The sequence below is a fragment of the Papaver somniferum genome, chromosome 7 (genome assembly GCF_003573695.1).
Source record: "Papaver somniferum cultivar HN1 chromosome 7, ASM357369v1, whole genome shotgun sequence".
NCBI classification, from domain to species: Eukaryota; Viridiplantae; Streptophyta; class Magnoliopsida; order Ranunculales; family Papaveraceae; genus Papaver; species Papaver somniferum.
In genome coordinates, this window is record NC_039364.1 from 190,704,465 (window position 1) to 190,776,553 (window position 72,089).

General features: G+C 38.1%; 1 protein-coding gene and 1 long non-coding RNA gene across 4 annotated transcripts; one reads left to right on the plus strand and one right to left on the minus strand.

Moving 5' to 3' along the window:
* Positions 1-35,751: 35,751 nt before the first annotated feature.
* LOC113299248 lies at positions 35,752-39,899 on the minus strand. Of its 3 annotated transcripts, none has more exons than XR_003334751.1 (4): positions 38,961-39,899; positions 38,338-38,448; positions 38,065-38,106; positions 35,752-36,824 (listed from the first exon to the last, which is right to left on the minus strand). It is a non-coding gene; the product is annotated as an uncharacterized LOC113299248 (long non-coding RNA). The 3 variants fall into 3 exon arrangements; XR_003334750.1 differs by having other exon boundaries at positions 38,338-38,453; XR_003334752.1 differs by lacking the exon at positions 35,752-36,824 and having other exon boundaries at positions 37,751-38,448; positions 38,961-39,270; positions 39,796-39,899.
* Positions 39,900-40,079: 180 nt separating this feature from the next.
* On the plus strand, positions 40,080-40,863 carry LOC113299249 (60S ribosomal protein L12-3-like). Its single transcript, XM_026548238.1, has one exon. It carries the CDS (start codon positions 40,160-40,162, stop codon positions 40,658-40,660), a length of 501 nt encoding a protein of 166 aa, XP_026404023.1. The 5' UTR covers positions 40,080-40,159; the 3' UTR covers positions 40,661-40,863.
* The last annotated feature ends 31,226 nt before the right edge of the window (positions 40,864-72,089 follow it).

A 72,089-nucleotide genomic window follows, 5' to 3' on the forward strand; every position in this document is an offset into this window, starting at 1 on the left:
CCCGAAGAACAACCTAGATTAATCAATCACCTCTCTACAGTCCTTCCTGACTACACAGGTGGTTTGTCGAGGAATCACAAACAGTGAGACGAAGATATTTGTGACTTCTTTTTCTTGCCTATCGGAGAACTCTCACGATCTCAAGCCAATCAACCAATTGTACTCGTACGATACAAGATGCAAGATCAGATCACACAACTACGATATAAGTAGTATCGGTCTGGCTTCACAATCCAAATGAAGTCTTTAAGTCGTTAACCTGGTTTTAGAGAAGAAAACCAAACGTTAAAGGAGAATCGACTCTAGCGAGCGCACTAGTATCACACAGACGTGTGGGAATTAGTTTTGCACAATGCTAGATGTCTCCTTTATATAGCCTTCAAATCAGGGTTTTGCTTTAGGTACAAAGCAATCCTTATTCACCATTAGATGAAAACCTGATTTAGATTCAAGCTAATATTTCTCAACCGTTAGATCAAAAACTTAGCTTATAGCAATCTGACTCTATGGACAAATGTGCTATCTCAAACAACGCATCACCAGTCCAGAAACATTCAGATAGGATCCAAAGCTTGGATTCACTTGAGAAAACTCTCACATCTTTATCATTACCTGACACTGTGTATAACTGGGAAACACGTCAGAAGGAACAATTGGATGAACTTTCAGATGAAAGTGATTCAGATGTTGAAAAAGATGTTGATGAGGAAGTCTCACAATATATCAAGTTGCTTGATAATATCATAAAGAAAAAGAAGTCAACGTCATGTATGATTGAGTTTCTGACTCCTCTCTGTCAAGAAAACAAGAAAATGAGAAAACTCTTTAAGGGTTATGATTGTGGATATAATCTGTTACAATACCTTTTTAAAGATCGTGAAGAAGATGTACGTTCAAAAAATTTTGAATGTGAAAATCTTCGTAGAAATCTCTTTGTGTTGAAAGAAAAACTTACAGAATCTGAAGCAAGGTGTGACTCTCAACAAAGTTGTTTCAGTGACAGAGAAAACACTTTTCTCTCTCGATAAAAAAAATTAGAGGCTGACCTAATTGCTTCTCACGATAAGGTCAAATTGTTGGAAGAAGACTTGAAAAAGTTTAGCTATAGCTGAACCAAATTACCCACTATGTCGGGAGCATGTAAAAAACGTCGTGATACACGAGGTATGGGCTATAAATGGATAGACGCTCCAAGTATTAGTAAAATTAGTTTTGTTCATTCTAGTAGCAATTTCCAACAAAATAATATCACTGATGATCCACCTCCAGCAGCTGAAGTACCAAAGAAGAAGGTTCGTCAACCTCCAAAAATAACTCACATGAGATCGGGTAATAGCATTCCATTCAATTTCCATTACTGCGGAAACAAAGGTCACCTTGAAAGGAGATGTCGTTTTCATCTACGGAATGAGAAACTTCATAACATTCCTGTTTGGATGTCTAAAGAAATGATCAAACATGTATCTCATATTACTGGTTTTAATTGTTCAACCTTTAGACAAAGAAAGTACTGTGATGAGCCAACCTTTGTTTTTAAGGTTAGTACAAAACCTTTTCACAATTGTAACAATTGTCAAAGGGATAATGTTATAAGGACAGATGACTGTCTTCGTGTTCCAATAAGAAGAAATATGGTTCTGCGGAAGGAAAATCTTTCAAACTCTTCATCTATAGTTGAAGAAAGCATTGGATCGAAAGGCTCAACCGTTCTTGAATACATTCACATCAATAATCGTGCTTCGAAACTCAAGACCAGTATTAATAGACTCAAGCACAACATTAGGAAGGCAGCAGCATCATGTATTTCTTGTCCTCCTCCTGTTGATTCTCTTGAGACTAACTTTATTTCTTTTTATGATGTTTCTCGAGAAAAAAAAGGGAGAGAAAGTCAACACCTTTGATGAGAAAAATGCTCTTCATGTTACAACTTGACTACTTTTGTTTGTGCCTCCTCCATTGAGACCATGTGAGGATGCACAAGATTTTCGAGAAGACATCTTCTTCTTGACAAAGTGGTCTTTGTTGTACTTGGGTTATTATAAAAGGAAAATGATCATCTTACTGTCGAGTTTTTCTCTAGTTAATATTTGCACTTGTTAATATGAATGATCATTAACTTTTTGTTAAAATAATTCTCTTTGTTGCAAGCAGTGAGAAGCTTCAATAAGTCTTTCCTTCAACCATGTAGTTGATTTGTTGTTTATCAATAAATCTCTTGTGCTCCAAATTTATTTATTGAGCTAAGATGTTCTGTCTAAAGTTATAAACTTGCTTTTGATGGTCAGTTCAAAACTTGTTTCTGGTATATGCTTCATTAGTTCATTGGTACTGAATATTTTTATTCATGACCACATACGACCCGTGAACTAGGTCCATGATCGGACATTTGGTTCAAACACCAACGTGTTTTGAAAGAGCTATATGTGACCCTAGGGTTTTTATTCCTAGGAAATACATATATATATATATATATATATATATATATATATATATATATATATATATATCTAAGACTGATTTCCTGATTTCTTAGATATATGTACGTTTCGTAACCTTAAGAAACCTTCTTGGGATATCATGAACTTCACGATGAATGAAATCAAAAAGGAAGACAAAATTGAAGATGGCAAGGTTATTAAGTTTCATGAGAATCCTATCACCATAACCTGTTACTTTGCATGTGATCATGAAGAAAATAGACATGTTCAGATGTCATCTGATCTGGTTGGAAATCTTCTCCGAGATTTTGGGGTTGTACGTGAACAACTTGCAATTGCAACAAAGAATGTTGATTTTTTGAAGATTGAACTGAAGAAAGCAACTGATGATCTTGCTATTGTTCGATCTCTAATTGCTGGCTATGTCTAAGTTTTTTAGTATGGTTTTAGGTTTAATCAATATCTAGGAAACTTCTTATGAGAATTTATTCTTTTGTTTAAGAAGGAGAACTAGGGTTTGGAATAGCAATTATTGTGATTATACATAGCTATTTCAATGATTTTCATCTTGCAATGTTTTTAGATTTATTTATTTAAATTCTAAAGTTATTTGGAAGATGATTTTTGCAGTATCTAATCTTTTGGTTTTATATATTGCAAATGTTTTTTGAGATATATATGTGTTTACGTTCATGAACTGTGCTTATCTCATATATGCTCAAAACTTAATTCTATTATGTCTTTATGCAAATATTGATAAAATATAGAATGAACTTTTGAAAAATTCCGCAGTATTGATCTTTCCCTGATCCACTTTTATGTGAAAGTACTGTATGGCTCCATCAGTTATCTTATATTGAGTTATCTGAGTAAATTAATCAATAAGGTCTCCTTGTGGTTAATTTATTCGAGTTTTCTGGATACAAATCCATGTGATTTGTTAATCTCCAAAGAAATCCTTCTTTTCTCATAAAAGTAATTAAGGTCGCTCATGTTGTTCTCTTGGGAATGACATCAAATAGGGGAGAGTTCTTAATTGAACTTGTTTTTAACTGACATATCTTTGTAGGGAGTGCGCCTGTGGAATTTTGTAGGAGTTATCTTGTATCTTTATAAACTCCTTGATGAATACACTAGGTTTCGACTATGTGAAATCATCGAAACAAAGTTGATATGTTCTATTTTAATCATGAATTATATTTTTGAAAATTTCATTATGATCCTTAGTTTTCGTACCTTTGCCAATTTATATTGACAAAAACGGGGAGAATTATTTGATAGTTTACACTACATACATATGGTTTACGGATCATTATGTAAGGAGGAGTGGTTTTCATTGTAAGATGGATAGTATTGACTAAGGGAGAGTGATACATATTATCATAGTATTAATTCAAAGTTGTGATACAATTGGACTTTGATTATCTATAATAATACTACGATATTGTATAAAAATGATTGAGAACATTTGTTTTCTTATTTTTATGGCTATGGATCTTGAACAAAAATGATGCTGAGTTGAACACGTTTAGAATCGCTGGAGTACTTAGAGTAACGAAGAATTCAAGGAAAGTTGAAGAACCAAGGAAATCAAGAATGATGGATGAGAAGCTACAAAGTTTGTTTATTTGTAATAAATAAAGTTTATTTGTCAGGTTTAGTTGATCAAAACTATATACTTGATTTCTAGTCTACTTATAGCTATGTCTCGGATTAGGATAAAATATGTAGTTGAGCTTTAAACTTCACGGCGTTCACCAATTGAAGAAGAACATCTACAGAGGAGCTTGGAGGAACCTCATCAACAAAAGGTATGAGGAGACTAAAACTTATCTATCACTCAGAAGTCTATTCTATTTTATCTTCTAATGATACTAAGTCGTATAACTATATAGACTGTTACATTATACACATTTGATATTTCGAGCCGAGTTTATCTCGGTTATCTATTTATCGAAATACATGTTATAACCTTTTTTCTTTAGTTATGTTCATCGTATTCTTGACAAGTTTAGTTGGAAACAATTTATTTGTTGGAAACTAAATATTAAGTCAAAAGATGATCATGTGAAATTATCTTGAACATCTTATATGATTTGTGTGAGACAGTCATGTGATGTTAGCTTGGGAAGTTTCATATTGATCATTCGATCCCTTGAAAATTACTTGAAGCTAATGGTGTGTGTGTGATTACCATTGTCGTCTTCTAAGGAAGTTTCAATGATTGAAATAAGAGTTTAGAACGATTACCCATGCCTGGATACAACACGGTATGCATACCCAGTATGCGAATTGTATTGTGATGATTCAGGTCCGGAACTCTTGTTTGCATACTGATAGGTGTCCAAAACACCTTCATTTATTATCTATTGTTTATGCTTTCTTTGCTACTTTTCGTGTGAATTATGTATCTTATTTTTACTTTTGAGTGTTTAGGTACTTTGGAGTCATTATGAGCAAAAGAAGGAAAAATCATTCAATTGGATCTAAAAGGAGCAAGGTCGTCACTTCGCAAGCGACTGATATTTGGAGCCTGCTAAAGTTGCAAGGAGGAAGCGAAGAATGAACTGTCAGTTCCCCGCAACTGACAGTGGAGCAAGAAAGCTAATGGAGTGTCAGTTATCTGGAACAGACATGCCAAGTTATTTGAGTTGGCCCTTATCCAGTAGAGCAGGGTGGCAATAGAAATTTCAATCATTACAACCCTACAATCGGGAATAGTCTTCTTCATTACACCTTAAATAGAGAAAGAAACTAAGAACGCATGGCGGCAAGGGAAACTCAGAGGGGGGAGAGAGATTTTGAGATCAGAGAAAAGAATATTGAGAAGATGATGTTGTTATGGATCGATGTAGATGGGTCTGTGGTGTTTGATGGATAGACGATTCAGATGAGAGAGATCGAGATGTTGTTTTGCTGTTGATTCAAGGAATTTTGAGAAGATGATGGAGATGAAGGTACAGGTTCAGTTATGGGACTGAAATGAGAAGAACCCAGAGAAGGGATTATTGATGTTCTTACTTAATGAAGGGTACAGGTTGATAGAGTCTGGTGGTTATATTCTTAGCTGTCTGAGATCCATTTGAGCAGATGGGTTTGTCGGAAATTAGAAGATGGGTTTTGCAGTATGAGCTCGAATTTGCAGGGAGGAAGATGGATGTAGTTACGGGTTGTAATGATGTGGAGTTTTGGGTTCAGTTTGCAGTGAAGACAGGAATTGGAGATGGTTGCTTATGCTCAAGTCGAAATTGCTGTTGTCCATTGATTGAGAAAACAAGACAAGAAAATGGGTTTATGACGATTGCAGGTGGCACCTGGAGTTGGAATTATGAAGCAATAATGCTGGGGTTGTTAGAGAGTCTTCATGAGACAAGGCTTGTGATTCAGGGTCGTTGGCTGAGTTGCATTTGGTGCTTGTGGAATGATGGTGCCGATGCTGCAATTGGAGTAATGAAAGTATGGAGAATATGTTGATGCAGGTTCAGTTCTGTTGTGAAGCAAAGAATGTGAGCTGAAAAGGATGATGATGCTGTTTCTACTGCAAAGAAGCTGGATTTGAGGTTATGAGATTAATCTTGGATATGCAATGGACTAAGACAGAAGTTGAAGGTGTGAATTGCAATGGTGGCTTTGATGGTGCTGGTATTGAACTGCATATGGAACACGGGTTTTGACTGAAGTGATGGCTGGAAGAATGTTGCAGGGATTATGAATGGTTGTGTAGAGCTGAAGGTTATTGCAGTTGCAAGGCAGAAGTTGAGATGATGTTGGTTCAGGTAGTGTTGGTTTGGGTCTGTAATGCACAATGGTTTTGCTGGTGACGGAAGGCACTGGTGGGATCAAAAGGTTGCAGTTACATCGGTTGAAGTGATGTTGATGTGTAAATGGCTTGAGTCTGAGATGCAATTGCCAGGCAGTGGTTATGTTACAAGAACTGGTAATGGTTTGTTGGTGAATGTTAGGAATAGGTACAAGCTGAGGCGGATGGACATTGCAGGGAAGCTATAATAGTAAAATTGAGTTGGTTATTGAGGTGTTTCTGTGACAATACATGAGCTCATGGCAAAGAATTAGACCCAAGTTAAAGAAACGGGAACTGCAGGTGATGTTGCAATGAGGCTGTTGCAGGTGATTGTGGAGTTCCCGGTAATGTTCTGGTGCTGTTGCTACAGGTGCTGCAAGAAAGTCATGGAGAGAATTGAATGGGATGGAGTTGCTTGTCAGTTCTACAAGATTGACAAGCTTAACAATTGAATGGGCTTATGGGCTTTGTAAGGCCTGAGTAGTAGTTGTGCGTATGGGGATGTGATATGGGCCATATGGTCGGATTCTGAAAACTTAGTCTGGGGGTATAAAAGAAAACCCTTCTCTACACAAGAGGGTATATCTTTGATCTTTACTTTTACTTTTGTTCTAGGGTTTGGAAACATGAGTTTTCTCTTTATTTTTGTTATGAACTCCATTAACATGAGTAGTTAATCTTATTATTGGTTATGGAATAATTGAATTTCACACAACATGCTTTATGATATGATAAATTAGTTTTGTCTCCATATTATCGATTATGATTCACTATTTATATTGTTACATGATTTGAATGCTTGTTTGATCGAGTCGCGAATCGGTTGAGTTTGTGTTCATCTTTATTGCTAGATTAGGATTTATTATACGCAAAAGTGATAAATTACTGATTACAAGTATCATAATTGTGAATATTGCTTGTAGTGATACATCCTAGTAGTCGCAAGTGGATCATAACCTTTGTTAAATCGGATTAGTGCTTTTACACGTTCGATTGCTTTGATTGGCCTGATTTCATAGAACTTAATGCATCTAGGGAATTAAACTTGATTAGTGCTTTTACACGTTAGGTTGTTCTCTAAGATAGAATTCATATTCGCATCTTTTAATGTGTTTGTTGATGACAAGAGGAGATTTGCGGGATATACTTGAGATCAAGGTATCCTATGGTCTTTGATAAAAGAGAGATTAAATATCAATTCTAATTATTGTTAAAAAGCATGCTTGTGAATGAAGATGAATCCTTAACCAATATATGTTCTATTTGATTTGCTTGTTTATTTCTTTATTTGCTTTTATTTTATTTTAATTTATAAAAATCAGAAAACTCCCCACTTTGTTTATATATAAGAAACCGAAACATATTGACAACCTAGTCCTCTCTGTGGGAACGATCCTTTCTTACCCTGCTATATTATATATTTTGAGTAGTGAGAAAGTGTAATTTATTTTTGACGCCTACGACAGCGATCAAATTTTGGCACCGTTGCCGGGGAGGCAGCGGTTGTCACTTGTTTTTGGTTTCTTATTTTTAGTTTTGTTTTTACTTTTTATTATTTTCTGGTTTTGACGTAGTTTTGAGAACTCTTGTTTCAGGTACTTATTGTTACATGGAAGGAGCATACTGGAGCAATGGATACAGTTTTCAACCTCCTCAACACTATAACGATTGCCCATCATCTATGGAATACGATCGGAACCAATTTATTGGCTATGATCAATATTCAAGAGCTTATGGTGATTTTCATACATACCAACAACAACCTTGTAGTGGGTATGTAAGTCAAGTACCTAGGTGGGACAATTCTACTTCCAATTTGCTTTATCCGAGATGTATGAATGCTATAAATGGACTGAACATCGCACAAAACAATTTCTGCAACACTTTTTCTTACCCGACTCTGGATCGTAGTTATGATCATTCACCCATTCAAAGGGAAGAGTCATGGGAAAGAGAACCTATTGTAGCCAATGGTGGTAAGCGTGTGAACGTTAGAAAACTTGCACAAAAATTATACAAGTTGGAAGATGATGGAGCCTCGGAAGAGCTTGTTGATGAAATTAGTAGGACCATTCATATGGAACTTAAACAACGTCGTGATAAAGGATGGGAAACCGATGAAGATTCTTACTATGGAGAGTCTGAAAATGAAGATGATTGTGTTGAAAAGGACCAACCTTTGGATATATTTGATGACATTAGTATAGTTGACTCAACTCTTGATCTTTATAATGATCAAGCACCTATTCAAAAGGTACACGAGTATGATGAAACTAGTGTTTTACAGAATTTCCTTGCAACAAGATTTGAGTCCAATGAAGAGGAATGTGTTGAGAATGTGACCGAATTAAGTAATATTGTGGAAGACCCAATTGAGCTTGCACATGATTGTAATGATGATGTTTATGTCGAGACTTTGGATGAAGCAGAAAAAAATCAAGAATGCTTGCAAGTTTTGATAGAGGACCACGATGTGCAAGAGGTAAGTAATCACGTGAATTCTTTAAGGATGAAGAGGATAGCATAACACAAGAGTTGCAAGGTTTGTATAACCCTTTGCCTATTAATCCTTCTCCTTTACCTCTTATTGGCTTGAATATATGTGCTTCGAGAATATTGTTAAATGACTTTGTTTCTCGATATCCACCATTAGAAACATTTGATTCTCATATTATGAATGTTTGCATAGAAGAAACCATAGAAGTTCCTGATTTCTATGTTATTTTTACACTTAAAAGTGTAGAAAAGAATAAGTGTAGGGGAAACTTCTATTGGGCTATAACTTCACTTTTGATTTATTGTACTAATGTTTGTGTGAAGTTACTATTTTCAAAACAGGTTCCATGGGTGGATCCCCGACTTTTCAGATTATTGGTGTATGGGGAATTCGTCTTGCAAGTCGGGCTGACAACTTTAAACCAAGCGTTGCATGGGAGGCAACCCATACGATGAGTATTTCTTGTCTTTTCTTATCTTTATTTTTGGTTCTTGTCTTGTATTTACTTTTTCTTGTCGCATATCATTATAAGATTTCCCACCTTGACTTTCTTTGGAGGATTCAATTTACATTGAGGACAATGTAAAGTTTAAGTGTGGGGGAGCGGTTAAGTATTTGCATTGTAAATTTTTCATGAAATTTTCAATTTTTTTTGTAAATTAGTGAATAAAAAACTCCAACTTGTAGTTAGTTTAGAGTCACATAGTATACATGTCGCTAAGGTTACATCGAGATTCTCATAAGAGTGACTGAACTTAGAGATGACAGAGAACGTGATCGGTTTTCTTACTTGTATGAGAGTTAAAGTTGGATTTAACCATGCCAGTGGAAAATAAGGTGCAGACTGAATTTGGTATTAGAGTTGTGGTCCCCTATAGTGGAGACTACCCATGTTACATTATGAGAGGCACCGACCTTCACTTCTTTGTACCTGTCTAAATTTGTGCTTTTAGAGTGTGTGTCACCGTACGTAAAATCCGGGTAGAATGGTGAGCTACCCAACCTCCCACCAATAGAAGCACTATTTTGATCTCTTGAGTGTTATTTTAATCATGATGGTGACATTTAATTGCTAACTTACATACCACTTGTAATCTTGTTCACATTTAGCACCATCCACTTTATGTCTCTCTACACCAACAGGTCCATAGAAACACCATCATCATCAATAAGAGGAGAATCACAAATTCGAAGGAAAGTTGAAGACGTTCAAGGTTTACAAGCAACGGTACATAAATGAGCAGGTTTCAGATTCAAGTAAAGCAACAAGCCAATGAGCAGAATTTTTACAAGTTGAAGACTTATGTATGAGAGTGAAGATTATCAAGATGAGATTTCAAGAAGTTTATAATATCGAGACATACAAGTTGTGAAGAATCAAGCGGTAAAGTACTTACACCATGGCCTTTGTACTTGCAGTTATGTTTTATCTTTATTTGTATTTCATTTTCTCTTGTCTAGAAAAAAAAAAGACAAGAGAAAAGTTCATTAGGTTCATCATTAGTTTTAATATTTTGTTTGTTTTCATTTTGTATTTACTTTATTTATCTTGCATATTAAAAAAAAAGAGCAAAAAGAAAAAAGAAAGGAAAAAAAGAGGGGAAAAATAAAAGAGAGAGAAAAAAAGACAAGAAAAATGTGTTGTATCATATTTTGGTTTGTTTTGAGTTTTGTTCTTTTAATAAAGCCAATGGAAAAAAGGAATATCCGTAATGAAGTTTCAAGCAACAAGGAATTAGAGAAAAGTGTTACATTGTCAAGATTCTACGAAGTTCAAGAGTTGAAGACCGATGACGAAAGACCGAAGACGTTTCTATGGATGTTGTGAGAGTGGTGCTAACTGCACGTCGAACGGATAAAGAGGTGAGTAAGCATATTCCCACCTTCGTTAAGTGGTTGATTTCCTTTCTTAGAGATCGTCAGAAAAAAGGGTTTTCAAAATGAATAAAAGATGTGGGTTTTCATACCAATTCGGAGGGGTTTTGCCTTCCTACCATTCAAGGTGTCGCAGGATTCTCTTTTCATTCCTACCTGGACACATGTGTGACCCATAAAAAGCTATTAATTATTGAGAGCAACTTCATAAAACCCTTTCTTGTGAGGCATAGTCGAGACTTTCGATCACTTCGAACCCGAATTTCTTTCGATAAGGGATGGTTATTTCTCTCTCAACTTTTAAGGATGAGATTGTGTTCATATATGTGTCTAACTTCTTATGACTAGTGTGCAGAATATCAATGTCCTCTTAGCGCGTTGGATGCTATCATTACGGAGGACTAGTAAGTTGGAAAAGTAGGTTTTGTGGGTATATCTCTAGTAAACCCTCACGAGACTAGAACTCGTCCACTAGGGACACCTAGGGGTTTAAAGGCTTGTTATACATGCTAAGTGTGACCGTATCCTAGACGACACGGAGTTGTATGTATGTTTTAAAATTTTTGTTTGATTTGCTCGAGGACTAGCAAAGTCTAAGTGTGCGGGAATTTGATAGGTGTCTAAAACACCTTCATTTATTATCTATTGTTTATGCTTTCTTTGCTACTTTTCGTGTGAATTATGTATCTTATGTTTCCTTTTGAGTGTTTAGGTACTTTGGAGTCATTATGAGCAAAAGAAGGAAAAATCATTCAATTGGAGCTAAAAGGAGCAAAGTCTTCACTTCGCAAGCGACTGATATTTGGAGCCTGCTAAAGTTGCAAGGAGGAAGCGAAGAATGAACTGTTAGTTCCCCGCAACTGACGGTGGAGCAAGAAAGCGAATGGAGTGTCAGTTATCTGGAACAGACAGGCCAAGTTATTTGAGGTATCCCTTATACACTAGAGCAGGGTGGCAATATAAATTTCAATCATTACATCCCTACAATCGGGAATAGTCTTCTTCATTACACCTGAAATAGAGAAATAAACTAAGAAGGCATGGCGGCAAGGGAAATTCAGAGGGGGAAGAGATATTTTGAGATCAGAGAAAAGAAGATTGAGAAGATGATGCTGTTATGGATCGATGTAGATGGGTCTGTGGTGTTTGATGGCTAGACGATTCAGATGAGAGAGATCGAGATGTTGTTTTGCTGTTGATTCAAGGAATTTTGAGAAGATGATGGAGATGAAGGTACAGATTCAGTTATGGAACTGAAATGAGAAGAACCCAGAGAAGGGATTATTGATGTTCTCAGTTAATGAAGGGTACAGGTTGATAGAGTCTGGTGGTGATATTCTTAGCTGTCTGAGATCCTTTTGAGCAGATGGGTCTTTCGGAAATTAGAAGATGGGTTTTGCAGTATGAGCTCGAATTTGCAGAGAGGAAGATAGATGCAGTTACGGGTTGTAATGATCTGGATTTTTGGGTTCAGTTTGCAGTGAAGACATGAATTGGAGATGGTTGCTTATGCTCAAGTCAAAATTGATGTTGTCCATTGATTGAGAAAACAAGACAAGAAAATGGGTTTATGACGATTGCAGGTGGCACCTGGAGTTGGAATTCTGAATCAATGATGTTGGGGTTGTTAGAGAGTCTTCATGAGACAAGGCTTGTGATTCAGGGTCGTTGGATGAGTTGCAGTTGGTGCTTGTGGAATGATGGTGCCGATGCTGCAATTGGAGTAATGAAAGTATGGAGAATATGTTGATGCAGGTGCAGTTCTGTTGTGAAGCAAAGAATGTGAGCTGAAAAGGATGATGATGTTGTTGCTACTGCAAAGAAGCTGGATTTGAGGTTATGAGCTTAGTGTTGGATCTGCAATGGACTAAGACAGAAGTTGAAGGTGTGAATTAGAATGGTGGCTTTGATGGTGCTGGTATTGAACTGCATATAGAACACGGGTTTTGACTGAAGTGATGGATGGAAGAATGTTGCAGGGATTATGAATGGATGTGTAGAGCTGGAGGTTATTGCAGTTGCAAGGCAGAAGTTGAGATGATGTTGGTTCAGGTGGTGTTGGTTTGGGTCTGTAATGCACAATGGTTGTGCTGGTGACAGAAGGCACTGGTGGGATCAAAAGGTTGCAGTTACACAAGTTGAAGTGATGTTGCTGTGCAAATGGCTTGAGTCTGGGATGCAATTACCATGCAGTGGTTATGTTACAAGAACTGGTAATGGTTTGTTGGTGAATGTTAGGAATGGGTACAAGCTGAAGTGGATGAACATTGCAGGGAAGCTACAAGAGTAAAATTGAGTTGGTTATGGAGGTGTTTTTGTGACAATACATAAGCTCAGGCAAAGAATTAGACCCAAGTTAAAGAAACTGGAACTGCAGGTGATGCTGCAATGAGGCTGTTGCAGGTGATTGTGGAGTTCCCGGTAATGTTCTGGTGTTGTTGCTACAGTGCTGCAAGAAAGTCATGGAGAGAATTGAATGGGCTGGAGTTGCTTGTCAGTTCTACAAGACTGACAAGCTTAACAATTGAATGGGCTTATGGGCTTTGTAAGGCCTGAGTAGTAGTTGTGCGTATGGGGATGTGATATGGGCCATATGATCGGTATTCTGAAAACTTAGTCTGGGGGTATAAAAGAAAACCCTTCTCTACACAAGAGGGGATATCTTTGATCTTTACTTCTACTTTTGTTCTAGGGTTTAGAAACATGAGTTTTCTCTTTATTTTTGTTATGAACTCCATTAACATGAGTAGTTAATCTTATTATTGGTTATGGAATAATTGAATTTCACACAACATGCTTTATGATATGAAACGGTTGGGTACGGAACGGTTGTTTCCAAACCAGGTTTCCGAACGGCTTGACTAGGCCAAGGTCCGGAGCTGCTATTCGCGTACCCAGTTTGCGAACACAATGGTTAAGTTTTAAAATCGGTAATGTATGATTCTCATACTCATGAACTAAAACATTTATGATTTAAGGAATGCAAATTAACTTTGCAAACCGTGGCTTAATGTTCATAATTGATTCTTGTATAAGTACTTGGTACAATCACGAATCGAACCGATTTTGTTTCAATTTGTTCATGAATAATTTTATTCGATAGTGACAAATTGAACAACTCTATTGAAGTACAATTAGATTCATTTGATTATCTATCATGATTGATTGATCACCATATTTAATCTGGAAGTGTTAGATGAAAATGGCTAAGTCAAAGTGTTCATATGGCTAACTTCGGTTAACTGTTATTCAGCCAACCCAATATACACGTTTAAAATTAAATACGGTTTCCCATATCTAAATATAAGTATATTTAATTTGTGTGTAATAAGTTAAGACCATCTAACGATAGAGATTAATTGCTTAATTTCTAAGAAGATTTAGCTTGAATCTTAAATCAGGAGTTCATCTAACAATGAATATTGAATGCTTTGTTACTAAGCTATCTTAGCTTTGATTGTAAGCAACCCTAATTTGAAAGGCTATATAAGGGAGAACTCTAGAAATTGGAAAACCTAATCTCGACACTTTTGTATGTTCTAGTTGCAAACTAGATTCAATCCTCCATTAACCCAGGTTTTCCAAAACCATTATTAGGTTAACGACTTGAAGATTCCATTTGGGATTCGTGAAGCCAGATCCAACTATTTTCTCTGTAGTTGCGTATTCTGATCTTACTTGTTTTATCGTATTGAGTTTTATCCTCTCTAAGATTTACTCGAGATTTATCTTCGATAGGTAATATATAAAAAGTAATCACAACAGTTTTTCATCTCAGACTCTTGTGATTCCAAAATAACTTCTTTTGTTAATCAGTTAGGTTATTATGAGGTGACTAATATTTCTAGGCTGCTCTTTGGGAGTATAGGACCGGATTATTAGTTGGTTCCTTTTCACCTTGATCTTTATATAAAAACACGGAACAAAAAAAATTAAGGATAGACATATCTGTGGGAGACAGATTTGTTTATAAGTCTTCGACTTTGGGTCGTAGCAACTCTTAGTTGTGGGTGAGATCAGCTAAGGGAATCAAGTGCGCAGAATCCGGCGTGGTTCTATAGGCGTAAGGAACGCGACTGTACTGTGAGACTTGGTTAGGGATCAACTACATTCCAGTCTGAAGTTAACATGTAGTAGGCTAGAGTCTGTAGCGGCTTAATACAATGTGGTGTTCAAATCTGGACTAGGTCCCGGGGTTTTTGTCCATTTGCGGTTTCCTTGTTAACAAAGTTTCCAGTGTCTGTATTTTTTCTTTTCCGCATTTATTTGTTTATATAATTAAAATATCACAGGTTGTGTGTAGTTCAATCAGTTGATAAATCCGACCTTGATTGTTGGATAGAACTTGATTGACACTTGGGCATTGGTCTTTGGTACTGGCCAAGTTATTCTCATATCAATGAGTCTCACGGATTTCTATCTAGTTGATATACTGATTGTATTGAGAAAGAGATAAAGCTCTTTGATATAATTCTAGATTGAATCTCGCTTTTAAGTTGGTGCTCTCGGAATTATATTGGAGTTTAGTCCATACAGATTTCCGAACGAATTATTGGGTGTGGTTGTTATATCCCCGCTTTTTCAGATCTAATTACTTCGGGAATAAGGATCTTGATTGATCTAAACCAGAAAAAAAAGTTTACTTGTTTAAAAGGAAGAGACTCTGTCGTACTCAATGAATATTTATCTTAAAGATTGAATAGAGTTGTTACCAAACAATTTTGTTCCTTTACTGTATAGAAGGCGATAAAAAGGAGTTGAGTGCTTAAGACTTTACATCGGTTTAGCAACTCAAGATAGTGATTTCTGTCATGGGATTCACGAGCATGACCAAACGGTCGTAGACACAGGGATACTGAGGGAAAGTAACTAGGGGTAGATTACTTGGTCTCAACTATACGCAGTTGAATTTGTACTTTGTGTAGCGGCTTAATTATGAGATTATTCAAAACTGGGCTAGATCCCGGGGTTTTTCTGCATTTGCGGTTTCCTCGTTAACAAAATCTTGCTGTGTCATTTACTTTACGCAATTAAAATTATTTTATTATAATTAAAAGTAAATACACTTTTACGTTAATCCTGATCACTAGATATTGATCCTATAGTAAATCGGTATTGAACCGTAGCTATTATCAAGTGAATACCTAGTTGTTGCATTGTCTCGACTTGTCCATACTTGTTATTAGACTTATAGGTTGATATGAAAAACATGGTGTATTTAGTGACCCTCCTCATTTTAATTAGTATCAGTGCAGGCAAACATGAAAAGATCTAACAATATGTGTTTGGTGCGATCCAACCTATAAGAAATGAACTTGAGTTCACATGAATCGATTTCAGTTAACGTACCGCAAAAATTTGACGGAACTAACTATTTGTGGTGGAAATCTGCTATGAAATCTTTTCTTCAATCATGCGATTTTAATACTTGGTTTTAGTCATTGATGGATATAATCTTTCGAAAATTGATGGATCGAAAACTGAGTTTAGACGCTTAGTTGATTATACAAGTGAAGAAAAGGCTTTTATAAAGCATAATTCAAATGGTTTGAATGCTATTATACCTCCTCATTTAAATTAGTATCAGTGCAGGAAAACATGAAAAGATCTAACAATCTGTGTTTGGTGCGATCCAACCTATAAGAAATGAACTCGAGTTCATATACCTCCAAGATTTGACAGAACTAACTATCTGTGGTGGAAATATGCTATGAAATTTTTCTTCAATCACACGATTTTAATACTTGGTTATTAGTCGTTGATGGATATAATCTTCCGAAAATTGATGGATCGAAAACTGAGTTTAAGCGCTTAGTTGATCATACAAGTAAAGAAAAGGCTTTTGTAAAACAGAATTCAAATGGTTTGTATGTTATTGTACATGTTGTAAGACGAGATCTGCAACATCACATCTCCATGTGTCAAACTTCCAAGGAATCTTGGGATAATCTTCCGACTATATTCGAAGGTGATACATCAGAAAAGGAAGCTAAACTTCAAACCCTCACTTCTGATTGGGAAAACGTTCATATGGATGATAACGATACTCTCGAAGAGTTTCATGTTAATCTCTCTGAGATTGTCAATGCTTCTTTCTCTCTTGGAAAGATTCTCAGATCATTACCATCTAGATACGAGTCTAAGAAACATGCAATCATGGAAACAATTGATCTTTCAACTCTTTCACCAACACACTTGTTGGAAAGTTAAAGTTTTTTGATCATGAATCCCAATCTGATCAGGCTACAAGAATTTCTTTTATAGGCGAAAAAAATTCCAAAAGCTCCAATGAAAAAAGATAGATTGGTAGATAATTAATTGATTGCAGAAGACTTATGATGATATTGAACTAACAATGTCGTTCATCACCAGAAAATTTCGAGACCTCTTAAAGAAAATACATAAGAGGTTCACAAAGGATAATTATCATACTTCATGTCCTCATGATCGAGTTCCGTCCAAGAACAGAAAGGATCAAAAGAAAGATGATGAATATCAGCCTTAGTGTTTCGAGTGGAAAGGTTTTTGTCATTTGGATAAACATTGTCCTAATATAAGAAAATACAAGGCATTAGTTGTAACTCTTGATGAGACCTCAGATGCATACAACTCTGAAGAAGAGGAAACAACTAATATTACACTAATTGTTAATATTCCAGCTTGTTCCATGGCGAACCATTTTGAAAATGGATACATCTTCCAATGTTGAAAATCCTACAAATGGTACTAGGGAAAATATGACAAAGTGCACAACTGTCATGAATCCAAGAATTGCTAAGATATCTTTCGGAACCTCGGGAATCATCAAGGTGATCGATATCATCTCAACCAATCTCCGAAAACTTTTGTGTAACAAGTAACAAGAGAAGATCTAAAGATCACACTTCACTGGATCAATAATATTCTGTATATTCTAAGTCCCATAATGAGAGAAAATCTCATACTAATACCACCTAATCGGTATTAGGTTGTGAAAACGTGGGGGTACTAAAACACACCACCAACTTTTTCTTAGGCAACCTGTATGGACTAAACTCAAATATAATTTTGAGAGTTCAACTTAATGAATGTCAATCAGGAAAGATATGAAGATCTTATATCTCTTTCTCTCACAATCAGAATGTTACAGAGACTAGTCCGTGAACATAATACCAAAGATAAATATCCAAGAATCAATCAAGCCATATCTAACAATTGCGACAGACTTGTCTACTTGAATTGATTTTAACATACAACCTATGATATTTCAATTATAAAGATAAAAAATATAATTCGAAAAAGAAATAACACATATACTAGAAACATTGTTAACGAGGAAACCCCAAATACAGAAAAAACCCGGAACCTAGTCCAGACTTGAACATCAAACTGTATTAAACCGCTATAAGCACTAGCCTACTATCAAAACTTTGCACTGGAATGTAGTTGAGACTGAATTAAACTGTCACAACAATTCAGTTACAATCGTGATCCTTACGCCTCTTGAATCCCAGCAGGAATACGCGCAATTGATTCCCTTAGCTGACGTCCTTTACAGCCTAAGAGTTGCTTCAACTTAATTGAAGATTTTAAACCAATCTTCCTCCCACAGATAAGACTATATGTGATTTCCGTTCTGATCAAAGATCAAGGTGAGGTAGGAAATCGATTGCAATAGACCATGTATCGCAAACCTCAGAACCCAGTCTTATGATTCCCGAAGAGCAGCCTAGATTATTATTCACCTCACAAGTATAAACTTGTGGAATCACAAATTCTGAGACGAAAAAACTTTGTGATTTCTATCTATCTTGTTTATTGGAGCAAGGCTCGGCAATCAAAACAAGATCAGGATACATGAACTATCAATATAACGATAGTTGGACTTGGCTTCACGAATCCCTAGGTAAAGTATTTTAAGTCGCTAAACCCTAGAAGGGTTTTAAGGAGAGAACGCCTCTAGTTTATAACTAGGTCACACAAGAATAATGTCAGGGATTCAAAGATCCCAGTTGTTTGAGGTTTTCCTTATATAGACTTTCAAGATCAAGGTTGCTTTAGATTTAAGCTAGGGTAGCTTTGGAATCAAGCAATAAATAATCACCGTTAGATGAAAAACTTGAATTGAGATTAACATAGTAAAATATACACTCTGGTTAGGATAAACCGTAACCTAACCGTGTATAATGCTTGGTTCATAAAAGTTAGCCGAAACTAGCCAATTGAACAATAAGCTTAACCATTTTCATATAAGACTTTAAGACTTTTCTTGAGTCACAAATATGATCAATCATGTCTATATGTGTTCTCAGAGAGTTATTAAAATGCTGAAAGTGTAGATGGAGCAAAACGATTTGCTGGTTTTTTAGTAAAGTGAAGAGACGACCGCACGAACGGGGACTCCTCGACCGAGCAAACTGCTTAACCTCAAACATATGCACTACACGGGAGTGCTTTGAGTCCGAGAGATCAATCTGTAGGACTCCGGCCTAAACCAAGAAATGGCCGTTCTAGAGTATATTCGGTCACAAAGATGGAAGAGGGTCGATCTGTAGGAGGGAAGCTAAGAAGTGTGTAAGATCAATGGTGATCAAAGATTGTGAATGTGTTGTAGATTTCTGCAAGTTTCATGAACTGCTGGGTTCATATGAAAAAATAAGTTCTAAATGATTGAGTGAATTATGCTCTGTTGAGAGTTACTGAGAATTCTTGGTTTTGATGAACGTTATCTATCTTATCCTCAATCATTAATTCATAGACTTATTTATATTGCCAGAATGTAGACACATTGATCTCCAGTATGTGTGACGGTTGTTCGAGTGAAAGAGTGGGAAAGTGGGAAATCGTGGTTAAACCAGTTCCAGGTCATGCATAGACTTGGTTGATTGTCCATCCACTACTTTGCTAACTCCCTTAACTGCTTGCACGAATTACTCACATTTCTCATCGTGGATGAACACACGTGCCGTAGGTCGCCAGACCAAAACCCTAATTAATATCCACCTATGTGACATGATTGATGTCTCATGATTTGTGAAGTCTACAAGGCAGACGTGTATTTGATTAGTCAGTTGTTGACTTGATTAGACAATGAGTCTAAGAATCGTTGATTCGAGCAAGATTGACGAATGCTCTATGATTCATGTATTGAACATGTCTGCTGAGATATATGTATAATTCACAGTATGAGCAAATATTTCTCTATTCATTAATTACTAAACATTATAATAAAACTGTACGTCTGAGTAAATACTGCTCATTTGATGGATTACTGAATATTGATAGTTGAATCTATATTGATAGTCTGAGCAAATATTGCTCGTGTGGACAATTGGTAGTAGGACCAAACAAAAAAATAATTTAAAATATTTGAAGCTAGACTGAATATTATATAATTAATCAATATGTTAACTTCTGGATCAACATAAAATTATTAGTGCTTGAACTTGCTCAGAATTATGATTTGCAGATTTCAAAACCCTAATTTTGATTGATTGTTGATCAATTGATGACTTACTGAAAATCAGTCACTAAGTGAGAGAGGACCGGCTACATGGGATGATGGTCGAGCATGTAACGCCCAGGTGCTCGAGTGAGCATGCACCAAAGTCCTTTGTAGACCAGTTGGTGAAAGGATGATTAAATGCCGGTTTAATCATTTATTGAAATAGTGCTCGTCTGAGCATTAGGCAATAAAACCTAGTTATGGAGAGATGAGGGACCGACCAAGGGGTATGAAACCAGACCTTGGTGGTCGTGGGACCATCTGGCGGTCGATAGAACAAGTTCCAAGTTGGTTGGAAAGAGTTTGAACCCAATTATGAACTATAGAAGATTAATTAGGTCAAAATTGTGAAAGAGTGTGGGACCGGATCCTTGCAAGCCTAAGGGTCGACCTTGGGCGGTCAAGGTGGCATGCCCATGTCACCATAGTGTCCGTGTCTCAGTCCTCAGAATTTTGGTATTTTCTGGTGCACGTTTGAGCAATATTTTGGATTTTCAGAAGAGTTTGATCTTGACTAAAACTCTCGATTTTGCTCGAATGAGCAAGTAGAACTTTGCTCGTTCTACCAATATTTTGAGAATATTAAAATAATAATATTTTAATATTTATCGTGAGTATCCTACTCGGTCATGTGACCATTTGACTTTTGGCTTTTTGATGGTTTGAGCAATATTTGAGAAAATATGAAAAATCTAGGATTTTTTGCTCGAACGAAGGAGTTTCATGAGATGGAGGAAATAATAATAATAAGAAGAAAATAAGGGATTATAAGGTGTGGGACCGGTCACGGATAGGGAATGGCCAAACGGCTATGTAGACTGGTCCCGTGACACCCTTCCCTATTTTTTACTATATTTTCATCGTCTGAAGGAAAATATGGAGAAACTAAGAGTTTTGCTCAAACAAGGATGTTTGCTCGAATGAAGGAGTTTTCATGAGATTAGGAAAAATAATAAAATAGGATAAAATAAAAGGAGGAGGTGCGGGACCGGCCACAGCGGCATGATCAGCCGGCCGTGGGCCCGGTTCCCCTAGGCGCCTCTTTATTATTTTATTAATATTAATTTTCTCCCTATTTGCATAGGTTTCCTCATTTTTCCATATTTTTGAATGCTCGTTCGTGCATCTGGGTGCTCGTCCTTGCATTATTTCTAAGTACACTCGCACCATTTTCTCGGTGCTTACTCGGTGGTGCCCCAGATTCCCGATCAGTGAATATTTATTACTAATTCATGGAATTCAGCTGAGAATCAGCCATGAAATGAAGTAATAAAATAAATCGAGTATCTATTACTAATCCATGGAATCCAGCTGAGGATCAACCATGGAACAGAGTTAATGAGATAAGATGATTATCTGTTACTAATCCATGGAATCCAACTGAGGATCATCCATGGAACGAGGTAATGAGATAAAATGATTATCTATTATTAATCCATGGAATCCAGCTGAGGATCAGCCTTGGAACGGAGTAATGAGATAAAATGTTTATCTATAACTAATCCATGGAATCCGGGTGAGGATCAGCCGTGGAATGGAGTAATGAGATAAAATAGATTATTTTCTAGGAATTCGGTTGATGAATATCACGCTAGAGTTAATCTATGAATTGCTCTATACTAGCATGTAATATGTCTAGGAGCGAGTTTATTCGAGAATCGAGGTATGAGATGATGGAAGCATCATACTCGTTCTGAATATTGGTCATGTATAGTCAGGGAATAATATGACTTCCTGAAGACGTTAGCGCTCTATACTAGCATGCAATATGTCTAGGAACCGTCCAATCATTAAGAGATTCTATACACATTCTCTACATAGTCAAGGAACAAACAGTATGACGTCCTGAAGACGTTAACGCTCTATACTAGCATGTAATATGTCTAGGAGGCGTCCAATCATTTTGATTTTATGTAGAGGTTCTGATGAAATATGCGAAGTGTCGAAAAGCTCAGCTGAGAGGCTTTACGAATAACATATTCATCATAACTCTGAGAGGATGTTCGCTCAATCAGAGATCGTAAAATGGTTCACGAATCATAAAATATGAGTTTCTCATACATTTCTGAAGCTGTGTCAGAAACATGCAGTATCTTAATTTTACGGTTTTAGCCTTTGCCGAAAATCCACCATCAACAGAAAGTCTCATAGAAATAATTCGGATGCATCTGAAAATATGCGACATGGTAAGTACGTGTACCGGGTACGTGTACTATACATGTTCTTGAATATTCTTGTCATAGTACGTGTACCGGGTATGTGTACCCTTAAGACAAAAACAAGTTGATGAACTCACAGATCTTTTATGTATGCGTATTGGGTATGTGTCCCTTTCCGGTTTTGAAACCAACATATCTTTTTCGGTTTGCATACTAGGAATGCGTTCTTTTCCTTGTTCACAAGTTCACATACTTCTTATGTTATGGATATCGGGTATGCTCTCCAAAAAGTCGCTTCCGAACTATAGCTACACCGGTACGTGTATTGGGTACATGTACTGCGGTTCTGGACTTATAACAGTTCTCCCAGTATGTGAACTGGTATGCATATTCTCATGTATCCAGATTTACAACAGTTCTATATCTCTCTAATAATCAATATGAAACATTCCCGAATAACATCAATGACACATATCACTGTTCCATGCTATTTTTAATTGATTAAATCTTGAATCATAATTAGGTCATAAACAATAAATTGTTCTTAACCAAATTCATCAAGTATGGACAAATATTCTTAAGCTTAGCATATTTCAAGAACGATATTCAAGATAAACTTGACTCAAAATTTCTGTTATGCATGTACTGTCTAACTTAGTTATAGATAGAAAGGTGAAAACTTGAGAAATAGGCGGTTCAGTCTTCACTTACCTTTGTTGAAGAATTTCTCCAGAGTTCCTGTTGATCTTCGCCTTCAAACGGTAGAACGCAGTGATATCCAAATCTCAAATACACACTTTTATCCTAATCCGAGACTTGACGAAATGTAGACTAGAAATCAAGATATAGTTTTGACAACTAAACTTGACAACAAACTTGAGATAGAACACTTGTAAGTTCGACTGAGCAATGCTCTAACAGGTGGCATCCTCACATTAGTGTGCCAATCGTGTGTGAGGAAGCAAAAACAAGGTACATATTGCGTAGATTATGAGAATAAAATCTAGGAATTGAAAATATATCTTGAAATATATTCTTATTTGATGAATATTGTATTTTCAGAAGTGTGATATCTCTGAAATATCTTTTTCGGGATCTATAAAGGATTCAACTGGTTCTTTGGTCATTCCTTGTCAGAACTATAAATCAGGATCCGATATCTTCTGTTGCGAAGGTGCTTGATTTAAAAGATACTTTTTCAATAAGTCTGCACCATCACTTGATGCTATGAAACCGAAGAAAATATCAAAAAGAGGGATTGGCTTAGCAAAAAGGAAAGAGAAAATATACTGAACAAATATCAGTGTATTAAAATATTGACAATTTTGTGTTCAATCGAAAACAGAGTTTTGCAGAGTCTTTCACGAAAATATCTCAATTGCAAGAGATTCTTCTCAAGCAACAAGGCTAACTTCTTCAGGAAATTCACACGCTCAAGATTGGGAATAATCCACCTTCATTAAGTAATGAAGATATGAAGGACTAAGTTGCTTACAAAGATATATAAGATTCAGTTCTTATAAGAATAAACTAATTAATTGTTGATTTGTTTCGATATTTGTGTAAAGTCTATTAAAAAAATATCAATCATATGAATGATTATTCTTTTTATTTAAATCCTTTGTATCATTCTTTTTGATGGTTGTTTCGATTGCATGGCATGTGCGAATGAATATCTTTATTCTTTGCTTTCGGATTATGAGATGTTATTTCGGATTTCACTAACCATAATTTCCGGTCTCATATTATGGTGATCTCTTATGATTTTTGTGACTTATTGATTTAACGTGATTAAGTTCTAGCCTTTTTGGGTAGGCTTTATCAAAGGATCATGAATAGATACTGATAAACTCATGTGTGAAAGTCACATTGATGTTATTATCAATTTATGTTACATAAGTTGTGTATTTAGCATAACATATGAGTTTCGGTTTAGGCTTTTACTATTGCCATGTAATAGCTAAAACCGGTTTCAACCTTTCTGTGGTGAAGTTTGTTTTTGTTGTTGCTCTTTTTATTTTGCAGGGGAATAACAACTTACAGGGGGAGAATTCTTATTGAACTGGTGCTTAATGATAAATCTTTGTGCGGAGAGTGGTTGTATGGAAACTAAGGGAAGAATTATGATTTTAATCTTTTCTGATATGAAAACTAATTTAATTCTGATCTTAGTTTGTCATGTCGAAACATAAGATACGATTTTTGAGTCAGTTAATCATTTATCCTGTTAAGAAAAACTTGATTTAATTCCCTATACTTTGCTTTTGCTTAACGAAATATGGTGCAATTAATATTTTTCCTTTATGTTGTATGGATTAATTATTGTGGTTCAATTGTTCCGGTTAGAAAAACTTTGTCAATTCTATTTTTGACTTATTGAATTGGTATATTCTTTATTGATCGGTACCAATTGTTTTTTCTTAACGGAATAGGGATCATTTGTTTTAGTCTCTTTGATTCCTGATAAGACTAACTAAATTAGTTCTGATCTTAGTTCAGGCTTGTCGAAATTTAGGATTCGATTATTCAAGTCTAGTCGATTCCTTGATGAGAAAAACTAGTTAACTAACCTAGTTTTTTTTGCTTATCTAAAAGAAGGTCTAAGTTATTCTATGAATAATTAGAAGCTGATAAGAGAAATTAAGTTAATTTTAATCTCTTTTGAGTCTTATCGAATAAAGCGATTATACATACATAATCGGTTCGATTTGTAACTAAGTTATCTCAGTTGATCAATCAGACTAAGGGAAAACTGCTTCGAGCAATTGTTCCTTGATAACATACTAAATCAAAGATTACTTAGGTACTTACGGTATAATATCAGTTATCTAAAATGGTATATGAAACCTTCGTGCTTAACTCTTATAGGCTGTACAAGTCTTATGGATTTATAAGATACTTTCGGTTTGCTCTTATGTATATTCGTTTCTTTGTCATTTTTTTGTGACAAAAAGGGGAAGGAATATATGGAGTAAACAAGTGATTTATATCTAACGAAAGAGCAAAGCATAGTCTAAGGGGAAGAATCAATAGGCGTTTTGGTCCGGTTTTCATTGAAGATCTATTGGATGACCAATTCGAACCTAGGTAATAACTTTGGTAGAACCGATCTTGACTTATGTTGAGAGCTACGATAGAAACGATCTTTACCTAGTTTGGGGTATGTGGCAGGATCGATCTTGACTTGTGCCGAGAGCCTTGGTAAAACCGATCCTTACCTATTTTGGGATACTTGGTATAACCGGTCCTAGCTATTTTTGAGAGTCATGGCAGAACCGATCCTTACCTATATTGGGATACTTGGTAGAACCGATCCTATCTATTGCTGGAATCCATGGTAGAACAGATCCCTACCTATATTTAGAGACTTGGTAGAACCGATCTTAACCTATGTTAGGAGTCATGGTAGAACCGGTCCCAAGAGAAAAACCGATCCTTCATATTCACATATTACTTTACGGTTTTGTGTGAGTTTGGAATTAAGGTTTGCTAAATAGGAAAAATATAGAGGTCGACATAATTTGGACATGAATACAAATCTTATCTTTTATTATCCAAAGATATTCCTAGATACTCAAGGTGATCCCAATCCGAAATATTGAGAATCTTTTAATTAAGATTTTCGATTATATGTTTTTGATTTTCCAGCAAATAAAAACATATCTCTTGGAGAGTTATATTAGTTAAGTGCTAAACTAATACTAAATATTTTCTAATGAGAGATTTCGGAATTACAGGTTCGGTATTAATTGGAAATAGGAAAACCAAAATTAGGTACTTATTATATATCTTGAGAATATTTTCGGGTTTGGAATTTCCTTGTTGCCCAAACAACCTTGGTCTATAAATAGTTCAGTTTGTATTTCTTGCAAACTATCATAAGAGCCAGGCAAACTTCATTCGTGTTGTTTCTGGTGGAGTCGTCTATCCGGAGAGGAATATACCCCAATTAGGCAAAATCTCTTACAACCGCTCGTATAAAGACTTTTGTGGGATCAAGAAGCTCTACGAGTACCGTTGGTGGGAAACTAGATGATTGCATTGTTATTTTAGTTTTCGATTATTGATTTGATTGACTAACGGTTGTTGAACCTTTGATTTCACCTAGTTTGATTATTCTTGAGAGCCTTCTTTTCTGACATAAGGGTCACTCAGACTAGATCAAAGTATTGACGGGATCCTTAGAATTGTTGTTAGACTAAAGACAACTTGTGATCACCTATTGTTAACAGACTCTATTCTGTATGTGATCGATCATAAGTGGATTCAAGTTTGTGGTGTGCAGGTACATAAGAAGGCAATTGAATATTTGAAGAACAAGAAGATTTTTCTTATTGGTTTTTTATATCTCGTGATTTGTGCACACATCTTGATCGGCTGGGATCCAAATAGATCTTGCTTATCTTTGATATACTTATGATATCTAGTTGATTAGATCGATATCTCTTTTTAGTTCTCTTTCAGATTTATTTAGATTGATTGCGAATCTATATCCAATTACTTCCGTAATAAGGATCTTGATTGATCTAAACCAGACAAGGAAGTTTACTTGTTTATACAGAAGATCCTTTGTCGTACTCAACAAATCTTTATCTTAAAGATTAAATAGAGTGGTTACTAAACATCTTTGTTCCTTTACTGTTTGGAAGACAATCAAAAGGATTTGAGTGTTTTAGACTTTACATCAGTAAAGAAACTCAAGATAGTGATTTCTGTCTTGAGATTCACGTGCGTGACCAAAAGGTCGTAGACGTAGGGATACTGAGGGAACTAAGTAACTAGGGGTAGATTACTTGGTCTTAATTATACGAAGTTGACTTTGTACTTTGTGTAGCGGCTTAATTATGAGAGTTTTCAAAACTGGACTAGGTCCCGGGGTTTTTGTGCATTTATGGTTTCCTCGTTAACAAAATCTTGTTGTGTCATTTACTTTTACTTTCCACAATTATAATTGGTTTATTATAATTAAAAGTAAAATACACTTGTACGTTAATCCTAATCACTTGATATTGATCCTATAGTAAATCGGTTTTGAACCGTGAATATTATCAATTGAATACCTAGTTGTTGTATTGTATCGACTTTGTCCATAGACGATTACACTTGGTATCAGACTTATAGGTTCATACGAAAAACGTGCTGTATTTGGGTACCCTCGTCATTTCAGTAGTGCATTTGCTTTGTCTTAAGGTTGACAGCTTCGTAACATCCAACATATTCCCACCTTTAGAAACGTCTTTTTGGTACTTCACTTCGTACTTTTTCTTCTTAACTTTCATTACCTCCACGTTGATAAGGAATTCAATTGTCACAAGTTGTTACATGTAACCAAGTTGGTGCATTACCCTGGTTGGATTATACAATATGTAGTTGCTGGATAAAAAAGGGGTCCATGACACAATGAAACTTCGTTGAGTGGATACTTGTTTCTCATTTCCTTATAAGGCTCAAATATAACCTTACTTCAAAGAAAATCGTACTCAATTTGAAGTACGAATCATCATTTTTAGATCCAAATTGAAAGAAAATCATACTCAATTTGAAGAAAATCATCATTGACCAGACACCCGTACTCAATGAAAGAAAATCCTACTCAATTTGAAGTACGATTTACTTTACTGTGCACCCTAGTTGGATTGTTGACAATGTTTCTTCTCGGACACAACGATTCTTCAAATTCAGTACGATTTTCTTTGAAGTGAAGATTTGTTCCTGGAATTATTGAGGAGTTGGATTTGATCCTGATGCTTCACTGCAACGTCTTAAAACAAGATTAAGCATGTATTTTGGATCTAAAATTCAGTTTTAGAACTGTAGCTCTTGGTTGTTTTGGATTTCCTGTTTGGTAGTTTGAATCTGAAATCTTTAACCTCAACAACTAATATTTGAGTCTTTGCTGGTTCTCCAACTTAATCATTGGATTACTTTAGATTTGATCTCATGTGTTCAGTTTCTACATCGCTATCTCAACAACATTCGATTCCTTCTTCAAAAGTTATTTTCGTCGTAACTAGGTTTGATTTCAACTAGTTTTTTCATCAAGTCCTACTAGTACTGATACCTGGAGTTATTAAATCTGAGCGTTCTTATTCCTACTATAATTGATAGTTAGGTAAAAGCTTGATGTTGTTCCATTTGATAGTGGAGAAAATGTCTTCTTAAATTGCAGATGTATATTGATGTGTGTACGAAGTGAGTGTTTGTTGCACAAATCATGTGCTTAAATTGCTTATTTTCAGTTCATCCCAGTGATGTTGATTTTGGTACAGTCCTCATCATTAGAGAGGTCATGAGTGAGTTGGCTTGCGAGTTTAATGAAGAAACTGAAGATATTATTATGGGATTGAAATTGGTGTGGTACTGGTATACAAGTTGAAGTTCTTCTTGATGAGTCTGGTTTCAACAGGGACGTGCTTATGAAGGGACTAACCCGGGTAAGGCTGCACAAGACCCGGTCCAATTTACCTGTACCTGTCAGGAACCGAAAAACCCGGACTTGTACCGTACCGGACCCGGAGTTGCCGGTACATGTACCGGTTCTGAAAGTAGAGACCCGGAGTAGGCTGGTACATGTAATGGTTATGAGGTGAGTCCCGGTCTGTCCCGGCCCATATGTCCCGGTTAATCATAGCCTTAGATTTTTTTAGGAATCTTATATCCTGACCGTCCTTATCCCTCCTAGGTATAACATATCTCTAATTCCTACCGACTTCCATTTCAGTTTCTTTTTTTTCTTCTCTGAAGAGTGAAGACTGCAGTAGTCGCTCACCAGAATCACCACCATCATCGATTCGTTACTTGTTCTTCTTCTTCTTCAGCATCTCCTAGGTAATTCTTCTTATTCTTCTGCTTAGATTTGTTTAGATGGCGAAAAACGATTTGCTGGTTTTTAAGGAACTGAGGAGACGACCGTACGGAGGAGACTCCTCGAAACGAGCGAAATGTTAAACCTCACACAGATGCACCGCTGCAAAGGGGGTGCTTTAGATTCGAGAGATCAATCTGTAGTACCCCGGCCTATATCAAGACAATGACCGTTCCAGAGTAAATTCGGTCACAAGAGAGGATGGGTTGATCTGTAGGAGGGAAGCTGGGAAATGTGTGGAATCAATGGTAATCAAAGATTGTGGGTGTATGAATTCTGAATATGATAAGCTCTGAATGATTGAAATTGCTCAATTGAGAGTAGTTGCTCAATTGATGAGTTGATGATCTCGTGTTGTCGATGAGACGTGAGATTGATGATACTGTTGATGCTGATGATTCAATCATGATTCAGAGACTTATTTATATTGCTGGAATTTTAGACACCATGATCCCATGAAGTGTGACAGTTGATGGAATCAAGGAGTGGGGAAGTGAAGATCGTGTTTGAAACCAGTTGCTCAACGTGTGGAGACTTGGTCGATTTTCCACCCACTACCTCGTGAATTCTTTCAACTGATTGCACGACTTGCTCACATTCCATCGTGTGTTTGAACACACGTGCCGTAGACTGCCAGACCAAAACCGTAAGTGATATCCCCCAAAGTGACACGATTGACGTCTCGTGGTATGTTAGTCAATTGATGACTTCGTGGTTTGATGGGACGATGAGTCCATGTAGTTGCTGAGTTGAACATGATGTTCTGAAACTCATGAGTTGAACATGTCATGAGACAGAGGTATAGTTCTTACGATGAAGCGAGCAAGTATTGCTCATTCGATGGATCGTTGAATATTGATTGTTGAACCAATATTCTTTGGTTTGAGAAAATATTTATCATCTGAGCAAGTGTTGCTCATGTGATGAATTGTTGAATATTTGATCGTCTGAGCATGTGTTGCTCATCTGATGGATTATTGGCAGCGTACCGAAATATTAATTAGAATACTGGTCGTTGAACCGGGCATAATTAATAAAATTAATGACCATGAGGTCGTCGTAAAATTATTAAGGTTGGAATCTGGAATGATGATCCTTGGATTCAGAAACCCTAATTTGATCAATTGATGATCAATTCATGGTTCGTCAGAATTTTAACCATGGGACGAAGGAGGGAGCGACTACATGGGACCGTGGATCAACCATGTAGTGTCCATATTCTCACGTGATAAAATACAAAGAACTCCTGAAGAGTTGACGATTTGTTGGTGAAAGAATGATGAAATACTGGTTTAATCATTTATTCGAAAATGCTCGTCTGAGCCTAGGTGAGAAAACCTAATTAATTATGACGGAGTGAGGGACCGACCATGGGGTCATGAAACCGGCCCTGGGTAGTCACGTGACCGCCTGATGATCACTTCATGAAAATCCAAAGTGTTTGGAAGAGTCTTGGACCTAATACATGCAATTGTGCAAATTAGGTCAAAACTGTGAAACTTGATGGGACCGGCTTCTGTAAGCCAAAAAGCCAATCTTGGTCGGTCAAGATAGCATGCTCGTGTCCCCAAGGCGTCCGCGTCTTAGTCCTGAGAATTTTGATATTTTTTGGCGTGCAATTGAGCATCCATTCGAGAAAATATGCCAAAATTGGGGTTTCGACGAAACTGAGGAAAACACCATGAGATGATGGAAAATAATTATAAAATACTGAATAAGGAGGCGTGGGACCTCCGAGGCCAAGGAATGGTCGGCCGGTCGTGGCCACAGTCCCGTGGTGCCTTTTATAATATTTTGACGACTTTATGAAAAATTCATGAATTTTGAGAAATTTGATGAATTTAGGGAGTTTCCATGAATTGAAGGAGTTTTCAAGAGTTCAGGGAAGCAAAAAATATTAAAATAATAAAAACAAGGGCGTGTGGGACCGTGGAGGCGCGTCCGGCCGGCTAGGGCCCGGTCCCACGAGTTCCCCTAATTTTTATGTATTTTTAATGTATTTTTCCATGATTTGAAGGGATTTTCCTAATTTGAGAGAAATACCATGAAATCAAGGAGTTTCATGGGATGAAGGAAATCCTCAAAATAATAATAATAAAAATAAAATACATGGGTGTGTGGGACCAGCTGAGGCATGGCCGGCCGGATGGGGCCCGGTCCCACGTGTTTCCCTAATTTTATATTATTATTTTTTATGTATTTTGAAAATACCATGATTTGAAGGAATTTTCATGAAATCAGGGAAATAATAATAATAATAAAATAATGAGGAACCATAAGGTGTGGGGCCGGATGGGACCAAGGCATGGCCGGTTGGCCAATGGTCACGCCCCACACTATTTTTCCTTAATTTTATATTATTTCCATGGGTTTATGAAAACAACATGAAGCCGAGGAGTTTCCTCGAGACGAAGGAGATTTGATAAAACGAGAGAATTTTCATCAAATCATGGAAAATAATAAAAAATGCATTAAAAATATAAAACTGGCGTGGGATTGACCACGACACGGTCGGTTGGTCGTGTGTCCGTGCTCCCATCACCTTGGTCAATATTTTTAATTATTTATTATTTTCTTCCCTATTTTGCATAGGTTCATCGTTTCGTTGTATTTTGAAATACTCGTTCATGCGGTGACTGTTAGTGCATTGTCGTTGAATACACTTTCAATATATAAATCAGGGCTTACTTGAAGGTAGCTCAGACGCCCGGTTGTTGATTATTTATTACTAATTGTGGAATTCAGTGGAGAATAATTCACGTAATAAGATGTTTATTATTAATTCATAGGATCAGCTGAGGATTCGACTACGAATTCAGAATAATAAAGTGAGCATTACCATTCCATGGGATCGTACATTCGACCATAAAATCAAAGTAATTAAGTTTTATCTATTACCATTTCTGAGACCAGTTGTGGATTCGATCATGAAATCGGAGTAATGAGATAATATAGTTATTTCTATTCTATGAGATCAAGCCGTGGATTCGATCATAGAATCAGAACAATTGTTTATTGTCATTCTATGGGACCAGTCGTGGATTCGACCATAGAATCGGAGCAATTGTTATTGCCATTCCATGGGACCAGTCGTGGATTCGACCATGGAATAGGAGCAATAATAGATTATTCTGGGAATTCAGTAGTTAATGTCACGGCAGAATTAATCTTAATTAAGAATAATTAACTTTGTGGCTCTATACTAGCAGAGCAAGATGTCTAGGAGCATTAATTATCCCGATATGAGCTTGTCGGTAAGTCATATCCTTTATATAGTCAGGGTAAACTCGTTGTTTGTTCCTGAAGACGTTATCACTCTATACTAGCAGAGCAAGCTATCTAGGAGCCGTCCATCTCGTGATACTATATAGAAATAATCACTGAAAGTGTTCAGTATTCATGAGATATGCCGTTGTCCAGTCGTGAGACTACATATCTACATGTACTCTGAGAGAAAGTACTCTCCGTTGAGAATTCGATGAGAGACCCGTGTCTCAATGCTCACGTCTGATTGCTGGATCAGAGCTTCGTATAATTATGAGTTTACGATTTTAGCCCTTGTCGAAAATCCACCATCTACGATTTGTAAGTTACTTTAACTCTCATGGGATTTGAAATCGATTAAGGAATAAGGTTTGAAATTTTGGATTGTGTGATACACTGATACTAGGATTTGAAATCGATTTAGGAATGAACTAACGATTGTTCTTTTACTACTAAGAATCTAATATTGAATTAGGGTTTGATTTGAAATTGAATTAGGGTTTGATTTGAGATGGAATTAGGGTTTACCATCAAATTACTGGAATTATTCATTGTTGATGATATATGCTAATTTATGAAGTTATGATTTGAGTTTGGTTTAGAGTGGAATTGTGTTTGGTGGTGATTTAGGGTTGTGTTGATATACAGAGAGTGGTATTGAATTGTGGTTAATTGAATAAGATAATTGTGTTGGTGAACTATAGAAGTTGATGGTGTGGATGCAGATTGTTTTAATGCTGAGTTTAGTTGAATTGTTAGTAGTGATGGGTGGCATCTAATCATGAAATTGGTGGTGATGTTGCACTGTGGATATGTATTATTTGAATTGTTGCTAGTGCAGTGCAGAGTTGCAGAGTATAGGACCATATTATTGAATGAGATGTTGCAGAGAGTGTGTGTGTGTGTTATCTGTGTTGAGAATTAGTTGAGCAGTTGTGGGTGAGTTGTGAAATTATGGTAACTGAATTTGATAGTAAATTATGGTAAGCTTCATTTCAAGTTTCTTGTATTAGTAATTTGATACTTACTTTCTTATTGTACTTTTTTGTTGCTTGTTGCAGCCATATGAGATTCTCTGCTAAAAGCTTGAAGTAAACTCCATGTCAGTGCTGCCAGTGTCATTGTTTGAGAAGTCCCCCATTCTTTTTTGTTGCATGTTGCAGTTATATTGGATGCTTTGCAAGATGATTGCATTTCATTTCGTGTCGCAGACTTATGGAAAAATTGTTTTTAGTACTATTTTGTAATGTTGAACTTTGAACTTAAGTGTGTGATGTTGTTTTAAACCTTTGTTTATTTTGAACTTAAGTTGTAATGTTAAACTTTGAACTGTCAATTTTTAATATGTTGAGTTTGATGTTAGTCTGGCTGTTACTGTGTGTCTCAAAATTCAGGTGAAAAACCGGTACCGGACTGGAACCGGACCGGTCTTACAGGTACAGGTACAAGTCCAGATACAGGTACAGGTACCGGTTCTCAAAATGAGGAACCGGTCAACTCCAGGTACAGGTACCGGTTCCAATAGAAAAACGGATTGTACCGGCTCATGTGCAGCTCTAAACCCGGGCTATAGCCCGTCCCTGAATTTAGCCCAAAAAATATTTATTACATATATTTGGTTGATTCCTACACTTAGCCCAATAGATAAACTAGTTAGCCTATTTTATTTCGAACGATTTTTTAGGGACCATGGTTTTTTTGAGGGGACCATGGTTTTATTAGGCCACCTTCCCTATAGTTATAAGGGGTGTCCTAAAGCATTGAAATGACTAACCTACCCTTAACCTAATTTAATTTAAAACCAACTCAATAATCATATATATATATATATAACCACCACCACCTCCCACCATCGCCAATTACCACCACCACCACCAACCACCGATTACCACCACCACCACCGCCCACCACCGCCACCTCCAATTATCACCACCACCAACCATCGATTACCACCACCACCTCCGATTACCACCACCACCAACCACCACCACCACTATGTATATATATATAGCTTAATTTAAAACATTAACAAAGATATTCTCACAAACTCATTACTTATCATTCGTTTTTGGTTGAATAAATGAGAAGTAATCATTAAAATGAGTTGAAAATGGAAGTTGCAGAGAGATTTAATGGAGGATTTTTTTTCAGAGAAAAGTTCGGTTATCATGAATTAATTTTTTCTTAACCAAACTCAGAGTTCGGTTGATTCACAAGAAAGTATGTTTAACCGAACTCCTTGTATTAGAACAACACAAGTCCATAAGTTCGGTTCCTTCGCAAAATAAGGATATCACCGAACTTTAGTTTACGAAAATAATGAGAAGTCCACAAGTTCGGTTCGTTCGCAAAAATGTTAAGTTTTCTTTGTAACCGAACTCTAGCTTTGAAACTTCGTAACCGAAGTCTACCTAATTCGCCAAGAAATAAATTTCGTAGTAACCGAACGTTCGCCTAATTGCATATACGCATATATAAGCCCAGTTCGGTTGATTCGCAAAATATGTTGAAGTTTGCGAACCAACCGAACTTCTAACACTAGGTTACTTTTAACATGCAGTTCGGTTGGGAACTTGGTTGCGTTGAAGTTTGCGAACTAACCGAACACACAAGATGTACCCAAATAAATTGTTAAGTTCAAAGTTAGGTTACCTACCATTTATCCTAGGTAACCGAACATTACACCGTACGACCAAAACCTTCATTAACGAGCGAGTTCGATAACCTGCGTGTTTGGAAAACGTAACCGAACTACACTTTCAGGTGTGTTCGGTTACATGTTCTTGACATATGGTAACCGAACTGGCCCAAATCAACATAAAAAATTTCATTTTTTTTGAAAGTTTGGAGCAATTCAACCAACATTATCTAAGTTTGAAGCATACCTGGGTACCCAAATACCCTTCCTTCGGTTGTGGTTGGTAAAATCCATCGTTTTTCATGTTTCCTTCTTCATCTTCTCTAACTTTACTCTCTCAATAATTCTACTTCTTTAAAAAAAAACCATCTGATTTTTAATCTCATTAATTATCTTTAACTTAATCATCTCACTAATCATTACACTAACTATTATTAACACTAACTAATCATCACCCAAAATTAATCAGATTGGTAATTTAGGTATTAATATAAATATCTAGATAAGGGGTGACCTAGATTTACTTCTAATGTCTTTACCCAAAATAAAACCATGGTCCAAAAAAAAACATGGTCTCTAAAAAATCGTTCTTTATTTCACTGCGCAACCTTGCTATCTTTACCAGCCCACTTGAAAAATAAGTTTATTATCAAGCCCACTACCATTACTATGTTATTGATGGAAGGTTTGAATCCACTGATTCAGTGACAAGTTTGAAGATTGTACGGTACCACTCGAATATCTTTATCTCATACGACAGTACATAGTTAATATACAGAGAAGTCTAAGCAACATATTCTTTATTTTTATTGTTTAAAAATTTTCGTCGGCCTTCGGCCGCTTTCATCCTGGATATAGAAAATTAGCCCTATCCTAGGTAAAATCCCGAGTCCGTCCCTGGCTTTCAATTGAGAATGTGGCACGTTTTCCATTATCATGTTATCATGTCTTTTCTGCTGTTTTCCATGTTTGTTGGTTTCAAGATTTCTTTGCTTGTGAATAATGTTGTTTCAAGAGAATTACAGTTGCGTAGACCTGTGAGTTGCATCCAATTGTATCCTACGGAGCCAAGTCAGGTGTACTTCTAAACGAGACAGAAGTCTTCATGTTGTTGTTTGCTGTTGGTGTTGGCTGCTTGCAGTCGCTTTGGTCCTAATTCTACTATTTGTTTTGTTGTTCACTGTTGCTTCTTTATGAATCTGCATCAACACATCCTTTTAAATTCACAAGGTCTCTACTACTTCAGTTGTCAGGTTATGAGAGTATGTGTTGGTATGCTGCTTTACTTGTAGTTCCCTACAGCTGACTGGATTTCGTTTGCCAGACCCTGTCTCTCTTTTGCCGACTCTTACACCTGCATCAACCATTACTACTATTGGTGTATGATGCAAACTTGCTGGATGTAAACTAGAAGGCCCAGCAAACTTCAATGCCTGATGTTGGAGTGTACAGCATATGTTGGTTTCCTGGTTGGTCGTGTGTGGTAAGCTGTTATTAATGGCTTGGTATTTGCAGGGTTCTCTTTAATAAGAAATGATGACAACAGTGGTATTTTTTGTCTAGCTATGTTCAAGAAGATTTCTTATGTTCAGGTTATGCAGCAACATTGACATCAGGTACAAAAATGCATGTTTCCTTGGTTATAGGTGATGCAAGTTTTGGTATATTAGAGATGATTGTGGAGAGTACTTTAATATCTTTGCGTACTCAAGTCATTGTGAAAGGAAGCTTCAATGTACTTATTGCTGGTTTTCTCCATTTCATCAAGCCTGTGTACCCCAACAATCTTCTGTCATCATGGCCTGCAATATTATACTGTCATATTTAGCATTTGGAGATCAGTTGGAGTTGCTAAATACATGGTTCAAATGAAAAGCTTATCTCTTCTTCTACACTCACTGTAACTACTACATCAATCTGGTATTCTCTATTTCTTCTATGCTTGGCTCTCTAAATCAACATCAACAGCTAGCATGCTCTGCCTATTGCGGCACCACCTGTACCTTTGCTCATTCTTCCTCGTGCATCAACTGTCTACTATATGAGTGTTAGAGTGCTGGTAAGTGTGTGAATTGTGCGTGCAATCTGAAGTTGTCTCTTACAGGCCACTTCAGATTGAGGGAGGGTAATAGCATAGAGTGTTGGAGTGCTAGTAAGGAGTGATAGTTATCTGTCCTGAGTGTGTGGAGTGCACGTGAGAGTTATAAGCGAGTCTGAAAGTGTATGAGAGTCAGTAGACAACTCAGTAGAGTCCTGTAATCAATCTTATCTTCTTCTTTAATCAATTTGATTACAAATCATGTTCAGTAAGCCATTCAATTCATTTGAATGTTAGCACTCTATATATCGAGCGACCTTTTTTTTCTAACCGTGTCATATTTAAAGGGGTCGTTATGACCAACGAGATAAGGAACTTGCAGGCATATTTACTCAGTAGGTATAACCCATTCAAGATCTACTACAAAATAAAGATGGGAGCTCTGCATGAAAATTAGATGTGGGCATACGAAAATCTTTTGATTTGTATTTGAATAATCTTGGACAAATGGTGAATTTAAAATGAGAATATACCTACAAAAACGGTGAATCTGAAGTTCAAACCCTAAATTGTATAATAGAAATGGGCTCTTCACAGTGAATTCAAAGTGATACATCAGTTCCATATTCGGCTCCACTTTTCTGTCACTTCTCTTAGAAAGTGAACATAAAACTGGATCAGTTAGCATTCACATAATAAATACAGAAAGTGCTGTACTTTATCATTGAAACATTCAACGATCTCGCGGTATGAGAAACTGCTATAACATGCTCTTAAAATTCTTCTAAAAGATTTAGGTTTCATTCCAAAAGGATCACTCTACAAAGGCAAGGGTCCAAACAATTCAATGTGATATAGTTCCAAAAATTTGTTATACATTATTCCATACACTTGGGGAAACTTCTTTCATTTAAGATGCAACAACTTAAATATAACTAAACTGCTAAGTGGCTCAAAACAGTTGAAACAATAACTGATAGGATCACAAAATATAAGAAGCATACCGGAAGTGATGCAAGCTCTGTTGGTTGTCAAAGCAGTCCCAGCTGAAGCATAAGAATTTAACTCCGTTAGAACATTTCTAAAACATTTATTCAATACAATTAATTACCTGAAACTAATGTTAAACTCACACAGGTTTGAGAACCGCGCAAATAATTGTTATGGCCTGAAATTGGTTGTGGGCATTTTATGAAGAATTTAAAGAAACATACAATGGACTGTACTTACTGAGAAATAATTTAACTGCAATATATTAACTCTGAAGAGAATCTCACAGTGAAGCAAGCAAGGTAGCTCAAGAGCCAGCAAAATCGCTATGACCGTGTCACTGAAATAAACCCCAACCAGAATACATATTCCACTCCAAAAGCAAGACCAATAGCTACCTACACTGCACAAAAGGAGATTTATAACCAACATATTATCCAAATCCAATCAATCACAGAAGTGAAACTCGTTTTAGAAATTTGACTACATCTAGTAGAACAACTGATAAACCATAACCACCGTACTGCAGAAGCACACATGAATGTTTTTAACAGCCAAACATGGCAATATAAAAATATCTACCTTACTCAAACGTTGGAAATAGCTAAAAGCAACCATAACATTTCACAAGCATGTAGCTAAAGAAAGAGCATCTATATATTACAGTAATCAACAAAAGAGGATATGTGGAACTCCAAAGAAGGAAATGTGGAGCACACAATCAATCTTTGTAACAGATGATAGTCAAACATAAATTCAAGAAAATGAGAATGATGATACTTCTTTAGACTCTAACCCCAAAACATAACCAATTACCTCTCAGAGCTCAATAAAAGAAATTTGAGCATGGGGTAATACATATTCATTGACTGAATGACTAAATTATGAACAAAATAACTAGACTGCTTACCCCCTCAAAGTGCAGCAGTCTTTCAAGGCTATCTAGAGTGTACGGTGTCCTGACAACGCAGCGAGGTCTAGGACGGAGAACTACCCTTCTTGACATGGTACTGGCTGGCGTGTTACTGCCTGCTCTCTTTTCTTCAAGTCCAAATCACAAGCTTTAGGACTCCTCACAGACATCTCCTTTATGTAAATGGACCTCCTTGCATATATCTTCATCTTTACTAGCTCCTACACAAACGAAAACCAAACCATATGGATTGATGATTCAAGATTGAGAACCAGCAACCCATTCTGGTTCATGCATATAAACCTAGCTGCGGAAATAGAAATTTCAAGCATCAATTAAAAGCATATGATCAAAACATCAACCAGCGGCCAAAACAGCAACATTACTATAAGGATCAATGAAGTTAGCCCTGTGACCAAAACAATGAAGTTGTCCAAAATCCATGTTAGGATCGAAATTACTTCAATCAGCAACTTCTAAGTTGTAATTAAGGAACAGAAAATGTTTAATCAGCTAATTAAAATTCAAACATCAACTTACAAGCATGATCAGACATAAGAAGAAAAAGAATACACAAGGAACAAAACAAATAGTGCAACAACGCCACATCAACTCTAGAATCTTCAACAATGAGACGAATTTTCATGATAAATTAGAACACAATAAAACAAAATTCATTGGTATGAACAAATTTTCCAGTTCAAGTCATGATTACGCTGGCTATCAGAATTCCAAATTCAGACCGAATCATGAATACTTCACTGAAATCAAGACCAATCTTATATGAAATGAAATTAAGAAACCTAAGAATTAATTAAGAAAAACATCATACCTTGCGCATTTCATAGTAGGAATTCATACCTCGGAACTGACCGAATCACTAACAATTTTGAATTTGAATACGAAATTGAGTGAAAGATAGAGAAATCTGTTATGGATTTGTTGCTGGGTCGACTCGTATACAGTGGTAATATGAGTTTTGAGCGAAAAAACCAATGCCAAGTCAGCAATGTTTACTGCCGTTGGATGAAGAGTAATGGACGGCTAGAAGTCAAAACCCAAAACCCTAATAATATGAAACTATATAGCCTCCTCGTTTTCTCATTTGAGCTTCTCTATCCATCTCTCTTGTTTGCTTTCTTCCTCATCCAGCAGCAGCGCCCCCAAAACCCTAGAAAAAAAACACAGCTGCAACCATGCCTCCAAAAATGGATCCCACGCAGATCGTAGAGGTCTACGTTCGTGTAACAGGTGGTGAAGTTGGTGCAGCAAGTTCTCTCGCTCCAAAGATCGGTCCATTAGGTCTTTCTCCTAAGAAGATTGGAGAAGATATTGCTAAGGAAACTGCTAAAGACTGGAAGGGTCTTAGGGTTACTGTCAAACTTACAGTTCAAAATCGTCAAGCTAAGGTTTCTGTCGTTCCTTCAGCCGCGGCTCTGGTTATCAAAGCTCTTAAAGAACCAGAAAGAGATCGTAAGAAGGTAAAGAATATCAAACACGGTGGTAATATTTCACTTGATGATGTTATTGAAATTGCTAAGATCATGAGGCCAAGATCTATGGCTAAGGAGTTGACTGGATCTGTTAAGGAGATTCTTGGAACATGTGTTTCTGTTGGATGTACTGTTGATGGAAAGAACCCAAAGGATCTTCAGGACGAGATTGCTGATGGTACTGTTGAAATCCCTCAAGATTAAATTTGAGCTTTTATATTACCAACCAGTTCTTATTTTACTGCTATTTTGCTCGTCTTCTTTCTTAATTAGAGATTTTTGTTTAATGTAATTTCGTTTTGAGGTTAAAACTGCAGTAGCAATGCTTGTTGAGAACATATTCTTGGATGAAAATCTAAGGTTTAATGATTTGGATCGATGGTTTATATCATTATCTTGCTATTGCCTAATTTTATTTGGTTAGTTGTTCTTTACAAATTTGATGATTCTGTGTTTGTATTTTCCTTCCTAGTTTGTTCTTAATCCCTGCAGGATTGAGTTGCTACAGCCATATACTTGCTCATATATCTAAGTTTTAGATTCAGACTTTAGATTTGGTTCATTCTTCATCAACCTCCTCCTGTAATCTGTTTAATGTCTCTTTGCATTGTGATATAAGAGGGCAAAAATGTTATTTGCAGGGCTATTCTAAGTATACGTTGTGCTTTCTACTTGATCACCCTTTGTTTAAACTTCAAGAGCAATTCAGAATGTGGAGAACAATTATCATACATATCAGTTATGTACTTATGTTGCACTAATAATCATAAAGAACACGTCATCCTTTAGCTATTCTATATCTTATCACTGTCATGATATGTGTGCTGTTAATTTTCTTGTTTTTGTTTGGAAATTTCAATATGAAACTATCCGACAGTCCTACTATAGTGCATATCTTCAGAGGATATAATCAAGTTGTTTAGAGGCATGACTTTAGTTGATGCCTCCTTTTCTCCATATGAATGAATGTGTGACAGTTTATCATTTAGTTCCAGTCTGAGGTACACATACATTTTCCAAAAAATTATTTGCTCATGGTATTTCTTCTGCAAACTCATGTCCTTCGAAAATCTATGCCATATGTGATTGCAATACATGCTTTGTTACTTTGACATAAATGATTGGGTTTAGGAAGTTTCTAAGCATACCAAGTTTAGTAATACTTAGACGTGTAGTATTGGTAAGGATACGGTGTTCGTATGTTTTGTATGCAATTAAGTTGTGAGTATAAAGCGTGGATTTCTCTTGTGCAAGCAATTCTTGGTTCCTTGTAAAATTAGCTGCTGGAACATTAACATTAATGTGTGTTCTTTTTGCATTACTAGTTCTTTCTCGGACCGTCTTGCTTTAGCGTTTCCGCCTGCGAGAACACCAGCTCAAGTTTTGGAAAAAAAATCAACTTCCTGCCTAAGTACAGATTTGAGCTACATAGTAGTTATTTGTAGAGGTGTCTAATGAAATGCTAATTTTCGGCCATAGTGACGAATCTAAGTAGGATCCATAGATTGAATCTATTTGTAGCGGTGTCTAATGAAATGCTAATTTTCGGCCATAGTGACCTTGACGTGAATTTATCTATTGTTGGAGTGGAATGGAAAGTCACCCTTCCATCTGGTGTTTTGCGTTCCAGTGTGGATTAGCATGTTATATAGGTTGATATCTGTTTTTATCATACTGGTCACTGGAGCTCTGTCATGCACTTTTGTCGTCAATATGCAGAATGTAATGTATGCTTTCAGTGTTATCTGTTTATCTGTAATGTAATGTATAAAGCCATCATTTGGCAAGTTTAAGGCTACAACGCTGAAAGCTGAATTGGATCAATAGATCTAAGCAGATCTTTGACACAATAGACATTCCCTCAGTGGCAATAACAGCAATACCGTGATATGAAGAACCAAAAAAAAAAGGTGGAGATGGATAAACCCTTCACTCTTTTTTTATTCTTTTTTGATAATTTATAAACCTTTTGCGAAAACTGGATGCGCTTGATCAGCGCACGCGAAAACGAATGATTTATTTTGGGCCGAGATCGGTTGGGTTTTGGGGCTTACTAAAGTCGAAAGCCGGGTCATGAAATAGTAATTCGAATAACCCTTAAAGTCCTGGTATTTTTCTTTTTTGTTGTTGTAATACTTAATTTATTCTCGATTTGATTAGTGTTAATTATGGTGATTAACTAACCTAATCACTGTTAGTGGATGCTAATTTTATTATTTTGAAAATCAAAACTGGTTTTTCTTATTTTTCTTTGATTTTAAAGAAGATTTTGATGAACTTCCTTTTCTGAAAACTACTTCCACTTTTTTGCGTATGTCTGATAATTGAAGATACAATTTAACTCCATCACGGTTACTAGTGTTACCTGTTTCTCTACAAAAAATTTCAAAAATCTTACTCCAATGCGATTGACTAACTAAACCACCTTTTTTTTCTTCTTTCGTTCTTCTCCCTCTTATGGATACCATAGTACAAATTTTTTGCAAATTGAAGGTGTGAAGGTGGAGATTAATGATGTAGAAGGTGTGACTTTGATTTGGAGTGGGTGGTTATATGGAGGTGGAGTTATTTCAAGTATAAATAGGTGGTTGAACAACTAGAACCTTCTATAAATTAGTCTTCTAACAGATCAATTTGTCAAAATTCAAAAAATAGTCGATAGGATTTGGCACGAAAGGAAATTCTAGTATTTACAGATAGGAAATCGATATATCGACCAAGTCATAAGCAAGTATAAACCTGTAGGTATTAAGGTATGTCAGATTTACGGCTAGGAATCCACGCCGTAAACAAGAGCTGTTACTTTATGTTAGATTTACGGTTTGGAGTCCTAACCGTGACACAGACACACGTCTTGAGTATCTATCCCTAACAAGGATTCAAAAAAAAAATAGTTTATCAAAGAAAGTCACGGCTAGGTCTTTCCCAACCGTAAACGTAACACGGGTGGGTTACCTAATCATCGCCAGCATTATGGCCAAGAGTTCTAACCGAGATCATGTGCTTTTTTTGTTTTTTTTTTGAGAAACCCAGAGACCGTTACGGTTTGAATTCCTAAATGTGAAACGTCGATTACGGTTAGGAAACCCAGCCGATGTTTGGAGGTCTTTTTTAGATAACAATTATAGGCATTTACTGCTAGGTTTTGTGAAGCACCTACCTAGCCTTAAGTGCTTGTTGATACATGAAAATAACCAATCATAGAATGGGTAACCCCTTAATCCATTAAGGGTTCCCTTTTAGGATAAAGAGACTTGGGAACTAGACCAAACCCATTAAGATAGGGAATCCATAGTTTACCCAAGTGTACACATGGATAGTTGGGCCTTGGCCTAGAGGGAGAGACCCTTTAGGGTTTGGTATTAACGTAAGGAAAGGGAAATGGCAAATTTAGTAATATGACAATCTTATGGGCACTTATCCATAAGAGGGATATTATAAAAGGGAAAGAAGGTACATCTCTTATCATTAATTCTCTACTACTTCCCTAAAACCTATCCACTCCTTGGGAGTACTTTCTGTGATTAGGGCTAGTTCCTCCTTCCCACATTCTACCCATTAACATCGCGACCACAGTGAGAGGTTCTTAGCCGCTTTTCCAGCATGATATTCCCAGGTGCGAGTCAGGAAGTACCAGCGGATGGAGCAATACCCGATACGGATGGCGTTATCGTAGAAGATGTACAAGGGGAAAGTGATGAAGAAATACATTTCCAAGTAGTAGTCATGACACCTATCGTACAAGGGGCAGGAGCATCCCAGGGTGCGGGAGCGCTCCAGAAGAAAGGAGAAATGCCTAGAGAGAAAGCCTCAGCTGAGACCAGCGAGCAGGATATGTCCGAAATATAAGAGGAGTTAGACACGTCCATTAAAAGGAAACAGGAGTTGCGCGTACTTCTGAAGCGAGCAAGGAACAGAGCGCGACATCCACTAAAACAGTCAGCACAAAAAACACAACTTCGGGCATGACAGAAGACGCGATCACCAAGTATCTAGAGGCCCATTATCGAGTAACGAAGCACAATGCTTACTATTCACTGGAACCCCCGTACTCTGCAAAAGTCGTTGATTACTTATATCCCGAGGATTACACATCGCCAAAATTCAAGACATATGGAGGAAATGGGAATGCACGGGAACATGTGAGCCGTTTTATATCAGCAATGAATGCGTACGCTCAGGATGAGAGCCTCTGCATGAGAGAGTTCCCTAAGTCACTCACGGACAACGCTTTTACCTGGTATGATAACTTGAAACCCGGAAGTATCAGCTCGTGGCCCGCCATGGTACAACTTTTTCTGAAGAAGTTTTACTCCGCACAAAGAAGAGTCACAACAATAGACTTGGGAAGGTGCACCCAGCGGGTCGGAGAAGAAATTGGGACATATGTCACCCGCTTCCAAGATTTCACACTTGAATGTCACGAGGACATCCCGGAGGAGCGCTTGGTGGAGATTTGTATTCGAGGAATGGATGCAATCTTCCGGCTAAACTTGACGAACTTCACGTTTCAAACTTTTGTGGAGGTCGAAGAGGCTGCATACCGGATATCAGACTGTGCGGATGTTATGAACTCGGGGACAAGCGGACACAATTGGCAATTACATTCTGTTAACACTGCATCCAATGACCAAGGAGGTGACAGAGGAAAGGGAGGAGCTTTCGCTTTCGGCCCCTACCGAGGAGGACAATCCGGTAGAAGAGGGGGAAGAGCGGATGAAGGAAGATCAAACCCTCCACCACCACTGCCGTGCAGCAGGGAGCAGATAATAGGACTTCTAGAACGATGGGTGTCCCACAAAGAAGAAACTTTGCCGCCCGTGGCTACAGAACCTACCGCGGCAGAAAAGATGCACGAATGATACTGCCATTATCACCGGAGGGTCCATCATCCGACTGTGGAGTGTTTTTATTTGCGCTACATAGTACAGAGAAAACGAGCCAGAGGCGAGCTAGAAATAGGAGAAAAAAGCATCCAAAAGGACCCGCTCCCTCAGCAACAAGTTATGATGATCTCCTATGAACCCGCAGAAGGAGAAACCTGGACCATGGGAAGACGCGGAGGAGGAGGAAGCATGTGAGACGTCTGAAACAACCATATTTTCAGACACAAATGGAGTCGCTAGCAAATTCGCCCCAAACCGTATTGGCCCAGCAATTCTTCGACTCCCTTGGTTTCAGCGAGGATCAAGTTCGCGAGGCATCCAAAGCCATCACAACAATTGCATCTGGAAAGGTGTACAATCTGATGCTTAAGGAAGCTATTACTTTCACTGATGAAGATATATGCTATCCAGGGGAACACCTCCGACCCTTGTACCTCACGGCACATATTAACAAGCAACCCCTCAAGCGAGCTTTCATAGACGACGGAGCTTCCCTCAATATGATCTCCCTACACACATTGGAATCTTTAGGAGTATCAAGAATGTCGATCAAAATGCGCGCAACGACCGTAAGAGGATTTGGAGGACAGACTCAGACGACAATGGGAATAGTACATCTGATGATGAAGATCAGGCCTATCAGAGCACTCACCCCTTTTTACGTGCTTGAGGATGATACCACGTTTCATGTCTTACTAGGGCGAGGATGGATTCTAAACCACAAGGTAGTAGCGTCCACATATCACCAGTTGTCAAGACTAATATTGGAGGAAAATAATTCCGGATCCCAGCCACAAGTAATCCGTTTGGTCCTGAGGAAGCTTACATGGCAGACGCAGTTTTTTACACGCAACCAGTCACAGGCCAAGGGGAGCAGTCGGAGCATTTCGCCACCCTCCCTAAGTGGGAAGAGTTCCAGCATGAGGCACAAACAAAAGGAAAGGCTAAATCGTTCTTTAGTCCATCTCGGATGGGACCTGCCGTGGGGACTAAGAGGGTTGTAGTCGAAACAAAGAATAGTCAATTTAAACGCTTCTCACGTCCATAAGGCGGACATGTTTACTGTTTATAGTAATTAGCTGGGGAAGCTTCCAATCGACAACATGACTGCGCTATGTCATCGACGGACGAAGAAATGATGGAAGCAACCCCAGTGATTGAAGATTTGCAGGAAGAGGTAGAGCCTTTGATCTCAGAAAATTAAATAATAGAAGGTTTACCTGAAGAAAAGACAAGACCCGATCCGACCCTCGATGGATTATAAGAAGTAAACCTTGGCACAGAAGATGAACCTCGTTGTGTGCGCATTAACAAGCATCTGGAAGGAGAAGAAAGGCCACGACTGGTCAACCTTCTCCGTGAGTATCGGGATGTGTTTGCATTTACTCTCGACGAAATGTCGGGTCTTGATAGTCGTTTGATCGTGCATAACCTCAATGTCTCGCCCGAGTATCGGCCTATGAAGCAGCGGAGGCGCAACTTTCCGGAGAAGATAGAATTGGCGATCAAGGAAGAGGTGGAGAAGCTGTTGAAAGCCAATTTCATTAAACCGATCCAACACCCCATGTGGCTAGCTAACATCGTACCAGTGGAAAAGAAGAATGGTAAGGTCCGGTGCTGTGTCGACTACCGAGACCTGAACCGGGCATGCCCTAAAGATGATTTCCCAATACCAAACATCGATATAATGGTAAATAACACATGCGAGTATGATATGTTTTCTTTCATGGACGGATTTAACGGATATAACCTAATTAAGATGTCCGCGGAAGATGCGCACAAAACATCTTTCCAGACCCCATACGGGAATTTCTATTATACTGTAATGCCATTCGGGTTGAAAAACGCGGGCGCGACCTACCAACGGGAAATGGTAGCTATCTTCCACGACATGATGCATCAAATTATGGAAGTTTACATAGATGATACGATGGTGAAATCCCGGGCACGAAAAGATCACCTCAGCCACTTAAGGCATGTCTTCAACAAATGTAGAAAGTATCACCTGAAGATGAATCCTCTCAAATGCACTTTTGGAGTCACCTCCGGAAAATTTCTGGGGTTTGTTGTTACCAATAAAGGGATACAAATCGATCCGGATAAAGTTGAAGCGATAACTACTATGAGGTCACCCGCAAGCATAAAAGAATTGCAGATTTGTATTGGTAGAGTGTATTATGTCTGAAGGTTCATCCCAGAGCTGGCACAACTCTATGTGCATTCACACCACTGCTAAAGAAGAACAAGCAGTTTTAGTGGGGGAGATGAGCAGGAGCAGGCCTTTAAGAAGCTTAAAGAATGTTTAATCAGCGCGCGGGTCCTACAACCTCCAGTCAAAGGCGAGCCTTTATACATGTACATTGCATTTACCAATGTAGCGATCGGAGCACTGTTGGCTCAAGACCTCGGCAATGACCAACTGTGCCCAATTCACTATATCAGTAGAGGGTTCGGGGACGCGGAGTTTCGATATTCGAAGGCGAAGCAGGCATGTTTAGCGCTTATCTATGCCCCACAAAAATTACGATCATATATGCTTTCTCATGAAACCATAGTGGTGGCGACAGATAATCCGATCGCTTACCTGGCGACAAAACCAGTGTTATCCGACAAAACGGCCCGTTGGTTACTACAACTATCCGAGTTTGAGCTAAAATATCAGCGGTCGAAAGGAGTGCGCGGGCAAGCATTTGAAGATCTTCTAGCCACATTCCCAGGTATGGATATGACAAAAATAAGTGATGAAATACCCGGAGAAGTTTCGGAAGTCCAGGAGGAAGAACGTTGGACGATGTTTTTCGACGGATCGTCCTACGGCTCTTTTGGAGGAGCAGGGATAGTATTTGAGACGCCCAAGAAATAATTATTATCATTCGATTTTAAGCTGGACTTTGAACGTAGATACAATGTGGAAGAGTATGAAGCTTTGATTCTTGAGTTACGAATGGCCGATGAACTCAATCTAGGGGCAATCGATGTCAAGGGAGACTCGAAGTTGGTCAAAAACCAAATATCAGGTGATTTTCAGGTAAAAGAGGCACATTTGGCACCATATAGAGAGGAAGTTCAAGAACTAATAGCGAGGAGCGGAAGTACCGTCATCGATCATACTGGAAGATCCACCAACAAGCATGCGGACGCATTGGCTACCTTAGCAGCCAAGCTACAGTTAAACGAAGCCGACGAAGGAACCATAGTGGTAAAAAGAAGAGCATTTCCCAGCACATGGAAAGAAGATGCAGCGTTCGAATTAAAGGATGATCGGAGAATAGCAGACATCGAAGATCTGACTAGAGAGGCGGACGATCAGTTATTGCTCGTTAAAGTGTTGAAACAATTTTTTGTAATCCGGGGAGCATTATACTTCCGAACATCCGGAGGCGCTTTATCACGATGTGTAGGAAAGTCAGAGGCGCAGGAAATACTAAATCGCGTCCATTAAGAATCATGCAGACAAATAGGAGGAATCCCGTTGTACCGACGGCTACAGAGGATGGGCGTATACTGGCAGAATATGGCAGTCCAAGCAGCGGTAGTCCAGGATAAATGTGATGATTGTCAAGCACCCCCATAGCAGACGGAAATATGTAGTGCGGAGATAGAGGAATGGAGACAACCTTACATATACTTCATCCAGTACGAACGCCTACCGCCAAATAGACAAGAAGCGTTAAAAATTCAAAGGAAATCCGGACTATTCTTCATGAGTGAAGGCATCCTCTATAGGAAGAGTTTCGGGGACAAGATACTACGCTGTCTGTCACAAGAAGAGGCAGAGATATTCATGGCTACAACTCACGATGTCGAGCATCAAGGTATGAGAAAACTCTTTCTACAGTTGCACGAAGGTGGGTATTACTAGCACACGATGGAGTTTGATACGGCCGAGCATGTTAAGAAGTGCCAGCAGTGTCAAAGCCATGGATCATTAATCCATGCCCCACATACCTTGCTACATATTATCGTCACCCCATGGCTTTTTCATAGCTGGGGACTTGATATTATCGAGCCGATACGCCCAACTTCGTCCGAGCGGCACAAGTATATCATAACCGCGACCAAATACTCTACCAAATGGGTTGAAGATATTCCACTCCGGGACTACTCAGGTTCCACGATCGCTGCATTTATCAAAGAACACATCATATGTCGATTTGGTGCACCTATGATTATACGCTCGGATAATGGTACTTCTTTTGTTAATCAAACTGTCATGGATATGTTGAACCAATATGGGATCAAGTTCCACACTTCGACTGTCTATTAGCCCCAGGGGAACGGGCAGGCCGAAGCAACCAAAAAAATACTGTTAAGGATACTAAGCCGGAAAGTGCATGATCATCCCAGGGGCTGGCATGAACAGCTACCCCTTGCACTCTGGGAATATCACATCTTCATGAGAAGTTCAATTGGTGCCTTCCCTTATTCCTTGGTGTACGAAGAAGACGCGATACTGCCAGCAGAAATTGCGATATCGTACGCACGCGTGGATATGGCCATCCTTACAACCCCGGATGAGGTTAGTCATTTCACTCATTTGGATACCTTAGAGGAAAGATGATCCAAGGCTGAACGTTTCGCGGATAAGTATAGGCAACGACGACAAGATATTATAACCAGAAAGTGAAAGAACGAATCTTCAGCGTGAATGATGTAGTGATGAAAATCGCACCGCATGTCCAGCGCAATGAAAAAGCAGGAAAATTTGCTGCAAATTGGAAAGGTCCCTATATGATTAGCGACACAGCAGAGAGCGGATATTACTATCTGAACTGAATGAATGACTCACGCATCAATACTCCTATCAATGGTAAATGGCTTAAAACTTATTATGCTTAAGTAACCTAATGTACGCCAGATGGATGAGAAATAATAAAACAATTATCTATATTATATTTTGAGTCACGTTAAATTCTCGCGTACGACCCGATATGACGCGCCAATAGTCCAAAAAAGGACAACTCTGTGCATGGCTTAGATGGAGTGCACCAATAGCCCAAGAAAGGGCTAGGCTCCATGCATGGCTTAGATGAAGTGCACCAATAGTCCAAGAAAGGGATAGGCTCCGTGCATGGCTCAAATGAAGTGCATCAATAGTCCAAGAAATGGCTAGGCTCCGTGCATGGTTTAGATGAAGTGCACTAATAGTCCAAGAAAGGACTAGGCTCCGTGCATGGTTAGATGAAGTGCACCAACAGTCCAAGAAAGGGTTAGGCTCCGTGCATGGCTTAAATGAAGTGCACCAATAGTCCAAGAAAGGACTAGGCTCCGTGCATGTCTTAGATGAAGTGCACCAATAGTCCAAGAAAGGACCAGGCTCCGTGCATGGCTTAGATGAAGTGCACTAATAGTCCAAGAAAGGACTAGGCTCCGTGCATGGCTTAGATGAAGTGCACTAATAGTCCAAGAAAGGGCTAGGCTCTGTGCATGGCTTAAACGAAATGCATCGATAGTCCGAGAAAGGACTAGGCTCCGTGTATGGCTTAAATGAAGTGCACCAATAGTCCAAGAAAAGACCAGGCTCCGTGCACTGCCTACATGAAGTGCACCAATAGTCCAAAAGGAATTAAGCCATGTGCATGGCTTGATAAAATGCACCAACAGTCCCGGACAGGACTAAGGTTCTATACTTAGCTTGACAAAGCACGTCAGTAGCTCCGGAGGATGATACCTTCCGTGCATGATCAGTAAAGAACGCCATAAGTTTAACTCCTGACTAATCCAAATGATAAGATATTTCATAGAAGTAATATTCTTAAAGTAAATTACACGTGTATATGATACGCGGAAAGTAACACAAATAACATGCTCATAAGCGTCTGACACGACATACAAATAAAATAATATATTCTGTGGCAGAATCCACTAAGTCAAAGAAATGAAGATAAAACTGAGTTCGCGCACCTCAGTCGACCACGAGCAACATCCAAGTCGCCTTCTTTGCATTCCATACAGTCACGAGCGTTAGCAAACGCCTCAAACGCCTCATCCGCAACCATCACACTTTCTATTGAAGGATCGATTCGACTAGCACTCAGGCGATCCACATAAATATCCATAACATGGAAATACTGCATCTGGCTAACCCCAAATAATTCCTCACATTCATGAACGAGTCGGGCATTACCAGCAACAGTAGCTTGCAACATTTCCATTTTTTTGTTTCCTTAGAGACAAATATAAGGCACTGACTGATTCTTCCATTAGGGCTAAAAAAAATGAATGAATGAGAGGAGAACTTTTGCTTGGAATACTTAGGCTATATACCAAAAAAAAGGAAAAAAAACGGGGAGAACTTTTAAGTCGATTCAGTTATGAGCATGCGACAATGCGTGATTTCTTGCTCTACATCGCGCATCATCACAAGCGCTTCTTCACATTGAATAGTAGCCACAGTCAAAGCTTCCCGCAAATATCCTAGCACCTGATCTACCTCATGCAAAATCCACTCAGACGAATTGTTCTGGCGAGCCATGTTGGAAGTCTCATCCTGCTCCTCGAATGCCTTACGTGCAGTTTCTTGCACAACCAACCTATGAGTTCGCAAAATTCCCAATTCACCCTCCAGGACTAGTAATCGTACCAATACCACCTGTTTATTTAAAGGATGCACCAAGGCGCGTATTATGCACAAAGACAAGGCATAACTATGCATACGACGACTCGGCAGATGAGACGCGGATATATCATAGTCCGCGATTACCTGATCAATGTCCATGATCATGAGATTTATCTCTTGCAATAGTCCATCAGCTTCATGGATATGGGAGACAACATCATCCAATGCACTCTGAATCCTGAAAGAAACTGGCCCGGACACTTTGGTCTTTCGAGCTGTTAAAAATATCTTATACTGTTTGTCGAACTGAGCGCGAGCTTTTGTACGATTCGCCATCCTTCTCTCCCTAATCAAATCTATCTCGGATCTTATGAGCCGCAAGCGATCTAGTTCGGATCCTCTCCTATACGAGGATACTAATGATGGCACAGAAGCCACAGATAACACATAACCATGCAAGTGTTCAGCCATGTAGCAAATAATAGCATAGACAACGAACAGAGTACAAAATGGAGACTTCATACTAACACAAATAGTCTATTTATAAGAACTACAGCTACCAAAAATAAATAAATCATGGTAGCATATTAAAATCCAAGCGAACCTCAGCAAGGGCCATCTCAATGGATCTAACACTGTGACCCGCCTCAACACATCGAAAGTGGGTAATCATACGTTGCTCCCGGCAATAACCACGATACTCCAGAAGGGCTAAATCGGGAAGACCACCTTCGCTCTGAATCCTCTTCACCAGATGATCCGCATCAGAGAACTGCTCATGCCAACTTGAGTTCTCGATCTCGAAAGTATCTCGAGCAAGGCACATCACCCGGAAAAGACAATTTAGACGTTCCATTTCAAGAACTAATCTCACACGATTAGCCATAAATCCAAAACAAATGAAAGAAAAGGAGAAACAAAACTCAAAGAATTTTATGGTGATTAATCAAAACAAACGTTCATACATATAATCAAGACAACACAATATCCGAGGAAACAAAAAAAAAAAAATCTTCAAGATGAGGATGACCCAGCTATAAACGAGCGGCAGTAAGAAATGTCTTCGTCCAAGTCTTACATCATTAATTGTGCTTCCCCATACTGGGTAGTGGAATCGGTATAAGTATTACGTACCTCCTTCAATACTTGATGAACCTTACGCATAACTTCACCAGAAGCACACGCTTTTTGAGCCATATCTAGTGTCTCTTTATGCTCGTCATAAGCTTTGCGGGCCTTGTCCAGAGCGATCAGGCGATGAGTCTGTAGCATCCCGACTTCATCCTTCAAAATCAACAGACGCGCCAACTCCGCTTTCATGTCGGCAGGACGAATAAGAGCAGACACGGCACAGAAAGTCAAAACACACCCACGGAGATTCAGACCCGCCTGTTGAGTGATGAAAGCGCGGCAATCAGCTATTGCATGTTCAATATCAGTCGTTATAATTAGTGCTTCCTGAAATAGGCGCTCAGCTTTGTCCCAGGCAGCTATAACATCACCCAGTACACGTTGTACGGATAGAGTTATATGCGTCCGGGCGCCTGTGACTCCCGAGCCATCGAATAAGTCTCATATTGCTCATTAAATCGCGCGCGTGCAACCAATTTATTATCCATTCTAATCTCTCAAAGTACCTCCACTTCAGCTTCCACTGACAACAAGCGAGTCAGCTCATGATCCTTTTCATGAGGGATAACCAGTATTGGCACTGGGGCTAAAGCAAAGGTATATCCGTGAAGGTGATGAGCCATCAGCTGAACAAAAATATATATAGCTAACAACCAGAGGGTGAAGGAAATACAAAAAGAAACTTGAGAGATGTCGAAGCAACTCCATTCATCCCTACTTATAGAAATGCATAGTGATACCATATTAAATACCACCCAACCATAATAATAAATGAAGTTAAACCATACAATAAAATATATCTTGCGAAAGAAAAGCAAACCATAAAATACTCAGTCTCACCAAAACAAAATAAAACAAATAAATTGTTCAATAAATCATCATCAGAAAATATCCAGAGCAACCAGCTCGGCCCTCTTCCTAGTTAGGCACCCATTGACCTCCTCGGCAGCATCCCGAGCGGTCTTCAGATCCTTGGTAGATCGACCCACGTCCACCATGAGTTTATCATAATCTTCCTTCTTAGCATTTTCAACATCGAGTAGCTTCCTGTGTTCCCGCTCCAACTTCTCGATCTCACGAGGTAACGTAGTCCGCGCGCTGTGGCTAGCCTTCGCATGGTCCAACGGATTCTTGAGCCACTGAATGGGGAATCGAAGAACGAGATAAGTCTGAATTGTAGCGTCTCACTTCCTCAAAATATCTAAACCAATTGGAGTTTCATCCGCCAGGGAAAGACCCTCCGCTATGATGAGCAGATCCTCATTAGCTACGATCAAAGAATTGATGGGCATTTTCTCATGAACACACATGTGGCCAAACTTCTCCACTATGCGCCGATAGGTGACTGATTTGGGCGAAGTGACCCAAAATCCGTGTACCAGCGCATAGCGGGTTGTCCACACCAGCCTCTGCCGCGGAAATGGTACGGGGATATTTGAACCGAGGATCCTCCGGAACATCCATAAACTCAGTATCCGCATCCACACTTTGAGAAACCTTAGGGGTCGGCTTGGAAGATTTCTGCCACTTGTCATTGGCACTGCCGGACTCGCTGCCTTTGACCTGTTGGTTCGAGCCACTTCTTTTATCATGATCGTCGTCCCGTTTTCCTATGTTCTAAAAGAGGGGGAAAGAAGGAGAGACAAAGAGGGAAATCATAAGCAAAACATCCTGATATGATAAGGAAACAAAATTGGCGAGGAGGATTAGCTGGAGAATGAACAGATTGGCGAGAAGAAGAAGAACTCGACGCGGCCGGCTCCGAGTGACCTGATGAAAGCAAGAAAAAGGAAGAGAATAAAATAATCTTGACAAGAAGTATAGGAAGTGAAAATGTTTATATAGATCACCAAATGCATTTAATAATCATAACATGAATATTGCTACTGGCACGTGTCGGTATATGAAACTTAACAATTATGAATATAGTATACTCACGAGATTTGGAAGGGGAAGAGCTCTGATTCTGGGCGCCACCTTGAAGACCACTACCTTCCGGGGAATAGTCACGCACAAAATGATCCGACTCAGACTCATCCCCTGCATCTAACATATCGGAAGGAGTGTGAAGAGGATGATTGGGATATTTAATTGTTTGTACGATTAGGGGACGAGTAGATTGAAGAATCATACTAGGAGAAAGTATCTCAGGACCACTTTGGCTGACTGATCGACCAAGCTGCCGTTCCACACGCTCGATGAAGGTACTCGCGGATGACGACCCCACTTTGGGAGCCAGTGTGGAAAATGGAGGAGAGATATTATAAGTGCGGATGATAGGCAGCCGCGGAATAGGCAGCACGCTGGTGTCCCGCTTCATCTTCTTAGCCAACCGATCGTCCCTCTATTTGTTAAGAGACAAGTTGATGTACTCTTCAAAAAAGAGACCTCTGGGTTTGCATCCGATAGGCGGAGAATTCTAAAAGAGTATGGTAAACTAGCATAAAGAAACTAAGCGCGGAACCAGATTAAAATGATAACCAAAGGAGAAAGAAGATACCTTAGCAGGAGGAGGTGCAGCCGATGGGACATGCAAAGGCGTCAATGATGGAACGCGCCTTCTTTTCTTGGAACCGGACGGAGGTAGATCGCTACCTTGCCATCTTTTTGAGAGGACGGGGCGCCCAAAAGAGGGTCCCAGTTGGTAACTATCAGACGAAGAGGACGACCCTTGTTGCTGGAAGATAGCCTATACTTCTTAGCAACCTCAGCGTTTAGCTTTACGAGACCTGATGCATGCATCTCTTTGAGGTCTTCCTCGGTTAAAGCTGGAGGGGAAAATGGCTCTTTGATGAGTAGATTCAGCACGCTCCGATTAACATTATTACGATAGCCGAGCTACTCGTTGGTAACACTCACAGGTCGGCGTAGCTAAGGTTAGCAGAAATCAAAGAAGCATGCGCGGTCGCTCATCCGGAGACCGCTTTAAAGACAAAGCGATCAAAGCTTTTCTGGACCTCCTTATCCTCCTCTATTGAATAAGGAGGAGGGTCATAAGGAACTCCTTGGTCAAACCCCAGCTGTTGCGCCAAATAGACGGTATTGTAAGCCTCAAAATAGAACTTCCCATCATGAAATCCGGGAAGACGCCCGGGTAAAATAGAAACAATCATGTCAAACTCCTCAGCTGAAGGTATCTCCGCTGAAAATATCCTCCTCCGGGACTGGCTAGCAAAATAATAATGATGAGAGCCAGTGCGACCGTCCTGGTAAGTGATAGGGTTGAAATCCGCACCCTTGTCCATGTAATCCTTGAGCTTTTCCTTTGAAAGATAACCCTTATTGTGGTAAAGATACATCCGAGGATGAGACTCGGCTTTTGTCACTAGGCACTTGGAACCATCCTCTTGAACAACTTCTTCTTGCCGAGAAAGTGCAAGGGGATTCAGCTGAGGGGGCCTATACTTGGGAAAACGTTCCCAAGCCCATGTCTGGATGAAGTTAGCAGGAAGAAAAATTTCGACCTCATGGGATCCGTCCACGCGACGGATGTCACCTACCAGCAAATCCAAATGGTGGTACAAACCACCAGGAACATGGGAGCAAGCGGGAACGACACGCCGCGGGACATCAGCACGACCATAGGGATCAATTCATTCTTGATAGTGTCCCGGGACTGTATTCGAAAGCGTCATGACATAGACAGAAGAGGAGGAAGGAAGCTAGCTCTGCTCTATCTGTCTCCCCCTCTCGAGGAGGAACACCTTTACCAGGACCAGACTGCATAGGAGCCAGTATTTGATCCAGCACGAGAAGGAAGCTCGACGTTTCCCGGATTTTGGCTTCTGATCGCTCTTCACTTCTTTCACATCATCAGCTGCTTCCGTAGCAGAAGGCTCTGGTCGAGCAAATTTTATTGCGGACGCCATAAATTTCGAAGAAGATGAGACATTTGCGGGAGAACCTTGAGAAGATGACGCGACGGCTTTACCCTTACCTTTATCCATTGGGACTCCAGCCTCGTCCGAAACTTCAGCCTTAAGCTCTTCGGGGAGCTGATAGGTTATAGAATTCGCCTTGGATTTAAGCAAGCGGTCACGAAGGTCTCTGTCATCCTTGTTTAAAGATTTATGGAGACAACAACTGTGGTAAACTACGTCACCGTGGATGGGTAGACCCGTGAGCGCCACCACGTCCTCAAGGATAGGGGTCGCTTCTCCCAGGAAAATATGAATGTATGAGGGTCGATCCCCCAACGTGCACATAAGCGATTTATGCTATCATGGTCCCGCCAGACGTATCTAAACTTGGAGGCCTCTAGAGATGCTCATATACCTAGAGAGCGAATGACCCTTGCATTCTCCGGATTGGAGAGAATGTAGTCAATCCAGGGATCCCAAGCGGCATGAGATTCAGCGATCGAACGTAAATGGATCGTAGGAAAGACATAATACCCTCCATGTACCGCCAAGCGGGGCGAGTCCTCAAAGGAAGGCGCAGGGGGCGATTCTTCCTGAGGGAGGATAAGCCATATTTCCGACCCGGACGGAGGAAATTGATGAGGATTAAGCATGTGAGCAACCCAAATATCATTGGTTGGGAAAAGAGTAGTACCATCATCCGCAGCAGGCGGTCGGATGTCATCCTTGAGACGGGGATTGCCCCTGAACTCGTCAAGTGTATAAGATTCAAGCCGGGGAGGCGAGTCGCGGATAGGAGATTCGTTATACATGGTAAGCAGCAGGGAGACAAAGAGAGGGGAAAGAGGACAGTGAGAAGATGGGATTTTGGGGCGAGGTCTCTTCTATTTATAAGAGGGTAAAAGAAGGAGCAGTTACTGAGCATACCAGTAACCGTCGTATCTTAAAGGTCGGAAGCATTAACCGCCCATAACCCCTAATGATAACCGCAGCACGCCAAGAGTCGTGAATCAAAACTTCCCATAACCGCCTATCTCAACTGAAGCATCAACAGGTGACTGCTGACGCGGTCCTTGACCAGTCAAACAGTCAGGGGACTAATGTTGATACATGAAAATAACCAATCCTAGAATTGGCAACCCCTTAATCCATTAAGGGTTCCCTTTTAGGATAAAGAGACTTAGGAACTAGGCCAAACCCATTAAGATAGGGAACCCATAGTGAAAAAGTGGGGGTACAACAACCACGCCCAATATTTCGCTTAACAATCTGTATGGACAAACTCCAATATACTTTCTAGAGAATCAACTAGACAGTCAGACTCAATTTAGATAAAAAGTATATCAAATAGTTTATATCTCAATCTCTCGATTTGATATATACTCAAGCAAATAGAAATTTGCGATTCTTTATCAAATACTAGAGAGATAACTTGGATGGTACGAAAGACCAATATCCAAGTTCCAATCAATTTAAATTAACAACCAAAAGGTCGTATATTCTAATTGATTGAACAACGCACAACCTGTGATATTTAAATTATATAACAAAATATAATGCGGAAAAGAAATAACACAGACACCACAATTTTGTTATCGAGGAAACCGCAAATGCAGAAAAACCCCGGGACCTAGTCCAGATTGAACACAAATTGTATAAAGCCGCTACAGACACTAGCCTACCCAAAATTAACTTCGGTCTGGACTGTAGTTGAACCCCAATCAATCTCACACTGATCCAAGGTACAGTTATGCTCCTACGTCTCTGATCTCAGCAGGATACTACGTACTTGATTCCCTTAGATGATCTCACCCACAACTAAGAGTTGCTACGACCCAAAGTCGAAGACTTTAATAAATAAATCTGTATCACACAGAAAAGTCTACGGTGATAGATAAATCTGTCTCCCACAAATATACCTACGAGTTTTGTTCCTCTTTTGATAAATCAAGGTGAACATGAACCAATTGATAAACCGGGCTTATATTTCGAAGAACAGCCTAGAATTATCAATTACCTCACAATAATCCTAATCGGCGCAGCGAAAAAAGATATTGTGGAATCACAAACGATGAGACGAAGTGTTTGTGATTTCTTTTATATCTTTCCTATCGGAGATATCAATCTCAAGCCAATTATTACAATTGTACTCGTACGATAGAAACAACAAGATCAGATCACACAACTACAAGAAAATAGTATCGGTCTGGCTTCACAATCCCAATGAAGTCTTTAAGTCGTTAACCTGGTTTAGAAGAAGAAACCAAAGGTTAAAGGAGAATCGACTCTAGCTTAGCACAACTAGTATCACACAGAAGGTGTGGGGATTAGGTTTCCCAGTTGCTAGAGCTCTCCCTTGTATAGTCTTTCAAATCAGGTTTTGCAATCAATGTTAGCTTGGTAACAAAGCATTCAATATTCACCGTTAGATGAAAACCTGATTTAGATTCAAGCTAATATCTTTAAACCGTTAGATCGAAAACTAGCTTGTTACACACAAATGAAATGCACGTTTCTAGGCTTGTGTAACCGTACCCAAACTTTTACATTTGTTGGTTCAACAATAGTCAACCAAATGGTTATCTATATGATCACTTTCATATCAACCATATTCTTCTTCACCATTACTAGTTCAAGTGACTCAAATAAACTAGTTAGAGAGTTGTTCAATTGCAAGGAAATCTTATGTAACTACACAAGACACAATCGAAGAAAAAACGATTTGATTCACTCGAATCACTTCATGAACTATATAGCTGCAGTTTGCATTTTCATTCCTTAGTTTATATAAGAATAAGTTCACAAACATCGTTTTTAGATATAACCTACTCAAGTTCGCGGACGGAGTTCACAAACTCCAACAGAAATTCTCGGGACAAGAACTTCCACCAGTTCACAGACTGAGTTCGCGGACTTGGCTCACGCCACCATGCCGGTTCTTTTGATCAACAAAGTTCGCAAACTTCAGTTCAAGGAATAAGGACTTATATATATATGTGTTTCCACAAAAATGCTTATATCCTCCAATGGTTATATAATCTAAACTCTCATTTCAATCATTGGAACATTCTTAGAGGACGTTGATATTCTATAGTTGTTATTCACAAACTATTTTTCGTCAAAGTAAGCAATTTCCAAAGTGATTGAAACTTGTCATGACTTTCGTTACAAGGTAAAGATGAACTTGGTTAAAGCGAAAGCTTACCAACACATATTTCGAGAAATAGATAGGCGAGATAAACTCGGCTCGAAATAGCAAATGTGTATAATCTAGGTCTATATAGCAAAACGACTTTTGTCTCAAGATAGGAGATAAATAGACTTTTGAGTGATAGATAAGTTCAAGTCTCCACATACCTTTTAGTCGATGAAGATCCATCGGTTCCTTGAGTAGTCCTTCATCTTGTATAATGATTGCCATGGAGTTCTTGATCTCAACTACACTTTCTATCCTAGTCTGAGACCTTAGCTATAGTAGACTAGAAATCAATACTTATAGTTTTGATCACTAACATTGACAAACATGCTTGAGATAGCAACGCATGCGAGTTAGACCGAGAAATTCTCTAACAATCTCCCCCTTTGTCAATTTTAGTGACAAAACTATCAATACATATGGAATACAAAAAATAAATAAATTAACTTTTGTAGCTCCTATTCCATACGCCTAATCTTCAACATTACTTGAAATCTTCGTCACTTCCAAGTACTCCAATTATCCCAAAGGTTGTAAGTTCAACATCATCATTGTTGAAAATCCATAGCTATAACTACGAGAAAACAAGAGTTCTTAATCATTGTTATACAGTGTCATAGTATCATTACACAACGTCAAAGTTCAATTGTATCACAACTTCAACAACAATACTATGGTGATATGTATCACTCCCCCTTAGTCAATACTCCATCTCACATGGAAACCACTCCCCCTTACATAATGATCCGAAAACCATATGTATTTGTAGTGTGAACTACATATTAATTCTCCCCCTTTTTGTCAATAAAATTGGCAAAGGTACAAGAACGAGATCCTAATGAAATTTCCGAAAGAGACATTTCTTGACCAAAAGAAAGCAAAAATATATCATCTAGTTTAGATGCAATCATAAAGCCGAAGCTAAATGCATTCATCAAGGAATTCGTAAAGATACAAGATAACCCCTATAATATTCCACAGCCGCACTCCCCACAAAGATTTGGCAATTAAGCACAAGTTCAATTAAGAACTCTCCCCCATAAAATGTCATTCCCGAAAGAACAACAAGAGCGACCAAAGGAGAATCGACTCTAGCTTAGCACAACTAGTATCACACAGAAGGTGTGGGGATTAGGTTTCCCAGTTGCTAGAGCTCTCCCTTGTATAGTCTTTCAAATCAGGTTTTGCAATCAATGTTAGCTTGGTAACAAAGCATTCAATATTCACCGTTAGATGAAAACCTGATTTAGATTCAAGCTAATATCTTTAAACCGTTAGATCGAAAACTAGCTTGTTACACACAAATGAAATGCACGTTTCTAGGCTTGTGTAACCGTACCCAAACTTTTACATTTGTTGGTTCAACAATAGTCAACCAAATGGTTATCTATATGATCACTTTCATATCAACCATATTCTTCTTCACCATTACTAGTTCAAGTGACTCAAATAAACTAGTTAGAGAGTTGTTCAATTGCAAGGAAATCTTATGTAACTACACAAGACACAATCGAAGAAAAAACGATTTGATTCACTCGAATCACTTCATGAACTATATAGCTGCAGTTTGCATTTTCATTCCTTAGTTTATATAAGAATAAGTTCACAAACATCGTTTTTAGATATAACCTACTCAAGTTCGCGGACGGAGTTCACAAACTCCAACAGAAATTCTCGGGACAAGAACTTCCACCAGTTCACAGACTGAGTTCGCGGACTTGGCTCACGCCACCATGCCGGTTCTTTTGATCAACAAAGTTCGCAAACTTCAGTTCAAGGAATAAGGACTTATATATATATGTGTTTCCACAAAAATGCTTATATCCTCCAATGGTTATATAATCTAAACTCTCATTTCAATCATTGGAACATTCTTAGAGGACGTTGATATTCTATAGTTGTTATTCACAAACTATTTTTCGTCAAAGTAAGCAATTTCCAAAGTGATTGAAACTTGTCATGACTTTCGTTACAAGGTAAAGATGAACTTGGTTAAAGCGAAAGCTTACCAACACATATTTCGAGAAATAGATAGGCGAGATAAACTCGGCTCGAAATAGCAAATGTGTATAATCTAGGTCTATATAGCAAAACGACTTTTGTCTCAAGATAGGAGATAAATAGACTTTTGAGTGATAGATAAGTTCAAGTCTCCACATACCTTTTAGTCGATGAAGATCCATCGGTTCCTTGAGTAGTCCTTCATCTTGTATAATGATTGCCATGGAGTTCTTGATCTCAACTACACTTTCTATCCTAGTCTGAGACCTTAGCTATAGTAGACTAGAAATCAATACTTATAGTTTTGATCACTAACATTGACAAACATGCTTGAGATAGCAACGCATGCGAGTTAGACCGAGAAATTCTCTAACAATCTCCCCCTTTGTCAATTTTAGTGACAAAACTATCAATACATATGGAATACAAAAAATAAATAAATTAACTTTTGTAGCTCCTATTCCATACGCCTAATCTTCAACATTACTTGAAATCTTCGTCACTTCCAAGTACTCCAATTATCCCAAAGGTTGTAAGTTCAACATCATCATTGTTGAAAATCCATAGCTATAACTACGAGAAAACAAGAGTTCTTAATCATTGTTATACAGTGTCATAGTATCATTACACAACGTCAAAGTTCAATTGTATCACAACTTCAACAACAATACTATGGTGATATGTATCACTCCCCCTTAGTCAATACTCCATCTCACATGGAAACCACTCCCCCTTACATAATGATCCGAAAACCATATGTATTTGTAGTGTGAACTACATATTAATTCTCCCCCTTTTTGTCAATAAAATTGGCAAAGGTACAAGAACGAGATCCTAATGAAATTTCCGAAAGAGACATTTCTTGACCAAAAGAAAGCAAAAATATATCATCTAGTTTAGATGCAATCATAAAGCCGAAGCTAAATGCATTCATCAAGGAATTCGTAAAGATACAAGATAACCCCTATAATATTCCACAGCCGCACTCCCCACAAAGATTTGGCAATTAAGCACAAGTTCAATTAAGAACTCTCCCCCATAAAATGTCATTCCCGAAAGAACAACAAGAGCGACCTTAATTTCGAAAGAAAAGAAGGATTTCTTTGGACATAACAAATCACATACAAGTATGAATTTGAATCCAAAAATATTTAATTAAACTAACCACAAGAGAACTCATGATTAATTTTATCGATAAATGCTCAACATAAGTGAACTTATAGAGACTTAAAAACATACAATTAGATTAATCACAAGAGAACCCATAATTAATCTAATCGTAATACACAACCAAACTAATCACAAAAGTAATCAATTTAATTGGTCATGCTCAACATAAGAAAACTTACGGAGCAACAACTAAATAACCAAATAAGATGATTAATTTAGTTGAATATGCTTGACATAAAGTACCTCACGGAACAACAACATAGCTAATCATAAAAATAATCAACTTGGTCGTTAAATGCTCAACATAAGACACTTTACGGAGCCTCATAGTAATACATAAAATATGGATCAGGGAAGATCAATACTGCGGAATACACAAGGATTCATTCTATTTTCCGTCACTATTCTCATAACGACATTTAATAGACATAATCCTTGCAAACAAAAGATTTTAACCTATCTTCCATCAATAATTGACATAATAGGCTTAACTTTTGTATTTGTCAAAAGTCTATTCATTCTTTTATCAATACATGCATATCAACATGCGAAAGACTTTACTTTTGACAAGGTATGGGACAACCATAGTTCACGGACGTAAACACACATATCCGATAACAAATTTGCAATATATAAACCATAAAGATTAATACTACAAAAATCATCTTCCAAACAAATTTAGAATTTAAACCAATAAATCTAAAAGCATGAAGATGAAAACGTTGGACATAGCTATGTGTAATCACAATAATGGCTATTCCAAACTCTAGTTATTCTTCTAATAAAAACAAAAAAAAAATTACTAGGAAAACAAAGAAGAAATCAACAAGCTAGGAAACAAAAGCAGACTCCATTGCCATGGCCGAATATGAACTAAGGTCAAATAGACGGTTCAGGATCCTCACGAGTCTTAGCGTCTTCCAGCTTGTGATTAGAAGCATCGATTGCATCTTCAAAGAAGAGATTCTCTTTATGAAGATCATTGATGTGAGATTTTATGAGACCAAGGTCAGTTGAAACCTTTTTCAACTCAGTTTTCAACACATCAAGACTTTTCAGAGTATCAACGAGCTGCAGTTTTGCTTCCTCAAAATACTTAAGAAAGTCATAGACCACTTCACCAGAAATCATATCATCCTTCTCAACGTTCTCATGAGTATATGCATAGTAACATGAGGCATTGAGATGATTTTCATCTACAAGGGTTCTTTTCTTCCTCCCTTCAGATTCAAAACCAATACCTTTATCAAGAAAGCCTTTAGCAAAACCACACGATTGTGAAGAGGACGACATTCTTGATAATCCAAAATAACCTAGAGTACGCAAACGTGACTCAGAGGTTTGGTATTTATATGGTTTCTTAGGAAAGAAGATCTTTAGGGTTTGCAAACCGTTGACTCGTGATGGTAACCCGTGTACACATACAAATACAACATGGCCCATAAAGAATAAAACAACAAAAGAACTTTTGCTACATGAGAATTCATAAATGGCTCAATAAATTCCTTACCCTAGGAGTAATTTTAGAGCACAAGTGTAGCAATCCACAAAGTTGCAAAAGAATTGCATAAAGAGAGAAACGATACTAGACAACACAAATACTTCTTAGGCAATATTGTCTGCAAACACTAGTTTAGCTATAAACGATAAGAGGATAGCTCAACTAAGCAGAATATCAAATTGCCATAGTATACCTGATTTTTACACATCTTGCTCAACGGGATTTTTATGAGCAAGTTCTTAACCCTTGTGATTCATTAGCACAAGTATGAGCTCTGAGCTCATTAAAAGAACTATGTTTATGATCGAGTCTCTTTTTCCTTCTGGAATCTAGAAAGAGATCCCTTTCTATGTGAGAAATTATCATAAAACTTACTGTCATCAATATACGAGACATAGTTAGAGTTCTTACCAGAAGAATTTTGACTTGAGGAGGATGACAACCTGTCGACAATTCCTTTATATCCTTCAATTATCTCCATCAGGTTATTTCTCATATCATCAATTTTTCTTCTTTCTTCTGGAATTTCATTCACATTAAGGGAAATGTTATTTCCAGAGGAAATGACATGATCTTTCCTTGGACGATTCTTTTTAAGACTCCTATTCTGCTTTAGAGCATTTGAGGAACTCATTGAACTGACCTTCCTGGTAACATACACAGGGTAAGCACGAAAACCAACTGGTTTAGACATACGAATGTCAATTACACATTTGAGAATTAAGTCTAAGGTGTGTTGAAGTTGAACCAAGGAGGTTTTATTCAACCTAGAGTTTCTCTTTTGTGTAGCAGAGCTTTTTGCATCGCAAAAGAGGCATACTTTCTGATCACAAGAGTGATTAGACACGGTAGTCTTAACAAACTCGTTAGAAATTTCTTCCTTCCATGTGATGTGGAACATCCTTGATTAATGGGAAATTCAGACATATTATTTTTAAAAGGAAGAGATTCCAGTTTTACTTCTGGAGCTGGAAGGTTTCCAGGCGTAGCAGAAGTGCTTGGTATATTAGACTGCTTATAGCATCCTTGAATAGAGAGTTTACTCAAGCGATGTTCAATTTCCAAAGAATCCTTTTTGAGGATAGCCTCAAGAGTCATGCGTGAAGAATGATCTTCAGTATTTTCTTTGAATTCGCAGTCTCTTATTACACCAAGCAGAACATCGACATGGCGTTTTAACCGATTAAATCTATCATCTTGGATTCTAGCAATAGTTAGAATCAAGACACTCTCTTCAGTTGTTTCTCGTTCATTTAGAGAGATAGACTCTTTTGAAGGGTAATCAGAAATACTCATGTCGGAGACTGTCTGTCTTGTTGGAAGACATGGTTCATCTATATTCGAGATTGAAGAATCTTTCTCTTTAATAGAATTAGAAGAGACAGAACTTTTATTTCTGGTGACGCGTTTATCAGAATATTACTCTTGTCCATGGAGTCAGATCGCTACAAACACAGATTTGTAAGGTCTTAAACGTGTTTGCCTGCTCTGATACCAATTGAAAAAGTGGGGGTACAACAACCACAAACCCAATATTTCTCATAGCAATCTGTATGGACAAACTCCAATATACTTTATAGAGAATCAACTAGACAGTCATACTCAATCTAGATAAAAAGTATATCAAAGAGTTTATATCTCAATCTCTCGATTTGATATATACTCAAGCAAATAGAAATCTGCGAGTCTTTATCAAATACTGGAGAGATAACTTGGATGGTACCAAAGACCAATATCCAAGTGTCAATCAATTTAAATCAACAACCAAAAGGTCGGATATTCTAATTGATTGAACAACGCACAACCTGTGATATTTCAATTATATAACAAAATATAATGCGGAAAAGAAATAACACAGACACCACAATTTTGTTAACGAGGAAACCGCAAATGCAGAAAAACCCCGGGACCTAGTCCAGATTGAACACAAATTGTATAAAGCCGCTACAGACACTAGCCTACCCAAAATTAACTTCGGTCTGGACTGTAGTTGAACCCCAATCAATCTCACACTGATCCAAGGTACAGTTATGCTCCTACGTCTCTGATCTCAGCAGGATACTACGTACTTGATTCCCTTAGATGATCTCACCCACAACTAAGAGTTGCTACGACCCAAAGTCGAAGACTTTAATAAATAAATCTGTATCACACAGAAAAGTCTACGGTGATAGATAAATCTGTCTCCCACAAATATACCTACGAGTTTTGTTCCTCTTTTGATAAATCAAGGTGAACATGAACCAATTGATAAACCGGGCTTATATTTCGAAGAACATCCTAGAATTATCAATTACCTCACAATAATCCTAATCGGCGCAGCGAAAAAAGATATTGTGGAATCACAAACGATGAGACGAAGTGTTTGTGATTTCTTTTATATCTTTCCTATCGGAGATATCAATCTCAAGCCAATTATTACAATTGTACTCGTACGATAGAAACAACAAGATCAGATCACACAACTACAAGAAAATAGTATCGGTCTGGCTTCACAATCCCAATGAAGTCTTTAAGTCGTTAACCTGGTTTAGAAGAAGAAACCAAAGGTTAAAGGAGAATCGACTCTAGCTTAGCACAACTAGTATCACACAGAAGGTGTGGGGATTAGGTTTCCCAGTTGCTAGAGCTCTCCCTTGTATAGTCTTTCAAATCAGGTTTTGCAATCAATGTTAGCTTGGTAACAAAGCATTCAATATTCACCGTTAGATGAAAACCTGATTTAGATTCAAGCTAATATCTTTAAACCGTTAGATCGAAAACTAGCTTGTTACACACAAATGAAATGCACGTTTCTAGGCTTGTGTAACCGTACCCAAACTTTTACATTTGTTGGTTCAACAATAGTCACCAAATGGTTAGCCATATGATCACTTTCATATCAACCATATTCTTCTTCACCATAACTAGTTCAAGTAACTCAAATGAACTAGTTAGAGAGTTGTTCAATTGCAAGGAAATCTTATGTAACTACACAAGACACAATCGAAGCAAAAACGATTTGATTCACTCGAATCGGTTCATGAACTATATTGCCACAGTTTGCATTTGCATTCCTTAGTTTATATAAGAATAAGTTCACAAACATCGTTTTTAGATATAACCTACTCAAGTTCGCGGACTGGGTTCGCGGACTTAAGTTCCCGGAAGAGTTCACAAACTCCAACAGAAATTCTCGGGACAAGAATTTCCGCCAGTTCGCGGACTTGGCTCACGCCACCATGCTGGTTCTCTTGATCAACAAAGTTCGCAAACTTCGGTTCAAGGAATAAGGACTTATACATATATGTGTTTCCAAAATAATGCTTATATCCTCCAATGGTTATATAATTTAAACTCTCATTTCAATCATTGGAACATTCTTAGAGGACGTTGATATTCTATAGTTGTTATTCACAAACTATTTTCGTTAAAGTAAGCAATTTCCAAAGTGATTGAAACTTGTCATGACTTTCGTCACTAGGTAAAGATGAACTTGGTTAAAGCGAAAGCTTACCAACACATATTTCGAGAAATAGATATGCGAGATAAACTCGTCTCGAAATAGCAAATGTGTATAATCTAAGTCTATATAGCAAAACGACTTTTGTCTCAAGATAGGAAATAAATAGACTTTTGAGTGATAGATAAGTTCAAGTCTCCACATACATTTTAGTCAATGAGGATCCACCGGTTCCTTGAGTAGTCCTTCGTCTTGTATGATGATTTCCATGGAGTTCTTGAGCTCAATTACACTTTTTATCCTAGTCTGAGACCTTAGCTATAACAGACTAGAAATCAAGACTTATAGCTTTGATCACTAACATTGACAAACATGCTTAAGAGAACAACACATGAGAGTTCGACCGAGCAATTCTCTAACACATAGTTTACCCAAGAGTACACATGGATAGTTGGGTCTTGGCCTAGAGGGAGAGGCCCTTTAGGGTTTGGTATTAACTTAAGGAAAGGGAAATGGCAAGTTTAGTAATACGGTAATCTTATGGGCACTTATCCATAAGAGAGATATTATAAAAGGGAAAGAAGGTACATCTCTTAAGGCATCATTAATTACCTACTACTTCCCTAAAACCTATCCACTCCTTGGGAGTACTTTCTGTGATTAGGGCTAGTTCCTCCTTCCCACATTCTACCCATCAACAGTGCTCAACAATTTCCATATGTTGAGTTTTTCATCATTGTGCTTAGATTTAGACAAAGTCTTAGATACTAAAAAATCCATGAAAAAAATACTAAAAAGCCAATACATCTCCATTAGTCATTCATTGGATTCCTCGCCCGATCCAGACTTTGAACCCGATTCCGATGCCTCATCTGAATGCTCGTCCTCTTTCTCCTTATCCACAACCTCTTCTACAAATTTAGTACTTTTACCTCGACCACATCCACCTTGAACTGGAGATGTTTTACCTCCACCATGTCCACCTCGACCACTTGGGCCTTTGCCATTTTTATCACTTGTACCTCAAATACTTCCACCTTTCTTACCTACACCACATCCACCTCGACCAGCTATTCCTTGCTTTGATTGAACATACTCATTAAAGGGAGTATCCGGGTCCTCGTTAGAAGAAGGAGACCTAGCCCTCTTACTTCTCCTTGGTCAGTCCTCTTCATAAGCATATGGACCTTCTTTGTCAGGGTTTATTATGACTTTAACTCGATTCCGGAGTAATCTTTGTTCAGGGACCGTTAACTTATCACCCGCATTAATGCTACTGGTCAGGTCCTCGACCACCCAATGAACTCGTTCAATGTATTTTTTTCATATCAAGTAGACGAACTGTAATTATTTGTAGATAATTAAAAAAAAATACACAAACATAAGATTAGACTAACATTCATTCATACATGCAAACATACACAAATATAAGATTTTTCATATCGAATACACAAACTTTCATCATTCCTTGATGTCGAACTTTGTCCCTTTTTGTAGTGCTCCGTCGCCTCCGATTCCAAATTTTCCACATAAGGATGAGACCACTCCATGTATCTCACATCCGCATTGGGAGTGCCATGAGAATCTTGAATCCCAATTCTACTCTTTTGGTTTACTTCTTCAGAGCGAGCATTCCAATGATTGATCGTCGATGATGGTTCATCAGTCAATTTCATATCATTATAAGTAAAAAGGGAGTTGGCTACACTCATTTTAAGACGAGAGGTTTCAGGTACTCTTTTCTGGACAATACCAAGTTGACGGAGCGTTCTACGAGGATCTAAAATGACGAACCCGGTTGGATGAAACAAACGTCCAAGGTAGGTCGCTACATCTAAAAATACACTATCACCAATTGCATCTTCTCTATCTTCATCAAGTCTCAGATATGGATCAAAAACCAAATCATTGATTGTCACAACATCCAACCTTCTCCTCATTTCAACCATTTCCGACTCTTTAGACTTGTGTTGGGTCCCTCCAAAGGGGTATCTTCCTCCTGTAGGTTTCTCTAGAGGCCACTTGTTATCCCGAGAAGGCCTCAAGCATTTAAAATGGTCGTAAGCCCATGACTATGGGGAAAAAAGAATTATAAATTAGATATTACACACAAACCAATAGAAAAGTAAACAAACATTTGTATATGGAAACAAAAATATACCTGGAAAAGAGAAACACATCCCACAATTTGTGTTTCTTTCCACTTAGAAACTTTGCAAAGATTTTCCATCAAACTAGAAAGGACGGCGGTTCCCCACGAGTACCTCGGTACCTCGTTTGTTTATAGATCACTACTGAGAGACTTCAACCACTGCAAATAACAAGCATTCACATTATTTCCCGAGAAATCGGGGAAAAAGACGGTGCCAAGAAAGTGCAACAAGTAAGCTATAGTTGTATGTATAACTCTTGCTTCGTCCATCACCATATTTTCACTATCAGCCTTGGGGCCTGAATCCTCAAACTTTTCCCTCATACGAACCAAGTTAATCTTCCTTACAACACGCATTGATTCATGACGTTCACCCGTTACTTTGAATTTCCTTTTAGCTCTAGGCAAGGCTCCACCACCTATCTCAAACTCTTATTCCGCTTCAACTTTTCCCCACAAGACAGTATTTCACCAAGACATAAATCTCTTCAAAAGGAAAAGAATTGTTGAAACCCTCAAATACAGATTTTCCATCCAAAGCAAGACCGGTAATTTGCTTTGCATCATCCGGAGTGATGGTCATCTCCCTGAACGGGAGTAGAAAAGTCATGGTTTCGGGCTAGAATCTTTCTCTAAACTCACAAACAGTTACAACATCAAAGGTCTTCTGCAAAGCCTCAATTACAGATCATAACCCCAGAGATTTTACCAAGGCCACATCTGGATGCTTTCTATCCAACGGCTGAAACTTTCCTTGTTAGTGCTTTAGTTTAGGGACCGCTTTAACGGGAAACTACAAACAATAAAAAATTGGGTTGTTACAATTAATAATCCATAATAAAATTAAAATAACAAATATTAAATTTTTAATTTAGTACCTCTGCGGCACACACCCTAACATCCCATGAAGACTGGTAACCAAACAAGATGGATCAATCTCTTGGCTCACCCCAAGATCTCCTATTCTTCTTGGAAGGTAAAAACTTCATAGCATCGATGATTTTTCTTGCTGTATCTTTTGGTGGATACTTTTTATTTTCCTTCTTCTCCTCCTTCACTACGACTTTATTCTTATCAATAGCAGTAACACTTGTTTCGCCAAGTTTTCTTCTTGACTCTCTAGATTTAGTTGTTCAACAACCATAAGTGCACATTTAGCTTCTTCTTGAATCTCTTCTGTTAGAGCATAACTCGGTTGAACCCACCAAGCGTTGGTATGTCAAGATTGGTTGTCATATTTTAGTGAACCAAAACTCATTTACAGAGTCGCTTGATTATTTACTAGAGTCAACTTTGTATAGGTTAGCTTGAAAGTATTAGGATATGAGACATTACAAGTATTACGTGAAGACTTGAAGAATGAGAAGAAGTAAGGAGCTACAACGACGACATCATCCTTCCACTTGAGGTTAGTAATATTTGACTTGAATTGTTTCATTCCCTAACGTATCTTTCAAGTCGTGCATATTGAAAACATAACTGTGAAGCTGTGAATGATTATACTCTAGTTAGACATAATATTAAGGAATTACAATACGAAGTATAACGTCTATCTTTTGAACTTCGTATATAAGACATCGACATAATCTTATGAATGCTATTATGATTATATATGGGTATAGGTGAAGATTTCGTCCTAGGAAACAATGTTTTACATTCGTTTAAAGGAAGTAAATTCATAAACTTGTTTTGTGAATCGAAAGAGAAATCACTAGGCTTATTGGTAATGTCATTC

Coding starts and splice junctions, on each gene's coding strand:
- LOC113299249 (XM_026548238.1), top strand. CDS start 40,160: ATGCCTCCAAAAATGGATCCCACGCAGATCGTAGAGGTCTACGTTCGT.